The sequence below is a fragment of the Elaeis guineensis genome, chromosome 10 (genome assembly GCF_000442705.2).
Source record: "Elaeis guineensis isolate ETL-2024a chromosome 10, EG11, whole genome shotgun sequence".
In the NCBI taxonomy this organism is placed as follows: Eukaryota; Viridiplantae; Streptophyta; class Magnoliopsida; order Arecales; family Arecaceae; genus Elaeis; species Elaeis guineensis.
This window is the reverse complement of record NC_026002.2, coordinates 40207057-40279145: the sequence shown is the minus strand read 5'-3', so window position 1 is coordinate 40279145 and position 72089 is coordinate 40207057. Positions and strand designations below refer to the sequence as shown.

The window sequence follows — 72089 nt, the reverse complement described above, 5'->3', positions numbered from 1 at the left end:
GGTCCAGTTCTGCTCTACTGTGACAGCACTGGAGCCATAGCTCAGGCAAAGGAACCAAAGGCACACCAGCGGACGAAGCACATTCTGCGCCATTACCATCTCATCCAGAAAATTATGGATCGAGGTGACGTCGACTTTCAGAAGATCGACAAAAAAAAAATCTGGCCGACCCATTCACTAAAGCCATTGCGGTGAAGGAGTTCGACGACTTCAAGTCGAAGATGGATATTAGATACTGCACCGATTGGCTTTAGGCCAAGTGGGAGATTGTTGGGAATAGTATCCCAAAGCCAATCGTCAGCCTGTTGAAGGATGTGCTCTTTGTTGTATTAGTATATAAATTATAAATAAATAAAAATTATTTTGGTATTTTTCATCACAAATTGTCATCTTCTAATGAACTCCTGTATTGTGATGAAGTCCTTAGGACTATTTAAACTTGACAAAGGAGGATTTGTCGTTTAGTCCTTAAATCTGTTCGCGACCAAATGATACGTTGTTACCAAGGACAACAATGTTTATCGAGCCTAGGTCGTTGTGTGTCATATAGGTTGGTTGTCCTCTTAACCAAGGAGTGTGGAGACACTGGTATGGCATACAGGTGAGATGTAAGGGTACATCTGTATTGAACGTGACCGACTCCAGAGCTATCTCTGCTGTTAAGATTTGCTCTGATGGGATATGGGTATAAATGTCCCTCCGACCTGAGACCGTCACGGTGACTTGCAAGCAACTCACTACACTTAGGCACTGGACTACCTGAATTTCTAATTCAGTGATGGAAGGCTGCTGGGTGTAGTCAAGTACTTGACTTGTCGGTGTGTGTGTCAAGATGAGATTGACCACTCCAATTTAGGAGCTGTGTACAGTCGTATTTCAATTTAGCAAAACCTTGACCAGAGTAGTCCTAGTGAGGAGTCACAGGACTGATTGAGTTGAGCATGACTCGGATGATCTAATCAGGGTTGACAGTTTAACCCTGAGTCATCCTAAACACAGGGGTCAAAAGGGATGAATTATACAATAACCATATTCACGTAGGTTCTGAGTGTTGCGATTGTGACTATTCGACCTATCTGAATGTCGAGTACCATTGCTAGATGGTCACTTCGATTAGTACAGGAATTGATTCCTGTGCTACCGGCTTAGGTTCGAACCTGCGGGGTCACACACATTAGAGGTTCCTATCTGCTCTGATGGCTGATGATGAGTCTTAATGTTCATGGACTATGAGTCCTACGTGTCTGAGACTCTGTGATCGAGAATCAAAATTCTCTGATCACAAATCCCACACATTTTGGGTATCGGGGTCAAGAGTCCCACTGGTTTGGGACTCTTCGATCAAAGTTTCATATTGATGGACTTTGATATCCGATTGCCCATCAGATTTGGACTCAATATTTATGAGAGATTTAATTAGTGATTTGATCACTAATTAACTCAATTTGATTGAGTAATTATTTTTGGATCAAGTCCAATTGAATTGGATTCAGTTGGGTTTGACCTGATTAGGTTAAGAGTTGACCTAATCGTCGAGATGGTTTGATCCCTGATTTGATCAGGGGTTGGACTTAATCAATTTTTGATTTGATTAAGATTTTATTGAGCCTAATTAAGCCTAATTAAGTTGGGTTTAACTTAGTCTAATTGTGCTTAACCTATTTTGATTAGGTTGGTTCAATTTGGATGAAACCATCTTTTGAATTTAACTCCCTGCGCCACCTCACATATCTGCGCCCATTTGGATTCACGAGAAGGAACTTCTCATGAATTTTTTCTCACGTAAAGGCCTTCCCACGCCCCACTTTTGTGCGCCTTATGGGTGGATAAGGATGATTGGTTGGTCATTCAAATTCAAAAGAAAGTTTGAATTTGAATGAGCAACCAATCCTTGCGCCATATCCTTATCTTCTTTAGCGCCCCATATTTTACACAAAAAAATATTTCTCATGAAAACACTCCACACACAAATGAAGCCACGCCCCTTCTCTTCTCATGCCCAAGTGGATAGGGATGTGTTGGTTTTCGTTTGAATTCAAATTTGATTTGAATTCAAATGTGTTACCACTTATCTTTATCCTCTCACGCGGATAAGACACGTTTTGAACTATTTTAAAAGAGATAGAGAGGTGGGGCGTGCGTAGAAAAATTCTGAGAGAGAAAGTAGGGTGTGAGAAACTCTTGTGCATGAGTGGAAAGTCTAAAACTTTCGAGAGAAAAAGAAAGAAAAGAAAGAAAATTGGGCGCAGAGTTTTCAGTGTGTTCCTAGGGTTTCAGCCTGGGGTTCGAGAAGTGAGAAGGTGAGCTATGAGTGTCGTGAGACCACCAAATTTTAGAGAGATCTTCAACATCTTCTCAAGCATGTTTGCTGATGATCCAAAGTATCCAAAGAATCGGCAGACATCAATCGAAAGAGTTCGATCAGCATCGACCATCGAAAGGGCTCTACAATGAGCTAGCACCCGTGAGGAGCCGATCAGATCGAAAGCCTCGTGTGGATGATCTGCAGAGGTCAGACATGCTGTGTGACTACATCGCAACAATCAAACTCTTTCGACGATGATCAGATTACGATGATCGACTACCCGCACAAAGGTATTGTGTTCTGAACACAGAACAGTAAATTATTTACTGTTCAAATTTGAATTTCAAATTTAAATCTATGCATGCTATATATCATATTTAGATCCTAGTGTAGGGTAAACACATGTTAATTAATTAGATTAATTAATTATTTTCACTGTAAAATAGTGATTTTGAAAAAATTTTAAAATACCATTTTACTCCTGCACTGAATTTCGCTTCATTCAAGACTTTGAGACAAGCAAAAGACTTTTCATGGTCAGATGAGTACCGACAGTCCTTCGAAGATCTAAAAAGATATCTAGCATCTCCGTCGCTACTTACAAAATTGAAGGTGGGAGAAACTTTGTATCTCTATTTGGCAACTTCGACAGAGGTAGTTAGTTTGATACTTGTCTAAGAGGATGAAAATCAAATTTAACGACCTATTTACTACAACAGTAAGGTGCTTCATAAAGCCAAAATAAGATATTCAAAGATGGAGAAGATGATCTATGCTCTAATCATATCGTCACAACGACTTCGTCCATACTTCCAAGCATATCTCATTGTCGTCTTGACAGATCAGTCATTGAAGATAATTTTATACCGATCTAATATTTCAAGATGAATGATGAAGTGGGCAATAAAACTCAGCGAGTTTGATATTCAATATCATCCACATCCATCGATGAAGACATAAATTTTGGTCAATTTCATCGTCGAATATACCATATCTGACAATAATCCTGAGGATGAATCTAATAATAAAATAAAGTAAATTGAAACTCCTAAACTCGACTTGACATCGACGTGGGTGCTACATATTGACAGAGCATCCAATGTACAAGATAGCAGAGTCGATCTCATCTTCATCAATTTCGAAGGAATTATAATCGAATATGCCCTTCGATTTAATTTCAAAGCTTTAAATAATCAAACCGAATATGAAGCTCTCCTAGCAGGCTTGAAGATTGCTAAAGAGCTTGATATTGATAGCCTGAAGGTCTTCACCAACTCACAGTTAATTATTGGGCAGGTTAAGGGCGAGTTTGAAGCCCAAGACTCCGTTATGATGAAGTATCTTTAGAAGGTGAAAGATCTTATACCGACTCTAAAATATTTTGAGATATCTCATATTTCAAGAACAGAAAATACTCGAATCGATGTACTTTTCTGACTTACAACAACTTCATTCAATTCACTGGGTCGAACATTCATTGAATGCCTTTAACAACCAAGCATCGATAAAATCAAAAAAGTACTACAAGTCAATAATGAGCTAAGCTGGATGGACCCAATCATACAATACTTGACTGATGAAACTCTACCCATAGATTCTTCAGAAGTCAAATAACTTGGATGGCCTCACAATATATTTTGATGAATGGCCTACTTTATAAGAGATTGTTCTCTCTTCCCTTACTAAAGTGTTTAAGACCAGCAGATGCCAACTATGCATTTCGAGAAGTTTACGAAGAGATTTATGAAAATCACTTGGGGGATAAATTTTTAGCTTATAAAATCTTATAACAAGGATATTATTGGCCCACCACAAAGAAAGGTGTAGCTGAACTCATCCGAAAATGTGAACCATGTCAGAAGTATGCAAATATACAACATCAACTGGCCAGTCAGCTGACATCAATTATTGTACTATAGTCCATCACACAATGGGGAATCAACATACTCGATCTTTTCTCTCCGACATCTGGTCAAAAAAAATTCATAATGGTTGCCATTAATTACTTCACCAAATGGGTGAAAGTTGAATCTTTAGCACAAATCACTAAAAATAAGATGAAAGATTTCATTCAAAAGTCGATCATATACAGATTCAGACTATCACACACCATCATCACTGATAATGGCTGACAATGCAACAATCAGAACTTTCAAGAGTTCTGTGCAAAATTTCACATTACGTACAAACTCACATCAGTTGGCCATCCACAATCCAATGATGAGGTCGAAGTGACAAACCAAACAATCCTATATGGTTTCAAGATCAGACTGAATGAAGGCCTCTGGGTGGAAGAATTGTATCCGATCTTATGGGCATATCAAACAATTCTTTGTATACTGATGGAAGAATCACCATTCAACCTGACCTATGGAATGGAAGCGATGATTCCACTTGAGATCGGATTACTCAGCAAGAGTTGAATAGTATAATAAACCGAGCAATTTAGAATGTCAGAGAGCCGATCTAGACTTACTTCTGAATATCCGACAACAAGCTCAAGTTCATATGGCAGTATATCGACAAAGAATAGTCTAGTATTATAATGCAAAAGTTAAACCGAAGATCTTCCATCCAGGAGATCTAATCCTAAGAAAAGTAGAAGTTTCAAAGCCTCTGGATCAGAAAAAATTATCTCCGAATTGGGAAGGATCCTACAGAAAATCGAGATACTTCGATCGGATGCATATCGGTTGGAAACTCTTGATGAAACAACTATCCCTCGGACTTAAAATGCCAACAATTTAAAGATATATTTTTAATAAAGTTGTTCACATGTACAATATTCAGAATGAAATATTAGAATTCAGGATCATGAAAACTTCAATCAACTACATCAACAAAATGACATCAGGCTGATAAATAATCGATCGATTTTTACTGACTACATCTCAATTTTTCACTATAAAAACCAACATACCAACTATATCTCAATTTTTCATCGTAAAAACCAACATACCGATTATATCTCAATTTTTCACTATAAAAATTAACTCCAGTCGAATGACTACTTATGCTAACTGAATTTTAACTAAGCAGAATATTATGCCGATTCAATCTTGATCGAATCAAAAATATATCGATTTGACTACAATCAATCGAAGGATATTTGGCTAACCATCGTCTATCAAATATCTAGATATATTGATTTAACTACGGTCAGTCAAAGAATATTCAGCTTATTACCGTCTATCCAAATACCTAAAAGATAAGGTATGTCGATCGATACTTGACTAACAGATAAACTCTACTATAGTTATTACTGAACATCCAATTCATCGATGGGTAATCGATTATTCGATTATGATTCCACAACATTGAAAGTACAAAGAGAAAAATATCAAAAAGAGTTTGTACTTTAAAAAAAAATTCATTCATTGAAGAGAAGGTTACAAAATTGGATCAAAGTCCAATTACAAAATTTATCTGATTACAAAAAAGAAAAAAAAATGTTACATTGATCACCAGTTGTTTTCTTCATCACCTTGCTTCGGCACAGTTTCGGTAGTTAGAGCAGGTCCTGGTGCAGTCGGTGCATCTTCATCAGCTGGCACGGTGCTCTCTTCAGCAGCCTTTTCTCCCGAACTAGGAGGAACGATGCTGCTCAAGTCCAAGTCTGGATATAATTTTTTGACTGCATCTCGACCGTCCTCATATCTGACACAGTAGGAGACGAATCCATCCTCAAGAATCTTCTCTTTGAATTCTTCTGAATTCTTAAAGTTCTCGACAGTCAGACTCAAAACATCTCTCACCGACTCAGCATCAGACTTCATGGAGGCAAACTCAGCATTGGCCGGTGCCAGTCTTTTCATAGTGGCTCGATGCCTTCCACGCTCTGCTTTTAGTTCTTCAATACATCCATCTTTCTCTCTCCGGAGCCGACTAATGGAGTGCTTCTTACTCTTGATCCGAGATTCAAGAGATGTGATGTTCTGACGAGCCGACTCAAGTTCGACTTTGAAGGATTGTAGGTCGGCCATCATACGGGAGACTTCTTCCGGAAGCTTCTTCTCCCATTCAGTTGCCGCCTGAAATTGTTCGACGGCAGTAGTTTCTTCGACAGTGATGGCCACCACCTTATCCATCCATGCCCGACGAGGGTCGATGATTTTTTGATATCCACTCTCTAAGTCGTACATATCGTGCACCAACTGAAAAGAAAGGACAAGTCAGATCAAAAAAAAAGAGAAAGAGAGAAGCGTCGAAAAATTATCCCAAGCATCGTCGGGTAGAAAGACAAAAATATTTCAAACATTGTTCGATTTCTTCTGTTCTCCCAATCTGTCGGAAGAAGTGCAACCTCGACGAGCCACTTAGCAAATGCTGGATTGGCCAAGGCCGACTCACCGATAGGAATTCTGATGTCGAACAAGATGGGGAGGCCCACAGATGACCCATCATCAGCAAAAATAGCAGGCACCTTTCCTCGATCTCCAATCGGCGGACGCACGCTTGAGGGCACCAAAAAGTCAGTACTTGATTGCGTTCGAGATTGCTCCACTGGAGGAACAGCTGGCGCAGTAGTAAATTATTCAAATTCAATCGCGACTGCTGATTCGGTCCGAACCCCCACTGATAGAGCCGCTAATGGTTCTGTCGCGGCTTCTTCATCTCTCTCCATCTCAACTCCAACAGATGGTGCTTCCGTCGGAGGAAGCATTATCGGGGCCAACAATGCTAGGAATGGCTCGAGGGCTATCTCCGATGGAATGTCAGATTCTCATGCCGGTACCGATAGAGAGTCAACCCACTCTTTCTCGATGGTCAGAAAGATCCAGCATCGATCGCTGTCTTCTTCTTGACAGCATGCAAATAAATGTCACCAGTTGACACTCGTGTCCTTGTCTGCATAGCTGCAATCAAAAGAAAAAGATCAGTACAAAGTTCAGAAACAGACAGAAGAAAAAGTGAAATGATCGACTATGTTATACCTAAAGAAGTTACTAAACTAAGTCCGGCATCATAAAGAGTCTATTTGGTCATTAGCTCTCGCTGTGGTAGAACTTTCATATCTTTCAGTCGGAGGAAGTCTTCCCGATCAACAGAATCCACCCGACTGTTCTCGTTGGGGCCAGTTCTCGATCCACCCCAACACGAAGGAAAACCCCAAGAAGATGAAGAAGAAGCAAAGAAAAATTGATTCTTCCATCCATGAATGGATGATGGAAGATCAGAGATAAAAGAAAGACCCTTCCTCAGGTTGAAAAACAACCAACCCTTGGCCTTTGGGTGAGGACGGAGAACAAAGAAAGTCCGAAATAAAGAGAGATGGAGATTATTCAGGATAAGACGACATAACAATGCAAAACTAATGATTAGTCGGATAGAGTTTGGAGCCAGCTGAGCAGGACAAAGACCGTAATAATTAAGAAGATTCTGGACAAACTCCAGAATCAAAAATCGAAGACCGACCCAAAGGTCCTAGACATAAAATGTGACCTAACCTAGAAGAAGAGAGTTCACCCGACTGTTTGGACCAAGAACGAAAAGCTGATACTGCTCTGGGATACGATATTGTTCTCGGAGCCGTTCAACATTAGACCTGAATAAAGAAGAGACTTCTGTCTTTAGATCCAAAGGAGATTCGTCGGTCGGATTCTCCGATTGACTATCCTGAGAAGATGAAGCCTTCTTGCTTGCCATTGAAAATGAGAACTAAAAAAGAAAAACCCCAAGAGAAGAAAAACCCTAAGAGAAGGAAAAGAGAACTCGACCTGGAGCCAAAAATGACGCAAAAAATAGAACCCAGAAAGCTGCTAGTACTGGGGCAAAATCTTCTGGCAGAACCTTCTATTGCAGAGGAAAGCAACAAATACAAAAGCAAAATCCAAATGAAAGCGACTTTGTATATATAGGACCCCTCAACAGTTTGGATGAAATCATTCAAATTAGGATCTCTTCAGATGTCGATATATGGCTACATCAAGACCGACCATTGATCGAACGATTGAATGCACCTATTCTCAGATCATGCCATCTTACTATTATCTACGTGAACAGCTTAAGAGCCAATGATATTTGGACACATGGCCAAGATCTACTCAAATCATCCGGATTCTCTGAGCGCCAAATTATCTTCCCGAAACATCATCCCAATGATGATCTCACAGATATCGAAATAATAAAATAGCTAGAGACCTCTCGTATTTCAAAAATCATTAATGGCAATAGTCAAATTGGGGCTCGAAGCAGCACATGATAACTTTCTTCATCCAACATGATAGACCACTTGACAATATGCACATCAGGCCACCTTAGACTTAAAAGGGGGGGATAACTATTGGGACAATTCAATCGATCCCCAATTTCAACTCTAGATCGGCCTCATAAATATAATATACCAACTAACAATCAGTTGACCGACCGACAGTCGGCTATTCTTAGCCATCGATGGATAACCATGACAACTCGATTAATATCCGATCGATGACCATCGACATATCAGAGTTATCGATCGATGCTCATTTGGATCTCCATGACTACCGACATACTATTATTATCGACATATAGTCGGTAATCTGAAACTACCAGTGCAGAAAGTGCATAATGATCAGAACATGATCAATGGCGGGAATAACCACCCATTCCATGATCACATAATGCCGGAATGTATGGAATCTACGTGTCTAACCATTATAAACGGTTATTAACTATATGTCATGATCATTAGTGAACAAAAATAGCCCATTAACTCCATGATTATGATCCGATAATTGGGGTAATTATCCTTTAGTATCATAAAAAGTGGGACCACGTATTCGACGTTTACATCTGAATCACCTATAAAAGGGAGATAAATGAACAGCATTGGTAAGATAATTTTGAGCTGATACTCTACTATTTAAAATTTTTATCTATTCTCCACTAACTTAAGCATCGGAGGGTCTCCATCGGATATAATTTTGATTAATGTGGACTTTATTTTGCAGGTGCTCTTCACCGACGATAGACGCAGCAGGAGATTGACTGTAATAGATATTTTTTATATTTAATTATAATAAGCAAAAGTATATAAAATAGTATATAAAATAATTAAATTGTAATAAGCAAAAGCAATATACATTGTGCTAGTAGAACAATAAAAAAATTATATATTTCAGTAGTAACACTAAAAAATTTGTGCAATAAATATAAAATAAACTATAAGTAGTTGAGTATGTAAAACAATATTAATGTAAAATAATAAAATAAAATCCAATCCTGCGTCGAATATCCTCCGCTCCCTCTCCCTTATCTTCCAAATTCACCAAAAGCAACACTGTGAAGGCAGTCCTGCAGATAGGGCTGGAAGTGGGTCCGACCGCTAGGAGACTCATCGGGCCAGCCCGAGACCCATCAAGTCGAGCTTCGGACTCGGTCCCAAACCATTTAGGTCGGGCTCTAGCCAAAAAAATAGGGCCTGTTTGGCCATCAAGCTGGGCTCGGACAGACATTTGGCCGGATCCAGAGCCGATCCAATTGGGTTCAAGTCGATTAACCCCCCCCTCTCCCCCACCCCCGACCCCGACCCCAACCCCAACCCAATCCATGTTTTAACTTTTATATATATAATAAATAATTTTTTTATTTTTTTAAAAATATTTTTATCTAAAAATATTTTTTTCTAAATATTTTTTCTCCTAAACGGACTCCGGACTCGACCCCCGCTCCCACAGCGCCAGCACCGTCACCCACCCCATGCCGCCCGGACTCTACCCCCACGACCCTGTTGTGATCCAGGTGGTGTGCCCAAGGCCCAATGGACCAAGGCTAAGGCCAAGGTCCATCATTCATGAGGGCTTCATGGAGGCTCTAGGGCTAATTGAGCCCTAGGTTGAAAGGCTGTGGGCCTTTCGGATTCTTGAGGTCTAGGTTATGTGGGTCTCAAGGAACCAACTCTTTATGGGCCAGGTCTGGGCCTAGGATAGGTGAGATTAGGTCGAGTCATGGGTATACATGGGCTTGGATTAACCTAATCTCCCATAGAGTTGGTCAAGGAAGTTTTGGATTTGGGTCACTTGACCCTGTGTTTATATATACATGTACTGTGTATAGGTTGGATTAAGCTAAGTAATAGATGACTCTTTCTCCCAAGTCTCTCTCTCTCTTCTCCCTCTCTCTCCAGCCATCCTCCACACCCCAGGAGCAAGAAACCCTAGGATTTCTTGCCGCCAGGTCCAGATAAGGAAAGAAAGAAGGGAGGTGCTAGTCCCTTCCTCCTTGCAGCCGCCAACCAGATTGCTCCTCTCCTCTCTTGCAGTCACCCAAACACTAGGTCCAAGACCTGAAATCTCTTGAGAAGAGGTTGGTACAAGTCCCTCTCAGATCTGGAGTTGATCTGAGGTCGTTTGAGGTGCGGGCGAGATCTCCATCAATAGATCTACAAGAAAGGCTGCAGCAGGACAAATCTACAAGGTCTGTCTCCATCTACCTTCTTCCCTATCTATAATACCTCAATTCAAGATCTACAAATTGGAGGACTTCGGTCCAGGTCTGATCTGGTTGGGTACCAAATCTTGAATTTTTTAGAGGTGATTTCAAAGGCGTTCTTCATCTGGAATGAAAGGCTGACGAAGAAGACAGCAACCAGGCTGATTTCATCAAGGACCTTGGATCGTATCCAGAAGTCTCCAGATCTATTCATTGCTGGTTCTGCTGTACCCAAGGTCCATAGGACGAGCCAGGATCATTCTTCAATAGTTGGTATCAAAGCCACGGTGGTGAGAAAGCGGTTCTAAGCATGAGAAGTTGAAGATCCCAAGTGCTGAAAATTTTCAGCAAGGTACCATCAAGGTATATTCTACACTTCTTGATTTTATATTGCTTGTTTGGCTTGGATCTAGTCATGGGCAGTAATATGAAGGTTGAGTTCGAGAAGTTTGATGGCAAGAAAAATTTTTTCATGTAGAAAATCCGAGTGGAGGATCTTCTGGTGCAAGCAGATCTGGATCAGGCTTTGGATGAGAAGCCTGAGGGAATGACAGATAGACAGTGGGCATCATTGGAGAAGAAAGCATGCTCGGTGATCAGAGGATGTTTGGCGGATGCGGTGTTGTATTCGGTGCTGGAAGAAAAGATCTCGAAGGGCCTTTGGTCGAAGTTGCACACCATGTATATGGGGAAGAATATGTGCAACAAGCTGATGCTGAAGAAGAGGTTGTACAGTCTTCGGATGCAGGAGGGATCTGATGTGATTGGTCACATTCAGAGGTTCGACCAGTTGTGCACAGAGTTGGTGAATATCGGGGTGAAGCTGGATGAGGAGGATAAGTCCCTGTTGCTTTTGTGTTCGCTGCCAGGATCATATGATTCTTTGGTGACTACACTGCTCTACGGCAAGGAGACTCTGGAATATGAGGACATGATCTCGGTGCTGAGGTCTAATGAGCAAAGGAAAAAGTTGACCAAAGATCGGGCTCCCTAGGAGGGTTTGGCAGTAGGGGAGAGGACAGGTAGAGGCAGAAGCAAGTCCAGGGGGTGGTCCAAGTCTAGGAAGGGAAAGAAAGAGATGAAATGCTTCAAGTGCAATGAGTTCGGGCACTTCAAGCGAGAATGTCCACTATGGAAGAGCAAGAAGGGAGAAAGAAGTGGCTCAGAATCAGTGAGTGCAGTTGCTGGGCAGTAGGTGGAGGATGATCTACTTGTGGTATCAGATGGTCACAGGCATTACACAGAGGAGTGGACACTAGACTCTGCGTGCTCACATCACTACACACCACACAGGTCTTGGTTTGTGACATACACCAAGACAGATGAGGGATCAGTGACTCTAGGCGACAATCATCCTTGCAAGGTGGCTAGGATAGGGACAGTCAGGGTGAGGATGTTTGATGGGATTGTGAGGATATTGACAAATGTAAAGCACATCCCGGAGCTGGAAAAGAATTTGGTGTCACTAGGCTACTTGGAGCGCGGTGGATATAGCTTCAGCAGTAGGGCTAGAAGCGGAGTACTGAACATCTCCAATGAAGCTATGGTAGTGATGAGAGGCAGGAGGTTGGACAATAACCTCTATCGCATGGAGGAATCTGTGGTGACCGGAGAGTCTGATGCAGCAACTGCAGCATAGGACCAGCAGGGGGCTTACAGGATGTGGCACTACTGCCTAGGCCACATGGGTGACAAGGGGCTGAGGGAGTTGAGCAGGAGAGGACTCATCTCTGATCTTGAGGATGGTGCTACAGGGGAGATCTATGAGCCTTGCCAGATGGAAAAGCAGAGGAGAGTTCAATTCAACATCAGTACAGCCCGCAGTACAGCCCCTCTGGAGTTAGTACACACGGATGTGTGGGGACCAGCCCCAGTTTCAGCTAGAAATGGGGTCAGATACTTCATGACCCTGATTGATGATTTCTCAAGAAAACTCTGGATTTACTTCATGAGAGAGAAGTCAGAGATCTTCACCAAGTTCAAGATCTGGAGAGCTGAGGTGGAGAAGGAGCAGGGGAGGAGCGTGAAGTGTCTGAGGTCAGACAATGGTGGGGAGTACACCAGCAGAGAGTTCCAGGACTACTGTGAAAAGTGTAGGATCAGGAGATACTTCTCAGTTAAGGAGACTCTACAGCAGAATGGGGTGGCCGAGAGGATGAACAGAAGACTTCTGGAAAAGGCACGATGCATGAGGCTGCAGGCAGGGCTTCCAAAGGAGTTCTGAGTTGACACAGTAGACGCAGCAAGTTACTTGGTCAATCGATCACCTCACACCAGGTTGGATGGCAGGTTTCCAAAGGAGGTATGGTCTGGGAGGACAGTTGGGTTGGGCCATCTACGGATATTTGGGTGCACGGCCTATGTGCACATTGGAGCTGGTGAGCGGAGCAAGCTAGACGCCAGATCACGCAAGGCGGTGTTTCTAGGCTATCCGCGAGGAGTCAAAGGATACAGGCTGTAGATCCCTTGGAAAAGAAGGTCATCATTAGTCGGGATGTGACTTTTGATGAGGAGTCAGTCCTACGGAGGCAAGCAGGCATGGAGGAGCAGCAGGAGCAGGAGGAGGTCCAGCAGGGCACTGCTGGACAGCTAACCTCTTTGATTTTACCTCTTGCAGGTACTACTGGAGGATATGACATTCAGGTGGAGCACCTACCTAAGGTGTCTCCACAGGTGGAGAGGACTCGGATGGATGATCGAGGTGGAGAGATCCAGCAGGAGTGAGCTGGACCGAGGACTGATATCAGTGTTGCCCTACAAAGCCCAAGAGGACCATCAGGCAACCAAACCGATATGGCTTCGAGGAGACGCTGTCATATGCCCTGATGACAGCGAATGGAGACCCATATACGTATCAGGAGGCTATTGAGAGTCAGGACAGAGAGTGGTGGATCCAGATGATGTCCGAGGAGATGCAGTCTCTCCACCAGAATCAGACGTGGCGATTGGTATAGTTGCCACAGGGGAAGAGGCCCATTGGCTGCAAATGGGTCTACAGTCGCATGGACAGAGTGGAGCTGGTTGAGGCCTTGGGACATCAAGGTGGAGATTGTTGTGATTCAGGTGGTGTGCCCAAGGCCCAGGGGACCAAGGCTAAGGCCAAGGTCCATCATTCATGAGGGCTTCATGTAGGCTCTAGGGCTAGTTGGGCCCTAGGTTGAAAGGCTGTAGGCCTTTCGAGTTCTTGAGGTCTAGGTTATATGGGCCTCAAGAGACCAACTCTTTATGGGCCCAGGATAGGTGAGATTAGGTCAAGTCATGGGTGTACATGGGCTTGGGTTAACCTAATCTCCAATAGAGTTGGTCAAGGGAGTTTTGGGTTTGGGTCACTTGACCCTATGTTTATATATACATGTACTGTGTATAGGTTAGATTAAGCCAAGTAATAGATGACTCTTTCTCCCAAGTCTCTCTCTCTCTCTTCTCCCTCTCTCTCCAGCCATCCTCCATGCCCCAGGAGCAAGAAACCCTAGGGTTTCTTGCCGCCAGGTCCAGATAAGGAAAAAAAGAAGGGAGGCGCTAGCCCCTTCCTCCTTGCAGCTGCCAACCAGATTGCTCCCCTCCTCTCTTGCAGTCATCCAAACACCAGGTCCAGGACCTAAAATCTCTTGAGAAGAGGTTGGTACAAGTATCTCTCAGATCTGGAGTTGATCTGAGGTCGTTTGAGGTACGGGTGAGATCTCCATCAACAGATCTACAAGAAAGGCTGCAGCAGGACAGATCTACAAGGTCTGTCTCCATCTACCTTCTTCCCTATCTAGAATGCCCCAATTCAAGATCTACAAATTGGAGGACCTCGGTCCAGGTCTGATCTGGTTGGATACCAGATCTTGGATTTTTTAGAGGTGATTTCAGAGACGTTCTTCATCTGGAACGAAAGGTTGACGAAGAAGACAGCAACTAGGCTGATTTCGTCAAGGGCCTTAGATCGTGTCCAGAAGTCTCCAGATCTGTTCGTTGCTGGTTCTGCTACACCCAAGGTCTGTGGGAGGAGCCAGGATCGTGCTCCAACAGACCCCCACTCCCACAGTGTCGCTGCCGTCACCCACCCCCCGCGATCCACCCTCCGCGGTGCCACCGCCCTCTCCAACCCCCCGCAACTCAAATTCCAACTCGGATTATGATTAGATCCCAATCTAGATCTCAATTCGGATCGAGATCTCGATCCGAATCTTGATCTCAATCTAATTTCGATCATGATCTGAATTTTATTTTTATTAATCAAATAATAAAATATTTTATTAATATTTTATTTTTTTAATTTTTTTTCTTCCTCATTTTTCTCTTCCCTTCCTCCCTCCCTGGCCGCCCCGACCAACTTTCCTCCCTCCCCGTCATGCAACCCCCTCCACCCCCCAGCCCTTGTGTCGCCCCTGACTGCCCACCCCCACCCCTGCAACCCCCTCCGCCCCTGATCCCCCAGCCCCCATGTTGCCCCCAGCTGCCCACCCCCACCCCTACAACCCCCTCCGCCCACCAACCCCCTCCCCACCCCCATGTTGCCCCCGACCACCCACCCCCACCCCCACAACCCCCTCTGCCCCCCAACCCCTCCTCACCCCCGTGTTGCCCCCGACCGTCCACCCCCATCCCCGCAACTCCCTCCGCCCTTCGATGGCCCGACCAACCAAATAAAAAAAAGGTGGGAAGAACCCTTACCTCCAGTGGATGGTAATGGTGGTGGCGGAGAAGCCCACAGCAATGGCGGCAGACGGCAACGGCAGTGGCGATGGTGAAGACGTGATCATCGATGGGAAGAGAGGGGGGAGAGCTCGAAGAGGGAGAGGATTTCGCGGGGGGAGAGAGGAGGGAGTGGGAGAGAGGGGAGCTTAGAGAGAGAAGAGGGAGAGCTCGGAGAGGGGAGAGGGAGGGGGGAGGAAGAGAGTTTCATACGAAGGGACGTCGAGTTGACATCTAATAAATACAGAACTTTAGCGATAAAAATTTTTGTTGCTAATATGATTATTAGCGATAAAAATAAATTTTTATTTCCAATAAATCTCATTAAAAAAAAATTATTAAAAAAACTTTTTTCTAAAAAGATTTTATCTAAAAAATTTATGAAATAAATTATTGACAACAGAAACAAAAATATGCATCATTAATAAGTCTATTAGCGATGGAAATACAGTTTCCATCGCTAATAAATACCGTCCAAAAAATTTTTTTCTCTAACAATTTTTTCTTCAAAAAATAAAAAAAATATTTTTAAAATAATTTTATCAATAAAAATTTTTTATGTGGCTAATAAAAAAAATTTCCATTAATAACTATTTTTTTATAAAAATTGATTAAAATAATATTTTTAAAACATGATTATCGAATGAAAAATAAATTTACATCCCAAATAATTTTTTTAAAAAAAATTAAAAAAAAATTAAAGACTATTTGCGATAAAAATTTGGTTTACATCACTAATAATTAAAAAAAATTCTCCTAAATTTTTTCAGTCTAAAAAAATCTTTCCAATAATAATTTCATGAAAAAATTAATTTTAGATTTTTTTCACCAAAAAAATTTTTTATCCAAAAAATTTAACAAAAAAATGACATTAGAAAAATATTCATGATAAAAAATATTTTTTTTTAATCTAAAAAATTTTTGGTCTAAAAAAATTTTTAAAATAATTTCATCAAAAAAATTAATTTTCTATTAATCAAAAAAAATTTATATAAATAGTTAATTTATGATTTTTTCTCTAAAAATTTTTTTTTTCAAAAAAAATTACATAAAGAATATAATTATGATGAAAAATTTAATTTACATCGCTAATAATTGTTATAAGAGCAGCTCTTTGACTTTTGCAATGGAATGGATACTATAGGAGATCAATAGCTTTGAGGTCTTCAATCTTCAAGAAGCTCATCTTCTTCTTGGAGTTCTTATTCAGAAAGTCGAAATATGAGAATATCACGATGATTTTGAGATCGCAAGATTAAGATTGAGATTTGGAGGATGGGGTAAGGACATGAAGTTAGAAGTTCAGAAGCTCATATATTACATGCATGTAAGGATCGAGCTTGAGAAATTCAAAAAAAATTATGTGAGTATCAAAAATCTAGCAATTAATTAGAATCAAAGCAGATCTGTAAGTAGTGTAAGTTGTATTATAAAGCACAAACTCATATTTATACTTTGCATTGCTAGGAAGATGAGTATTCGTATTGTTTGTCTTATCATGATTGGAACTCCTATAGAGATACATTTGAGCATCGATCGATATGGAAAGCATAGTACCTTTCGAGATCATGAAAGTCATACTAGAATGCGCTGCTTGACTATATGATTTATGTATGAAAGGAGGCTCCTTTCATGCAGCTTAAAATAGATACTCCATCAAAAAGATTTATTGATACTACTAGTAACAGTGACAGCAATAAATAGATAAATTTTACGTTGTAAAAAATATATAACTCATTTCATTCAAAAAGATCTATTCATTCTAATCCGTAAATATCATCCACTTTTATATAATTTTTTCATACAAAAAGTTCAGTCTGGATCATAACTCACATTTGCTTTTTTACCATGTAAAAGGATAAAAGATATATACAGCTGTTACAAAAAATAGATGCAGTTGTCTTACACAAAATTAAAATTTTATAATTTTTTTAAATTTTTAATTTTTTACATATTGACAACGATAATATTTTCTTCATAAATAATTAAGTATTTATAATATAAATTTTTTTATCATAAATACTTAATTATTTATGATAAAAAATTTTCAACATAAATAATAAGTAATTTTTAATTTTTTTTAATTTTTAATTTTTTAAATATTGATGATGAAATATTTTCATCATAAATAATCAAATATTTATGATGTAAATTTTTTTCATTATAAATACTTAATTATTTACGATGAAAAATTTTTATCGTAAATAATAAGTAATTTTTAATTTTTTAAAATTTTTAATTTTTTTAACTATTGACAATGAAAATATTTTTATCGTAAATAATCAATTATTTATGATAAAAAAAATTTTCATCTCAAATATTTAATTATTTACGATAGAATATTTTTATCATAAATAATCTATAATTTTTTTATTTTTTAGTTTTTTTAAATATTGACGACGATAATATTTGCATTGGAAATAAACTTATTGACGATAACAAAAAGTTTTTTATTGTAAATACTTAAATTATTTACGATGAAAATAATTTCATCGTTAATATTTAAAAATTTAAAATTAAAATAAATGAGACATTATTTATGATGAAAATATTCATCATAAATAATAAATATTTATGATGAAAAAAATTTTATCACTGATATGCGACTATTTGTGATGAAAAATTATTTTCATCGTAAATAGTAAATTATTTACGATGAATATTTTTATCATCATAAATACCGTTAGTGGCAATGAAAATATTTTTATCGCAAATAATTCCATCGTAAAAATATTTTTTTCTTGTAGTGTATCCAGATAGAGTTTTGGTCAGTAGTACCTGCAAAATCATTGTCTGTTGTGCCACAAATAATGATCACCTCTCTATCCATAGCTATAGCTATCGTCTTGTGGTCCAAGCTGGAGTCATCGTCTAATTTGTTCTTCGGCTTCTCCTCCTTCAGTAATTGACAGTCTTTCTTAAAGTAGCCTCATTTGTCATAGTTGTAATATCTACTACTTCGGGACTTGGATCTTTCTCACAATTTAGCACGATCATCATCCGAATTAGATTAAAAGTCTATGTACTTGCTTCTTCCCTTGCTTTCCATGATGAGGGCCTCATTGTGGCTCGAGACCCCTTGCCCTTCTCCTGACCACCTTGTTAAGCATATAGCCTTTCATCATTGCGAAAGCTATCGAACCCTCTGATAAAAAATTGCTTAGAGATACCATTAGAGTCTCCCAATATTGGACAAGGAACTCAACAATAGTAAGGTCTGGAGCTCCTCATCTAACACCATCTTCATCATGGCAAGCTGGTTCATCACATTCTAAAAGTTATTTAGATGCTCCGCCATAGAAGCCCCCTTCTTATATTTCATGTTCACTAGTTTGCAAATTAGGAACGTCTTATTCTGCACTATTTTTCTCTTATATAAGCTTTTCAGTTTCAATCAGAGGCAATGAGCATTAACCTTCATTGAAACATAGTGGAAGACGCTATCATCAATCCACTATCGGATGAGTCCAATAATTTTGCGATTTAGTTTCTCCTATTCTCTATCTGACATCTTATTAGACTGAGCAATAACTCCCTCGATTGGATCGTGAAGATCTTTGCAGTAAAGGTGTTCTTCCATGCGAGACTATCGAGTAGTTGGTTGACGTCAACTTGATCATAGTGTCCGACAAAAATTGATCATCCATCTGTTATCGTCTCAACTCTTTCTTCAGTACTCTAGATTCGATAGAATCAGACTTTGATACTATTTGTTGGGATTTGAGTACTGAAAGATAATAAATAAAATAAAAAATTTATGTTAATAATAATTTTAAAAATATAGAGACATTCCAGCAATTGCAAGAACATCAAAATTTTTCATGATTCGATCGAAGCCTACGTCCACATAAGGATGAGAGTAAGAAGAAACTTCTATTATAATAATAGTTTCAAGTCCACATCAAGACTATTGTTTTTAATATAAGAAAAAAAAATTAATATTAAATAAATTAATAATAAAAACTATAGAATTCTCAATGAAATAATTCTAATTTGAAATTGAATGAACTCCTTCAATCAATATTTTTAAATTTTTTTAAATAAAATATTTTTTAAATATATTTTTTTTTTTTATTTTTGATGGCTGACAATCTTTTTTTTTTTTCTCTTCTCTTCTCGTGTTCACTATTTTTCATGTCCATGGATCTTTTTATTATGGATAAAAGGCTAGAGTACCACGGGCTCCTTTTCCGCATCCATCCAGAGAGGCTTCTCGGCGCACAAAGGCTTCCGCGCGCTTTCCGTGACGCTATGGTTCCGTGCGTAAACAAGGCTTCCGCAACACCACCAGCGTCGTCCCGGGTTTTCGTGCAGCGGTGGGTCCCATGTGAGGAGGGACCACACCAACCCAAGCAAAATGAAGGAAGCACAGCATCGTCCCGGTTGGCAGGACCAAATGCAGGCCAATCAGAACAAAAGCACAATAATTTGATGCAACCTCCGCGTTCCCATCCTGTCCACAATCCGCCACGACCTCAGTCACGGGCGCGCCTATCCTAGCAAATGATCCCAGCTCCAACCTCGTCGTTCTCTACTATTTTACTCCACGCTCAGCCAAAATAATTCAGATCCCATATGCTTTTCAGTCACAAGCCAGGAACATTCCCCAGACGTGACAAATGTGAATAAAAACTATCACCGCCTTGCACCTTTTAATAACATCCGTAGAAACCAACCCCCCCCCACCCACCCCCCGACAACACAACTCAGCATCTACCCCTTCCCCCAATATATGTAAACCCCTACCCTTATCTTAAACACTCACTGCATTGCTAACTAGGAGCAATCCATATACGATCCTTTAGAAAGTGTCGTATGGCTGGCTCCAGTGCGAGCATGGTTGTGGCCCTTGTGCTCGCCATGGCACTGCTGGCGCCGCCTGGCAGGGCGGATGCGATAACATGCTCGGATGTGTATGGAGATCTGCTGCCTTGCGTCGCCTACGTCCAGGCGGGAGGGTCGGTGGCCCCGCAGTGCTGCAGCGGGCTGCGATCGCTGCTGGCTGCAGCTCGCACTGCGGATGACCGCCGCACTGCCTGCAGGTGCCTCAAGACCATTTCTGCGAGATTCCCTGGGTATGTCAGCCGGGCCAACACGATCCCGGGCAAGTGTGGCGTCTCCATCCCCTACAAGTTCAGCCCCTCCATTGACTGCTCTAAGTGAGTCTATCCCCTGCTTTCTTTCTTGAGATTTTTTGCATTGTTGTTTTTTGGTTTGATGTGATAGAGGATTATATTGATCTTTTATATTTATGTGGGTGTGATTGGGGTTAGCAGGATTAATTGAAGTGGTCACTGAGGGGGCTTGGTGGAAGGAACGAAGGGTTTGCAGGATAAGAACGACGGAGTCGACAGAATAAGCGGATGTCATCTTACAGCGGGTCTTACAATGTCTGTGTGGGCATGCTTCTTATTTTATTATCTATGATGTGATCTTGATAAGAAAGGCTATACTAAAAAGCCAGCGCTGGCGCGTGCGCGCACGGCACTTCTAAGAATGCAAAAATAGGCCTGCATACATAATCTAAAATAATATTTATATATTCAAATTTTAAATAAAATAAAAATTTATTTTATTTTATTTTTTTCAACGGATTAAAAAATAATAGTCAATCATCTTGATTTAACAATTCTAATCAATTTTTTTTTAATTTCAAATAATTTTGATTTACGATAGACCATAAAATTGTTTATTTTAGATCTTTAATAAGCATTGTCAAAATATCAAAATAATATTAAAATAAAGATTGAAATACTAAATTTTTTATCAAACAGAAATTTAAAATAACAAAAAAAAATAATTATTCTCTAAAAATTTATATTTTTATTTTAAAAATAAAATTTAAAAATCCAAATACTATCCAAGAGATCGAGGAATCGTGGCTTTCATGGGAGCTAAATTCCTTTTCCCTCCTGTGTCCGAAGTTCAAACAATTGCCAAATTTACCATCTTAGGATTCTTCAAAAATAATGCAACGTGTGTGAAATTATTTTTTTCTTACGGCAAAATTGGACACAAGATTCTTCACAAATGTTGAGTTCCGACAGCTGCTTGACAGACAATGGTAAATCTGTATATGTGACCCCCACTCGGGTGATGAATTTGTTCATGCTATGGTCTAGTCTAATTTCAGGCCAAAAGACAGGAATGCTGCATATGGTTGTCCTAAATCCCAACAAATTGCGGCACCCATTAGTTACATATTACCAATATGATAACATTAACTATCCCTTATGCATCATACCAAATCTATGAGTCACTAATCTCTCTTTGCCACATGAACTAGAAACTTTTCATGCGTACAAAACAGGCGCTGCATCACTTCTAATTCATTAGCAATATCTTCTTAATGGAAACTCAAGCACATTGTCTTCTCAAGAAAAAGACTTTAATTCTTACCCAAAAAAAAAAAGAAAAAGACTTTAATGAAAAGTAATTTCAGAACTTGTAGCTCCATAAAAATAACTTAGTGATACAACTATTAGAAGATTCAAACAGCAATGACTATTTCTGTTCTATTTTTTCTTGTCCTCCAACAAAATGCATCCTGACAGTAGTATCCATAAAAGGTTGATGAATCAATTGGCAGATTCAGGTTGACACATCTGCTGAAGCCATCATACAAGATCAACTGGCACATATTTTCATAGCAGAGCTTGTCCATGAAATACTCATTCTCCTCGTAATACATTCTCCTCGTAATACATTCTCCTAATAATACATAATCATGTCTTTTGTCCCAGATGTCCATGCACTTGAATTTGGACCTACACAAGCCGGATTCTTGTACAATAGTTGCCTGACAAAGAAATTTTCATTCAAAGCTTGGTTTTCTGATATCCATGTAGGAGAGCAGCAGATAGCAAAAAGGAGAGACCCCAAGAACGTAGAGGCAAGTTAGCTAGCATGCTTGTTTCTTGGCAGATATGCACGAGTATACCTCAAACCATCAGACAAAACTTACCTTAATTGATTAAGGCACGAGCTTCGCAGGTACGAATGAAAAGCGATAAAGATTGTCGAGGAAAGGGAGATAAAGCATCAGAAATAGCCACAATTCAAACAAGTGTCAAAGGACAGTATGATGTTCGCTCGAGCATTGTAGAATCAATGGGAATCAAAGCATCCAACAAAAAAACCAGTATAAAGAAAGCAATCTCCCCAATAAGACTGGATTATCATGACTCTGTATTCTTGATTGTACAGGGCATGCATGTTCAACAGAGGAAACTGGGGGGAAATAGGACATTTCATCCAAAACAAATGGAACCAAACGAAATTTAAAGTTCAAAGCACAAACTATATAAAGATCAGAAGGTAAGACTCTTAACCAATCACATTCCCCAAAATACATCACTCAGAAAATGATCCTGAACACACAGTAACTTCAGAACAATAGTCAAAACCTCAATATTAACAAAGAAAGGGAACAAACCGCAGAAGCTTGAAGAACAAATGATTCAGTTGAATAGGAATGAATAAAATAAAAAATAAAGAACCAGCAAGAGAAGATCAAGGATGGCAGTCTATGGACAATGAATCTAACAAATGTGTTATTTCTTAAGTGGCCCTGGTCAGAAAGTGCTGCTGCTTTCACCCTCAGAAATTGAGGAGCTCTCTGATTTTGCCATGTGTGAGCCCTTTCGGATATCTAATCCCTGTAGTTTCCCATGGGGTTCTTGCTGCATCACATCAGAAAGGGCATGGTTGTGGGTGAGAAACTGGTGACTGGAGATGTTGGGCTGGGACCGCTGAAACTGGGGCCGCGATTGAATGGCCTGATGATTGGCCCGTTGCTGTTGGGAAGGAATGAAGAATGATGGATATGACACATTTAAAAGTCCCATGCTATAGGTGCCACTAGGGCTTGATGTTTCGCCAGTGGCTATCTTAAGCCTTCCAACTTCCTGTTTTAATGTTTGGTTGAGCACTGCAGAGAAAAGGTAGTGGGATTAGGCTGGATATTGCCAAAACAAAAAGATTATCACTTTGCACTGTAAGGAATGCTAATGGGACGGCTTTTTCCCCTTTCTGGAAGGAAGACATGATGAGTTCTCAGAAAAAAAATCCAAATGGGAAGAATCGACCCCACTTATTCACAAAGGGGTTGAATGCAGGATGAACACAGCCAATGATGGACAGATGCACCACCACACTTTCCAATGAGAGAGAGCCCTATCTATGATTAAAAGCAATAACGAATTGCATCTCAACTGAAAAAAAAATGGAATAATGAAAAAGAAGAAAAATAATTGATGGAAACAGAAAGAAGTGCAGCTTTCTTCACCTTTTCAGGACATCATATTCAATAATAAAAAAGAATACAAAGTATTCCTTCATGTGGTTTCAATTGCATTCGTCATTTAGAATAAATTGGAATTACATAATTATCTTTGATAGAAGCTTCCTTTCTGCCATCATATATTTTTTTCAATCACAACTCCTTTAATTCATAAAATTCATTCACCCAAACAAAATTACAGTAAAAAATATACACAGATATCTAAAGAAGCTTTAGAACATTGGATATCATACAACGGTTTCATCTAGGAATGGGGCACATTTAAAAGTTTATTAAAGACAACAATCCAACAGAAATATAAATATAAATTTAAAAACCATCTTCTATTGCCCTAAAAAACAAACACAAGGATATCTGAAGAAGCTTTAGAACTTTGGATATCATGCAAAGTATTTATCTTACAAAGGATGCACATTCAAAAGTTTATTAATGACAACAATCCAGTTGAAATATAAATATAAATATAAAAACCATCTTTTATTGACCTACAGAACAGAATCCTATGGAAAAGTGCTTTGAACTTTTCTCATAAATTTTTAATCATTTTTTAGTGTTGAAAAGGGGCATTTCTAGGGAAGAATCTGTAAAGCTAGTTTGTTTTTTTAAATGTTGGATACCCTTGGGTCGGTAAAGGTCGTGATGGAATAACCCTATCCAATTAAAAACTTTAGGGAACGTTTAGTCTTGCTTTAAGTTATTTTAAAGAGAGAAAATGTTACAAATATTTCCAGAGCATTCTCCGGGCTGTCAACTTTATGATTTATGGCACAATAGTTGTTTGAAGGTAGTTGGTCCTGTAGAAGAGGTTTGTTGCAAACAGCATGCTTACTTATGATGGGACACCAAAGGAGTGTTCTATGACATGTTTGGTGTTTCTTCTGCTTTTTTAAAAAGATCTTGTTACAAAATAAGTCAAAAGCTGGGCTTCCTAGCATCTCCTGAAAGAGCTTTTCTTACTTTTTTTCCCCTTGTATAAGCACTTTTCAGGTAGTGTTAGCAAACACTTATTTTTGTTAGGAAGTTTATTTTTTGTTCTAAAACTTGCAAATAATCATTTTCAAGCAATATGATACATGCCCTCAATAATTTTATGTCTAAAGTCTCGCCTTAAAAAGCTTTTCTCACAGATCTTTCACCCTTTATAAACTTTTATTTCAGTCTCCACATTTTAGAACAACTTGCAGTCCTTCAAACCTTCAAAATCTCATCTTCCATAAGCCTGTCAAACAACATCACTCCCTACTGAATGCTCTCTGATATCCCATTTTTTGCATGATCCATTTACCACCACTTGGTGCATGGAATTTATTTCTTCATGGAATATCATCATAATGATGGATTTTTTCGGATAATTTTAAACTGAGTTGTGTGAAAAATTAGTTTCATCTTTAGTTTTTACAAATAGGGGCAAAGAGCTAACTAGATCACCAGAGACTAGAGAACATGTGTCAGCAGGACCTTCAGGAAAAAATAAACAATTATGATTCAGTCCTCGAACCAAAACAATTTAAGCACACAGAAACAACTTTTACTTTTTTATGGCCAAGAATCTTCAAGAAAGTTTGCAATTACATGATAAGCACCATTCTATAGGCAATGTGCAATAAGTATTACCTATATCCGTACCGATTTGTTTAAAGATTAATTTTAAAAACTGCAGCAACAGGATACGTGCTATCATGCTCCTATCATTTCTAGAATGATATATACTATTAAAGCTCACCATCACGCAATTGAGCCTGTTGTTCCATAGCTTGTAGTTGTAATTTGAGTTCAGCATTTTCTGTGGCCAGCTCAGTAGTATCTCTCTGCAAAGAAAATCAATACAGAGAGAGAGATTAGTAACCTCTCTAACTGGCATAGTAGTTAGCATTTAGTAACATGGTAGCATAAAAAATAATAAGTGATCAATCAAGAGATAAATATTTTATAAAAAAATGTCCACTATAGAAAAATTAGAAACTGAATTAATCCTTTCTATTCATGCCAGAAGTATAACAAATATGTCAATACCAGAATGAATGAACATGGGAATAAGTCCTCAAAATTTTAAATGACTTAAATGACAGATATAGCATATTTGCATGTTCAAAGATATGTATCATTTTAGCATACATAATAGCAACACATGCAATCATCAACTAATGAAGACATAATCAAAATTAGGAAAATTATTACCTTGTCATGTAGGAAATTTAGGGAAAAAGATATATGAAGATAAGAAACAAAGTGGACATGCAAAATTATTAAAAAAATTAAAGAAAAAGTAAACTGAGTTCCCAAAAAAAAAAAAAGGAAATCTGAGTTTTTTTTAAGTCTGATTTAAAAAAAAAAAAAAAAAAATCTAGAAAGAGAAGTTGCTTTTGCACAGTTAATGAATGCTCTCCAGCCCATTCAGAGCAAGGAAAAGACTGAACTACAAGCTTAAATTCCTCATAACATACGATGCAAAAGTTTACTAAAGTTCAGAGGGCTAAGGCAAAAGCAACTCCATATATAGCCTGTTGAAAAATTTAAATATCTACTGATCCCTGAATCCTTCATTTCATGGAAAACATATGAATACCAACCTGTAATAGTGTGAGTTGTGCAGAAAGAGTTGTGGCTTCAGTTTGAAGGGTCTGAACTTTTCGTTCAAGTTCAGCGATATAACGTGCCTTTCTTTCTTTTGAGCGAGCTGCAGACTGCCGGTTTGCCAGAATTCTGCATATAATGAAATCCAAATAACTGAACAAGATTTCCATAATTATATATCAAATTAAAGTAGTAATAAACAATGACTTCATGCAGCATATATACATAGCATTCACTTGAACATCTTCTGATTAAGAAGAAATGATGCGTCAATAGAATTTAAAATTGAGCGGAACCGATGGTTTTATGTGCTGCATGATGGTGGAAAGCTAGATTGACTCTGGGCAGATGACACGAGGTTTTAAGGGTGAATGATTCCCCAAGCCTAACAATAAGTCCCAAAAAAAACAAAAAAAAGTTCAAAATATGAAATAAAACATAGCTTTCATGCTCTTATTTCTAAAAGGCATAATCAGCAAGGATTCTTAAAGCTGATTCAGAAACTCAGGTTGTAATTATGGCTATACACACTTTAATTTTCATTTTCTACTAGCAATTAAAGGTGACGAACATTTTCCAATTTAAAGAGAATTAAGGTGTTACATGGTGACCTCCAACATTGACAGCACCTTATCTAACAAAACTTTCACCTAAGACTGGTTCAATATCACAAGGTTATAAACAGAAATAAGAACAATAGTGTGAGTGGAAAAGAGATTTGGTGGAAGAAATGGGCAACATTATGGTCATCACACTTCACATGGAATAGGAAACATGAGAGGAGTGTAGTGCAATAGGACAATGATCCAAAAACATAATTTACCAATCCCTTCCTATATCAAGAATTTAGAAAAAGAAGCCTCGCCACATAAGTTGATTTTCTTTCAGAGCTAAGACCATATGCTCTAAATATATTTAATAATCTATCATTCTTTTAATATTACTCTTTCTTATATACTGTATTAAAATGCTTACATGTTGTAGGATGGAAAACATGGGAAATAATAAAGGACAGAACAACTGTTGAGGAGATATAATAATTGATATCCTGACCTTGAACTAGACACTGGTAACATATTTCAGTTTATATGTCTTACATAATGTGAGAACTCCTTCACTCTTAAATTCATTCAAGGTCATGAACCTACACCAAAACTCAACCTCAAACTAGATGCTGGCTATACATTTCAGTCTTATATGCCCTAAATAATGTGACAACCCCACCACTCCTAAATTCAATTGAGGTCTTTGCCTTCTAGTTGTCAAAGCAAAATCCAGCACATCACACACACGCGCACACACACACACACACATGAACCTATACCTCCTAATTGACAAAGCAAAACCCAACACACACGCACAGATGCACAGGTACATGCGCACACACACATATATATATTCAGTCACACATATTTTCATACTTGGTCTTATGTGCTTTATATAATATAAGAACTCTTTCACTCTAAACTCATTCAAGATTATAACCCTACACCCTCTAATAAAAAAAGCAAAATCCAACGTGTAGGATTTGGAATTCAGAAAGCTATATAATGATACCCAACATCTAGGCAAGACAAAGTGCTGAAATATCCGGAGAAGCCATTGTACTCTATATTGAAGGTGAACTTGAAATTCCTACCCAAATTTCTCACAATTTAAAAACCCTCCCTCTTACAGAGCTACGGGAGAGTCCTAGACAATCAAGATTCTTTCCAGAATATACACAGATTATTATGTCATCTTGGATAAACATACCTATCGCATGATCAATCTAATCGTTGCATCATGGGCACTCACAAAATCCAGCAAAAAGCTAGCAAGATGGAACTGGTAAGTGCACCTGATGGAAATCATGGAATTGTTCATACAAGGTTTAGAAGATCATACCATTACATCCTGCTACTTTTGCGGGCACTTCAAATTTTATTTTTCCATATTCATGTCTGCATAGAATAATGCAGGTCTACAACTTCGCACGTTAAGATCAGAGCAAAAAAAAAAAGGCTAACTTTATAGTTTATTCTCACAATTTAATAGCATACCAAAGAGCAAACTGAACAAATCAAACTTAAAACTACACAATGTGGCCAAGAAAAACAAACAAACCAGAATTAAAACATGATAAAATCCCTTCCCTTTGAATCGGACCTTTTAGCCCGCTTCGGATCGATAGCCGCTAGCTCCACGAGCTTATCTGGCGGCATGGCCTTCTTGGCCTCCATCACCTCCCCAAAGACGCCCTCACCCCTCGACTTCGCCATCAGCGATACATCCGCCGAGCTGCTGTGCCGATGCTTCGGCCTCGGGGCCGCCACCTCGCCACCAGCATTCCCCGCCCGGACCTCCTCTCCTCCCCCCGCGCCATTCCCAGCCGTTTGATTCCCGGATCCGGCGCCGTCCGACCCCGATCCGCTCTCCTCCAGCCTCGACCCAATCTTCTCGACATCGATATACGTGGAAATAGGGTCCTCTTCCGACCCGATCTCGTCGGAGTTCCCCGACGCCGCGGGGTCGCCAGAGCCCAGGTGGAGGTCCTCCGGGATCTGGAAGGCCAGCTCGGACTGGGCGCGCCGGTGGAGGGGACCGTGGAGGGGGGCGCATTGGGTGGGGTGAGGATCTCCAAAAGCGGACGGCGGCGGCGGCGCCGCGGGCGGCGGAGCACTGGGGCGGGGGAGATTGGGTCTAGGGTGAGGGTTAGGGTTAGGAATCCCGGGGGGATTCAGGGTTTCCATCTGCATTCCTTTCTTCTTCTCGTTCTTCAGGAGGAACGAGGAAGAAGGGAGGAGACGGTGGTGGTGATGATGATGGTCCGATAATAGGTAAAGTTCTATGGGGTGGTCAGGGCGGGGAGGCTAAGATGTGAGTCTTATACAAAGATATCAACTATTGATAAACAAAAAGTGATCTTTGAAATATATTATTAGACTGCGAATCTTTTTATCTAAAAAAATAAAAATAACTAGTATTTAATAATTTTGAAGATTTGGGAATTAAATTTGAATTCAAATTTTTAAAAATTGATCTACAAGGCTAGACAAGTTTTTTTTTTTCTTTTTTTTTTTTTGTCTAATTGAATAGGCTAGACAAGTCAAATAAGAATAATATGATCCAAAGTCTAAACAGCATAATATATTGATTTAATTATTCTCAATTATTTTATACTCTGCCGCATTTACTGGAAATTCTCATTAGAGAATTTGCTTTTATATATAATATAAGATTTTGGACCGATTATTTACGGACTATACAAGTAACTTTCTACATGTGAGATGCACACAATAATCAAATTCCCATTATAGCGGCAGCATGACCCTGGGAGCATCCGTGAAAGAAGCTTGGGGAAGGGAGAAAGGATATGCCGCCTCTAAAATTGTAATTGGGTTGGTTCGATAGGGACTTGGCCACGACGATCCTAGACTTCGGACATCCTTGGAAAACCAAGCACATGGATAGTTTTGTGGTTCATTGCTCTGGAGATTACTTTTATTTACAAAATTTGTATGAAATATAAAAAATTTTTAATGCAAGTTTCACTCTTTTCCCTCCTGCGTACCTACCTTATCTATTAAAACTTTTTTTTTAATAAATAAATATTATAAAAAAATTGATCAATTTTTTTATAATCTAATTTATTTATTTTTTCAAATTTTTCAAGATGAATAAGTTATTTTTTATGTGTATCATTTATCTATGAAATGAAGAGAAAATCTTATCCATCAAAAGATGGCTAAATCATTTTTTTTTCGATCAGTAAAGTAGGTATCTAATTTTATTTCTAAAATATCTCATTCTCATTTCTAATACCTCTATCATTCGATACCCAATAATTTAGCCATCCACTTTCTTTAAACCTAAAAAGCATAAAGGATATATTATGAAAAATATAAATAAATTTTAACAACTTATCCAAGAAAATAGAAATGTAAAAGAATAGCGATAACAAATTTTGAAGCCACTTTTTCATGCGTAAAAGAATATGGATAAATTATTTTTCTGTCTAAATATTATTGATAAATATTTATCGAAAAAAATATAGATTTTTAGATAAATTTTTTTTATCCACAAAAAAATAGACCTTTGAGAGTGTGTCGCATAGGAGGAGGCTGCTTCATCTAAAATGAGAAGCCATTACAACCCACTATAACTTTTCTAACCTAAGATTTGCTAACCCAAAAAATCGCATGGGAGGAGGCTGCTTCATCTAAAATGAGGAGCCATTACAACCCACTATAACTTTTCTAACCTAAGATTTGCTAACCCAAAAAAGAAGTAAGGAAAACAACTCCCGCAAGTCTTTTTCTATCCATGGATGAGATTTTATATTGGTGATAACCACCATGTGTCAAGGTTGTTATGGTCTCCATGCTGTTTTAAAATATTGAACATGCCTTCTCAATTGATAGGAGGGCTCCCTATGTGTAGTTTGTTCTGGATCTAATTGCTCATATGTATTCTTTCATCCTTGTTAACTAAAATTCTTATCCTGGTCCTTGATTTTAATGATTATATATGCTTAATCTACAACCAAATATATGGAATAAATGTAGCTTCACATGGAAACAAGTGTGACTATGTGCAAAGAGTAAGGCTAGATCCATGACCTCCCTAAGGTCTTTCAACACCTTAATATTTAGGTTTCTCGAACTTGATAGTGTTTATTTTAGAACTGTTTCATTGACATGTTTTACTAAATCAAGTTTATATAGAATATTGAATACTTAAAATGAACTTGGAGTGCCTTAAGACCTTTTTTGCATATTTAAATCACTACAAGTAGGTAAATACTCCAGAATTCTTTTGGTTAATGTAAAAATTTCCAGAGTAACATATGGATGTGACTTCTAGAGTGAGAACATGCACTAGGAATAATCCTAATTCCAGAGTATTTTTGTTTACCACTCCTAGTGGTCTAAATTTTCTAGCAACTAATGGGGCTGGGTCTCTATCATTACAAGCCCATCCTTGTGCAGCTCCTCCCACTTATAGCTGACAACCCCTTCCTTCTTCCTCTGTTTCCTTTTTTTGCTCCAGATCACATCTATTAGTGAGCTCTACTGGCAATGGTGATGGCTTTAGGTCTATCCTAATCTCTATATTCCTCATCCTCATATCCTAAATGATTCTAATTCCCTCTAGCCTGCCCCAATTCCCACTTAAGCTACTCTCCATCAACTCGACCATGATGGTCATGGTAACGGTGGTGGCTGTGATGGTGTAGGTGGTCGTGATCGTAGTAGTAGTAGTGATAGTTGTGGTGATTGCTACGATGATGGTGGTATTGGTGGATATGATAGTGGTAGTGGTCGTGATAACAACAATGATATCGCTAGTGGCATGAGTGATCTTCGTGGTGGTAGCTATGGTATTGGCAATGATGATAATTTTGTTGATGGCAATGAAGGTGGCATTTATTTTGGTAGCATCGGCCGTAGTAATGATGGCAGTAATAATGGTAATACTTGCAGTTGATGATGATTTAGGCTAGTTTGAATGGACTATCAAGATAGAAGAACTAGAAAATTGCTAAATGAAAAAAATATTTAAAGAAATTTGTTATTCATCTAAATAATTAAAAATATAAAATTTTGGAATATAATTTTCATGGAATATTTGTATAACACATCACTTTACTATGGGAGAATTTTTATTTTCTAGAATTCATTTTGTAGTATCTAAAGGGAGCCTAATATTTGTCCAATTTAGCTTTTCTTTTTCCAAACATCTCTCACATTAATGCAACACTGCATCAAATCTAGCCCTGATGCCATTACACTTAATAAACCCAGCAAGGGTTTTCATAAAGTGGGGAACTCATATGCAAACACTCACAGATCTTCCTATCACGGTGCTAAAAATGGTGCCCACGTTTTCCAACATAGATCTCAACCACTCACAAGTAGTGCGTGGCGTCTACAGCGCAAGAGTCATGTGAACGTGACACATTTTCTGATGGCGATCTTGCTTTAACTGTAGATGATATATCTAAAAAACTACAATGACAAACTTATCATGATGTTCGGCATCAAAAAATTCTACAGTACTATATCATATATCAATTAAAAACATGGTATGGATCTTAAAGCATGAACCGGCAAACAAAAAAAATGATGATAGAAATAGGCCAGCACATACGTTGCACATACTGGAATTACTATAAGAGCTGGGCGATGGGCAATTAACCAGAGCTCCTGAAAGAGGAGTTCTCTTCTTTATTTGAGACTCCTATTCTAAATGGGAGTCGAACACAATCAAGGCTTCTGGTGCAACGTTCTGCTCCTATATTTTAAAGAAGACCTTCATCCCTAAATCTTGCACCTTTCGAATCACCAAGGATTGTCGATCATCACTGCCAATCCATCATCTGCTTCTTTCATTCTTCTTGAATCCTGATGGCCTAGGCTCATAGTGCTCGTCGGAATTAGCCTTGGGATCTCATAGGAAGTCTGGTAAGAACCCATCATCTTTTGACTTATCCTCCTCTCCCTCTTCCACAGTCCCTAGATCCTAGATTCCAGTCATTTATCATCAGATATTTACTAAGAAGGGCGATCCCCTATTATACAATTAGAAAAGTCAGGCCCCTTCTGCTTTTGGCCATCTTCCTTGTCATTGGTGTTCATCCTTGAAAGCCTTGACCTCCCCTCTACAGTGAGCTCCCACCATGATCGAAGTGGAGCTGCCGGTGAGTGTGCTAGCAATGAATCACGCTAAGATCTATCTTTTCGTGTTTTTCTTTATTTTCCACCCATCTTTCTTGGTTTTTTTAGCTGCATTCAGCATCGTCGACCACTGGTCAATAATCCCCTACTACATCACCACAAGTTGCATCCCCGACGATAGCTACCATCTGCTTTGAGCCTCTCTATTCTGGGAATCGAAAGGGAACGAGAGGTCCCTATTTAAAAAATTATGGGAAAATGGAGGAGGAAGAAAAAGAAAAGAAAAAAAAAAGAAAGATAGAAAGAAAAAAAAAAGAGAAGAGAGTCTCTCCTTCCTCTCTCTTCCTATTTTCTCTCTCCACTTTCTCTCTCTAATTTTTCTCTGCTTTCTTTCTCTATGAATTTTCTCTCTATAGAATTGTTTCTCTTTTTATGGAGTTTTTCTCTCTAAGATTAGCCAGTGAAGGATTTTCTTTCAATAATTCTAATCTGACTTTAATAAAGTGAGTCCTAATCCACAGTCGCTGGAAAGTATACCGACACCCATCTTGCTCCGATCTGAATATCATTAAATTTGATTATCTATGATTTTTATTAAACTACATATACACTAATTCAATGATGATTTGATTAAATCACCTTAATGACCAATCGGATTGTAGGACAGTATCGTCTGATTAGCCCTATTCTATCTTGTTAATTTCTCTCTCCTTTGATATTTTCTTTCTATTTGATTTATGAACCCAATAAATCTGATCTGCTGCTTTGAATATGAATTTATTTCTATAAAAAATTTTGAATCAATCTGTTAATCGGATAACATGTCCACACCATCCGAGTCTATATCTAGCATCACAAGATCTGACTCTTATCAATCTCCATTAAATTATTATATTTTAAATGACCATGATTTAGATGAAGCTACTTGATCATATTAATCCCTGACTATCAATCAACGTACTAACCTCCACTTTGATTTTTGTCGAATATTATTGATTTGATCACTTTTGATCTCTATTGAACCATCTATTTTTTATTCTAAGCATGGTCAAATAAAATTATCTTGGTTAGACCAACTAGGACATTAGATGCTACCGCTTCTGCTAAGCTTTGCAAAGATATCGAAACTTAGGACTTTTATTAATTGTGACTTAAGATTGAAAAAAGAATATATTTAATTTGAATAATAGATTCTAAAAGATGCTTTCAAGGTTGATTAAATTCAATCATTCGGTGTTTCACAAAGGTAAGTAATAAATCATCTTTTCAAGATATTTCATAATTTATTTTGAAAGTAAATAACTAGTCTTTGAATTATATATGATTTATAAAATTATATTTTATATAGAAAGTGATTTCTAAAATACTATGATTTATTGATTTGTTATGAAATATGCATATATTGAATGAAATTATGATATTTATATATTATGTTGCAAAAATATTTTGATATAGATCGAATATTTTAAGCTCTCAGCCTAACTATATTCATCCTATCACTGAGGGTTATATATTGATTTTTAGACCCTGGAAGGTATACATTGGTTTTGAGATTTGTCAATGAAGATTGTACATTGATTTTTTGGATCCTGTCAATAGGGGTTATATGTTAGCACTCTGTTCTGGTCCTACCATAGAGATAAGTATAGTCATAGTTAAGGCTATTGGGTTATATGTATTTTGATTCAAAATGAATTTATGATTATGCATGCATATAAATATTTAAAAATATTGATTTATTTAAGTATGAAATATGTTCTTCTATTTATTCATGATATCTATTTTTAAACATTATATCTTATGATAATATTAAAATATCTAATTGAGATATTCATTACTTACTGGACTATTGAGCTTATTACCTTTCTTTTCTTTTTAGATTTTTAATTATAGACATAAGTATTACTTAGGAAGTGAGTTAAAAGTGAGAATCAATAATATAGATTTATATTTTTATAGGATTATTATTTAAGGTGTAATTAGTGTAAGATCTTGAATATTGTTGAAATTTTATGAGAGATAAAAGTTGATTTTAGTTAAATTTTGGGCTCAATTTAATATGAATTTTAATGTGATATATTGATATCATTTTTTAGAATGTCTTGCATGCTTGAAGAGAGTTCTCCATAAATATGTGACAGTTGCCATGACCTCCAGACCCATGATCTCGAATCGGAAGTATGACAATTAATATGATATCAAAGCATAAGTAGATAAATTATGACATATAGAAACAATCATAGGATGAGTGTAGGTGGATAGACATGGGATATTGATCTATGATGATTGCAGTATAAGTTATCTTTATGATTTTTTATTAAACTTTATGAATATATATGAAAAGATTGCTTAGAAATAATAATTCAGAAGGCTTGGTATATGATGAAGTAATCAATGGATCATATTATGATTAGATGGATTTTGATCTAAAGTATTTGCAAAAGGATTGATCATGAAACTTTATCATATATTGTGATTATTAATTTGATCACTAATAGTTTGAGTGAATTACAAGCTCAAATTGATATGAAAGAATACTATGATGTTGCTCTTAATTTTGAAATTAATTATTTAGTGGCAAGATATATAAAGATCCATTGATAAAAGTTGTTTAAGATTGGACCAAAAAAGATCTTATATGATATTTGATTGGAATATTCTTTGAGGTTTATAGTGGAATGTGGATCACATATGAAGCTTACATGTAGAAGCAAAAAAATATACTTTGAGATATTGCAAAGAAGTTTATTTCTTATTGAAAAAATTGATTATGAGATTGTAGAATATTCATTTTGCTAGAATCTTTAATTATCATTTTTAGATCTAAGTAATAGATCTTATTTATGTCTATCGAAAACTATATGGTGTATATGAAACTTCAATTCAAGGATTATATATCTAAGTTGATCGAGAAATTTTCTATTATTGTTGCTTTGGTTGCTAATGAAATCCTTTATTGCTATCTTTGGATCAAGATAAATGATTCTATTTATATCTTTTCAAAAATTTAGGACACATGTAAAATTGTGATTCCAAATTTTGGATTTAGAAATTGATCTAAGGTTTCTTTGCCATTGTTATTGAGTTCCATATTAAAATCTAGTATGGCATGAAGAATTTAATTTTGAACTATTTATATGATTATTGTGGATAGTATTTGTTAGATGTTAAAGATCTTGATAGAAGAAACATTAAAAGAAATACTTAAGTCAGTTTTACTTATATATTTTGATGTAAGTCATAACTTAGCAAAATATTAGAAGATTGTTTTTGTTGATTTTGCTTATACTACCACAAAACAAAATATTAGCGATGAAAAAAATTTATCGCTAATAGCCTATTTTCATCGCTAATAGTTATTAGTAACGAAAATTTCATCGCTAATATTTAGTCATCAATAATGCCGTCGTTGATAATTTTTTATGATGAAAAAAAATTTCATCACAAATAATAAATATTATCGATGAAAAATTTTTATCATTAAAAAAATTATTTTTTTCTAAAATTATTTACGATGAAAAATTTTAGTTATCAAAAAGATAATTTATGATAAAATTAATAATTTATGATGAATTTTATTCATCGCTATTAATTTAATTAAAAATTTTTATAAAAATAAATTTAAAAAAGTATTAGCGACGTAAACTTTTCATCACCAATATAGTAATTGTCGATAAAAATTTTTATCACTAATAAATAATAAATTAATAGCGACAAAAATAATTAAGGGATTGGATTATGGTAAACCTATATGATTATTTTGAATATGATATTGGACTCAAGGGTTAATCAAGATGGTTGTACTTCAGATAAAAGTAGGAATGAGAATCAAAAGTTAATCTTTGACTTTATTTAAAATTTAAAATTGTAGATCTTTTCTAACTATCATGTAGAGTAAAATTTTGATCAAAATTATTTTGCGAATCCAAAGAAAAATTGATGGTTTAGATCAGAATGCACAGCAAAAGCATGATGATCTGAATTATTTTGAGCCAATCAGCAATATTGATTCTTGAGTTAAAATTTATGACGGATGATATGAATTAATATTCCTTGTAAAGAAAATTTATTGATAATGAAGAGGATAATATTTTTTATTATGGATTATTTTGGATGTTGCTATGTGATTTTCATAATTCTCTTGTCTACCATGCTAAAAAAAATTTTAGCATCTTAATTTTAGAATAAGTGAACTATCGATTCTTGATCTTGAATTTGGAATATTTAGCGATAGATTTTTTTTTCCTAAATTTGAAGTATACATTTCTCTATTAGTTAGAAAGAATGTAAGATTGTTTATCAATTCTAGACTTCATACTCGAATATTCATCTACCGAGAGTCTATTAAATTTTGTTATGATCATGTGATACATCAACTAAATCGAAAGCAATTGATGTTTTGGAGGAGAAACTTAATATCTTTATTTGGAATTAAGATATTGCTTTTGATTATGAGAAATAAATGATCCTGATCCAAATCAACTCTTGAGGTATTGACCTTTGCCTTATGAAATAATTTAATAATAAATTTGCATCGAAAATTAGAATATTGAGAAAGTTCGAGATTGAGATTAGAGTTGTGAATTTCTAACTTTGAAAAGTACAGATAAGAAAAATTTTGAAGATAAAAATTTTTTTTAGGGGGAGAATGTAATACCCCAGTTAAAAGAGTGGCATGGATCATAAAGTATGAACAAGCAAACAAACAAAAATGATGATAGAAACAAGCCAGCATGTGCATTGTAGGTGCTGGAATTACTGTGAGAGCTGGGCGATGGGCGATTAACCAGAGCTCTTAAAGGAGTTCTCTTCTTCATTTGAGACTCCTATTTTGAATGGGTCAAATTGACTCAATCAAGGCTATCGGGACAACTCTCTGCTCCTATTTAAAAAAGACCTTCATCCCTAAATCCTCCACCCTTCGAATCATCGAGGATCATCGATCATCACCACCAAACCATCTTTTGCTTCCTTCTTTCTTCTTGAATCCCAATGGCTTAAGCTCATAGTGCTCATCGGAACTAGCCTTGGGATCTTATCGAAAGCTGGGTAAGAACCCAACATCCTTTGACTTGCCCTCCTCTCCTTCATCCATAGTCTCTGGATCTTGTATTCTAATCGTTTATCGCTGGATATTTACTAAAAAGGGTATGCCCGGTTCTATCGATTAGAAAAGCTAGTCCCCCTTCTGTTTCCAGCCATCTTTCTTATCATTGGTGTTCATCCTTGAAAACCTTGGCCTCCCCTCTGCAGCGAGTTCTGGCCATGGTCGAAGCCGAGCCATCAGTGAGTGGGCTAGCAATAGATCAAGCTAAGGTTTATTTTCTCTTATTTTTTTATTTTCTATCCATATTTCATCACCACCGACCATCGATCGATGATCCCCCACTGCATCACCATAGGCCACGTCCCCGGTGATAGCTGCTGCTGGCTTTGAGCCTCTCTATTCTGAGAATAGAAGGAGAATAGGAGGTCCCTATTTTAAGAAATCATGGAAAAAAAGAAGAGAAAGAAAGAGAAAAGACGAAGGAAGAAAGAAAAAGAGAAAAGAGTTTCTCTCTCCTCTATCCTTCCTCTCTCTTCCCACTTTCTCTCGCTATGAATTTTCTTTCTCTAGAATTATTTCTCTCTTTCTATGGTATTTTCTCTCTCTAAGATTAGCCTGTAAAAGAATTTCTTTCAATGATTTTGATCTGACTTTAGCAAAGTGAGTCCTAATCCATGGTCACCAGGTAATATATTGGCACCCACCTTGGTTAGATTCGAATACCATTAAATCTGATTATCTATGATTTTTATTAAACTATCTATATATTAATTCAACCATGATTTGACTAAATCACCTTGATGACTAATCAGATTATCAGGTAGTGTCACGTGATTAGCTTTGTTCTATCTTATTAATTTCTCTCTCCTCTAATATTCTCTCTCTATATGATCTATGAACTCTATGAATCTGAGCTATTGCTTTGAATATGAGTTTATTCCCATAGAAGATTTTGAACCGATCTATTAGTCAAATAATATGTCTATACTATCCGAGTCTATATCAAGTATTGCAAGATCTGATTCTTGTCAATCTCTATTAAATCATTATATTTTAAGTGACTCTAATTAGGTGGAGCTACTTGATCAAATTAATCTCTGACTGCCAATTGATGTACCGACCTCCACTTTGACTCTTGTTGGATACTATTAATTTGATCACCCATAATCTCTATTGAATATCTATTTCTATTCTAAGTATGTCAGATAAAATTATCTTGATTGGACAGACTAGAATATTGGATGCTACCGCTTCTGATTAGCTTTGCGAGGATATATATTGAAGTTTAAGATTTTGATTAGTTGTGGCTTAATACTGATAGAAAAATTTATTTTGAATAATAGATTCTAAAGGATGCTTTCAGGATTAATTGAATCCGTTCGTTTAGTATTCTGTGGAGATAAGTAATGAACCATCTTTTTAAGATATTTCATAATTTATTTTGAAAGTAAATAATTAATTTTTAAATTATGCATGATTTATAAAGCTATATTTTATACGAAAAGTGATTTTTGAAATATGATGGTTTATTAATTTATTATAAAATATGTATATATTGAATGACATTATGGTATCTATATATTATATATTGCAAAAGTACTCTGATATGGATTAAATTTGAGTTCTCAACCTAATTATGTTTTGGACCCTACTAATGGGGATTATATATTGGTTTTTGGATCCTGCCAATGGAGATTATATGTTGATTTTTGAACCCTATTAGAGAGGTTGTGAATTGATTTTTGGAACCTACCAATGGGAGTTATATGTTGGCATGCTGTTCTGGCCCCACTATAAGCATAAATGTAGTCGTAGTTAAGGCTATTGAGTTATATGTATTTTGATTTGAATAAAATTTATGATTACACATACATATGAATATTTAAAAGTATTGATTTATTTAAATAAGTATAAAATATATTTTTATATTTATTCATGGTATATATTTTTAAACATTATATCTTATGATAATATATAAAATATCTAATTAAAATATTCATTACTTAATGAGCTATCGAGTTTATTATCTCTCTTTTCTTTTTAAATTTAGATTCTTAGTTATGCACATGAGTATTGCTTGAGTGAGCTAGAAGCGGAAATCAAGGGCATAGATTTATATTTTTATAAGATTATTATTTAAGGTATAATTAAAGTAAGATCATGAATATTGTTGGAATTTTTTAGAGATAAAAATTGATTTTAGTTAAATTTTAGACTCAATTTAATATGAATTTCACTGTGATGTACTGATATTATTTTTAGAATATTTTGTATATTTGTAGAGAGAGTTCTCCATAAGTACGTGATAATTATCATAAATCCTAAATTCATGATTTTGGACCAAAGGTGTAACTATCACTATGAAAAAATAGCTTATTAGCGATAGCTAAATACTATCGCTAATAACCCAATCACCATCGCTAATACTATTAGCGATGGACTCTCATCACTAATAGTTTGTCGAAAATAAAGTCATCGCTAATTACAATCATTAGTGACAGCAATGAGTCCATCGTCAATACATATAATTAGTGACAGTATTAGCGATAATAAAATCATCACTAATATTTTTTTATTTTATTTTTTTAATTAAAATTTTAAAAAATTATTAGCGACAGCATATCCCATCGCTAATACCATCACTAATAATTTTTTATTTTAATTTTTTTGTTAATTAAAATTTAAAAACTATTAGTGATGATATTTTTTATCACTAATGCTATTGTTAATAGTTTTTTTATTTTTTAAAAATTTATAATCAAATATTTTAATATATATTTTAATCATAATAATAAATTATATTTTTAAAAATTTATTATAAATAAAATAATAATTATTTATCATAATTATAAATATAAAATTAATTATATTATATTAAAAATATAAATTTTATAATTTTATAAATTTATACTGCTTTACAAGTATCAAAATTACATACATATCAAAAAAAATCATCTGAGATCCTCCTTATCATCCTCCTCATCCTCTTCCTACTCCCGTATGTCCTTTCTAATAGCTGGTGGATGAGAGCTGGATATCCCGACATCCTGTGATAAAAAAATAAAATATTATTAATAAGTTTCGATATGAAAGTGCATATGTTGATACAGAGGTATATATTTCGATATACTACTTTGATTCTCAAATAGATTATTTCTACACATTCCATTCGATAATACAGAGTTGTAGACACTCCCGGTCCATCGATTGGATGGTTAAATTAAATTTTTACCTCTTCGATCTCCTTTTCAGACTCAAGTCTAAATATGTAGAACTTTTAAATATAAAAATTTAAAATAAGTAAAAAAAATTATTGATAGACTTACCTACTATGATAGCTGTGACGAGTCCAGCTAATCGCATAGATGCAGATTCTGAAGAATCTCAACGATTGTATTACGGATGGTGTCTTAAAAACTCTGAGGTCGCTGGCTCCAAAGCCTTTGCATGACCTCCTCCACATATGCATCATCCTACATCAGGTCGTCGAGGTCTGAGAGGAGGATGTCGAAGAGTATCAAACTACAGGAGGATCGAAGGTATGGTCGAATCCTATGACTCGGATCCTAATCACTCCTTCGATGGCCCTAAGCCATCCCTCGAGGTCAAAAAAGGGCTAAGAGGATGGGACCTCATTGTGCCATGATATAAGATACTCCGTGTAATTCATTTATACAGTTTAAAAATTCATTAGCCTATGCATGTCAATATATATAAAAATTTAATAAATAATATTTTAAATAATTATCACGATCTATCGAGATCTTGGATCTAAGTAACCACCAGTCCTCCTAAACTGGTGTGGAGTCTTCCATATCTGTAGCTGTCCTGATGCACGATCTAGCTACCGTATCTATAGTAAATAAATAACTAAATTAAATTAATTAAAATATATATATGATCAATTTAATATGAAATTAATTTAAATGTAGAATTCTTATCAATCTATCAGCCACAACATATGTGCCAATGGAGCCACCGATGTGCTTGATTGGATCTTACTGGGTGGTTCGATTCTGTCGTGCCCTCTGCCGCCTACTAGAGTACTCCTCAGTGCTCCATCAGTCACAGAGGGCCTCCCATATGTCCTCTCATATCTAGTGATCTATGTAAGACTTTCAGTCCGATGGTGATTCGAAATTAGAGTGTTCTATGGCGGACTGCCTAAGGCTATAGAGTCTATCTCAGAGCCAATGTGTGGCCACCTCCTCGAAGGTCCGAAGGCCAGCCTCCTCATCTTGAGGAGTCTCAAATCGATAGTACTCTTGAAAGTAGAAGTAAACGTATATTAATAAATAGAATATAAATCTAATATAAGTTTAAAAATTAAACATCTTTGACTTACCAGAAATATCTCATAGAATGCATCACGAGCTCATGACGGCCAACTAAAAAGCTCGTTCACTGGCTTCGACATCAATCATCAAATGATCCCGGTAACTACATATGGCACTCCAGGTTCTCTAAATGTGCTACAAAATTGATTTTGAACAATAAATGAAAGACTCTAAAATGGTTAAATTTTAAATATATTTAGTGAAGATATAGTACTTACGAGCGACTCTGAATGTGGACGAGCTCTCTATCCTTCGATCGAGTTAGAGATGCCACAAGTCGGACAGATCCTCTATCACATCGCTGACTCTGAGAGTCAAGCGCTGCTCCATGTGATTGTGGGGTCACTGATGACCCTACATCGTCCAAATCTGAATGTATCAAGACATCATAAAAAATATTATATTAGATAATAAAAGATAAAATAATATAAAAGAGAATATCTAAAGCATTAGAGTTTACTGCCTGGTATGCGTGGCATAGAACTATGCGAGCTAGCTGCATGAGAGCTCTCTCCTCGACTGTGATGGCTCCAGTCTTTGAAAGACATAATCTATAATCTCTAAAAATAAAAATAAATAAATTCATAGATTAATTATATAATTATGGATAGTAATGTAAGATTTAAAATGATGCAAGATAAGTATTTAAAATGATTCAAAGCAATGCAAGAACTAAAATGATACCAGAAGTCTATTGCTAAGAGATAAGGGCTTGGATGCCTAGGTGGAAGCCGTTGCTGAGAGGTGCTTAGACTTGGAAGAGAAGTCCAAGAAAGAAGAGGTGGGGCTTCGAAGAGCACTACTCATCGACCTCTTCAGATGTTTGGTACTCTTCAAATTCTTCATCTGATTCTTCCTCTTCTTCCACTTCTTTATCTTCTTTCTTTTCTTCCCTTTTCAATACTTCTACTAGGGTGTCGTGGTCCAAAAATGACTAATGTAAAAAAAATGTTATATTCTTTCATACACATCCCAGACAGCAGATTGTATGGAGTAATAAAGATTGACCAACATGAATAAGGGGCCGCTACATGACTGAACGATATAAACCCATCTGTAGACAGACCCAGTAGGATATTGTGTGATTCCTGAGTAAATAAAGGATGGCAAGCATCAAATTTTTTTCATGCCCCACTATTTGATGGATGACTCATCATATCAGTATGCTTGCGAATCTCTTCTTTGTGCCATCTCATCTGCCCGACATTACTCTTGGACAAATAGAGCCTTCAAAGGCTAGAAATGAGGGGAAGGTATCGAAGAACTTTATATGGTATATCCTTCTAATTTCTATCTTCTCATCTCAACTTAAATCGGTTTCCACAGCATATATCACATGAGCTCTTTAGTTGATCCTCTTTGTAGAAAAGCATGCAATCATTATGACATGCATCTATCTTTTCATATCCCATGCCTAATGCTTTCATCATTTTCTTTGAAGTATAGAAGCTCCCAACAAGCTTCTTATCCTTTGATAGCATCTTTTTTATTATTGCTATCATCCTATCATAACAATTGACCATCATATTAAACTCAGCACTCAAGTTCAACAACTCTGACACAGCTGATAATACAATATGTGTTTCACATCTCAACTATAGTGATTCATCAGCATCTTTCAGCATACGATAGAAATCACCGTTGCTAGTTTCTGGATCGTCCTCCATATCTCAATCAAATTCAGGACTAGCCGCATCTATAACCATGTCTACCATTCTATCTATCCTTATCCTGTTAACTTCTAACTCTTGCAATTATCTCTCATGTCTCCCCATGCAGGTATTAATGCTTATAGTTTGGCATAAATTCACTCCTATATAAATGGACAATTATTGTATCCCTATCAAGCATTTTTCTACTGTCATATATCTTACAAGAGCAACGAATCTGATCTTGATGTAAGAGTGCCGCATTCCCAAAAGTATAATCACAGAAATACTTAACATCCTCTTTATATTCAGCAAAAATCATACCGTCGATTATTCGACGGTCCACCAACTACGATCCATGGCACACTATCTAAAGATTCTGCATATACAAATACAAGACAATTGCTAAATAATTATTTTATCATTTCGAACGATTTATATAATAATTAGATCCTATCATCAACTAATAAGTATAGAAAGTCCTATCCCATTCAGGAATTACATTAATTTTATAAGATAAGTACACTAATCAAATAATATGCAATAAGGACCGAAAAAATTTCGATTGTATTTTTTCTTAGTTCTCCCCATACGGCTTAAGATGTATGGAAGAATTAAAGAAAAATACTGTCCGAAATTTCTCTCGAACCCTCACCATACTGTTTGATTACTGTAATGACCTATAAAATTAATTATATTTTTCAAACTGTCCATACTAGACAATCAATTGACTAATGCATATAGTTCTCTCATCTGTACAAAAATATATAAATATACGAATGTCATAGAATATATATATTAATCAAAAGATGGATCTATAATTCTATGCAATATAATATATTTATCATTTTTAAATTAGCCATCTACCAAAGTATCGAGCAGCATTGCAAACGAGCAGAGTCGGGATGCAGGTTCCATGCATACGGACTTGGGGTGCATCAGATGACTAAGCCGTGCTATCACCCCTGCAGGACATTTAGGCAAATCCCACCCTCGAGGTTCTGAAGTACCGAACAATATTGCAAATAGGGTTAAAAATGGATTGCACTGGGTCGGGCCACACCCCTGCCTAAACTCGGTCTGAAAATTTTTTTCGAGGTTCGAATAGACCCAAGCCCAACAATCTTTTAAAAGAAGAGTCCCGAGCCCGATCCGGATCTAAGCCCGAGATCAACTCGAATCCAATCAAACCAATCTAGATCAATAAATATTATTAATTAAACTAAATCTAATAAATTTTAATTAAAATATTAAAAATTCAAAAAATAGGCAACAGCATTTGCCGATGGCTATGGAGCCACTGCTGCTAATACTCATCAAAGACGAACAAAACCCAGCCCAGATCAATAAATACCATTAATTTAAATATTAAATTTAATAAATATTAATTCAAATTTAATTTAACTAAATCTAATTAAATATTATTATTTTAATTTAAATATTAAATCTAATTTAACTAAATCTAATAAATATTAATTTAAATATTAAAAAAATTAAAAACAACAGTATTTGGTGACGGCTATGGAGTCATTGCCGCCACCATCGCTAATACTCACCAGACCAAATAGCATGCGGCGGAGGAACTGCGGCTGCGCTTTCAGAGGGATTGTGGGCTGCGCTTCTGGTTGCATGGCAGGAGAAGAGGGGAGGCAGGGGAAGAAGAGGGGAGGAAGAAGTGGGGAGGAGGAAGGGGAGAGGCGGGGGATGCCGGATCTGGCATGGGGTCAGTCGATCCAGTGCGGGGATGGTGGTGGAGGAAGAAAGGGGGACGCGGGGAAGAAGGGGGGAGCCTTGGGCGGGGAAAAATGGGGGAGGCAGGGATGGCGGGGGGAGGCAAGGGCACCGAGATGGGGTCTGGTGGCGCACTGGGGAAAGAAAGGGGGAGGTCAGGGCTCAGGGAAGCTGGATCCGATGCGGAGATGTCGGATCAAAGGTCGGGTGCTCGAGGAGGCCGGACGGCAAAAGACCAAGGGCTCGGAGAAGTCGGACGGTGAGAGGACAGGGGAAAGAGGGGGATCGGAGGCGGGAGAAAAAGGGAGGTGGCGGTGAAAATTTGAGATTCCAATCAATATTTAGGGCATAGTATTAGCGACGGTGAAATTCCGTCGCTAAAGCCGTCGCTAATGATAAAAAAAAATCATTGCTAATAATTTTTATATTTTACCACGTAAAAAATATTATTAGCAACAATTTTGTTGTTGTTGCTAAAGCCGTCGCTAATACTCTTTTATGGTGACGGCGACGCAGTCACTAAGAAAACGTCATCGCTAATTACCATCACTAATAATTTATTTTTTATAATATATATTATTTTGATTTTACCATCCAGTGGCATCTGTAAGGTTTTTTATCCAAAAAAAAAAAAAAATGTCTGTAAAGCCGAGCCATCATGAATTTATCGTTATTTATTTTTTTTTTTTTCATGCAAATCTTCTGTTTTCCTTTGGTTCTTTTTCTTTTGGCTTGAAGAACACGCATACGAAAATTTCCAACGTCTCCAGTCATGCTAATTAAGAAATATGGGAAAGACAATATCAAATAAGACACCCAAGCTTGAAGATTCCACGAAGGTTAGCTTGCTTGTCCTGACTCTTCACTCCAAATCGGTGCAGGCCCACCTGCTTTGGATATACTGATCAGTCCAAATGATGTGAAAGATGTGAGGACCCTTAACAGGGGAGTCAGCATTGGGATGTTAAGGAGCAGCTGCGGCACTGGCTGTGCAAGGGACTTTGTTGATCCAAAACCGTCATTAGGTAAACCTTTTGGCTTTGTCAAGGAAAGAAATGCCTGGATAACAATGTCAAGGTTGGTATAATATCATTGTTAGTATCCTACCTAAAACCATCCTCTAAAGAGTCTGATAATTAGGTAATATCGGGATGCAACCGAGTTGAGTCAAGCTGAATAGCTAAAGGCTTAAGTTTGATTTAATTCAAAGATTTAAAATTCAACTCGAGGTTAATTGAGCAAGCTTGAACTCGATTCAATAAAAAAAAAATAATAATAATACTCAAGATTGATTCAATTTGATTTGAATATCAATCAAACCACACTCAAATTTATGTTGAAATTTGAATTCAAAACTTGATCAATTGAAAAATAAATATATTCAATTAAACTAATAAATTTTTGAGTCTAATATTTTACTACTCGAGTGCCATTCAAAAAACTATTCAAGTTACTCAAATTAGATCCAACTCAATGGTCATACTCGATGATGCCCTAATTGAGTCGAGCTTGGATCCGAATTAAGTTCGAATAGCTCGCGAGTTGCTCAACTTATTTACACCCTTAAGATGATGGTATGCAGTGCATTGATTTTGATGTTAGTATATTGGTGCATTGCTAATTGACGGCCATGATGCAAATGAAAGGAGACGAAAGCTTGTGATCCTGTCACCTTAATCAGCCAAGGAGCATCCAGGTCACAGAATCCTGAGGCAGTCACATGATCTCCCATGGCCCACTTCAATAGACAAGTGGATACAGATGTCAATCCTATGGGATAAACACGCCAAAGACCAGAAGGCTAGAAGAAAATATCAAGCAACAGTACAACTTAAAAATCAAGTCTAATCCAATCATGTGCGCTTAGAAAAGGACCCAACTGTGACATAAGGGTATGTATTAGTTTTTTTTTGGTAGAAGGGGTATGTATTAGTTACCTCTCTTCCTGTGGCAAAGGAAAAGATGATTAAATATTGGCAACTTTGATGTGAGATATTCTTAAAAATGTTACACTTGACGCCAGATGAGACGCTGAAAGCTAGCCTACTCTGATTCTTTTCTTGGATGCAATGACAAGTGTTGGCCGAAATTTGAAAACACAAAACAAAGTGGATTTGGTGCCTAACCCTAACCATGATTAGGTGGGATCCGGTGCATAAACCATGGTTCTCGTATAACCCTAGATTTCTTCTCCTCGTTTAAATCAAAACTACAAAGCTAACTCCCCCTATATATATTTTTTTATAAAAAAACATTCAGTAATCAAAAGAAAGAATCCAAACTGAGATATCTACCATTACTTTTTATATCTTTCCATGTGTTCTCTATCTCCCCTACCTCATCACTAATTTCCCAACACATCCATCCAGTGTCATCAAACCAATGAAGTGTTGCCGAAGTGTACCAAGATATTTCCAAGCCTCCTCCTCTTCCCTTACGGGGGGGAGAAGATAAATCCCCCATCCTTGGCTAATTGAGGCACCACCAAATCTCGGCACGCCGGCGACGGCAGACTTGAACAAGAAGAATTCAGAGGTAAGCTGATCAGGTTCAAGCTCTCTAACTCTTCTTTCTTCTCACTCACTATTCTATGTGGAGAGATGCCTATTGATCAATAGTCTCCATCTTCCAAAGAATCCATTAAACATCACTAGCTCAAAAAGCATACTCCCTTAAAACTAAGAGATCAGCAATTTGAAAGTTTATTCTAAAGTTTATTCGCCCATCTGTCTCACGTCCCACTATCACAATTCCCAAAACGTTAGCCTCCCATCAAGTCCATTCTTAGGAGTTTTGACGGTTATATAACAGAATCCATGCGTCAGCTCGTCGAGGCGCCACCGCCGGCAAATGGGGCCAAGCCGCACGGCAGCGGGTATGACGCCGGCGGGGATGCCAACTTCGACACCAACATGGTCATCATCCTGGCTGCGCTGCTCTGCGCTTTAATATGCGCGCTCGGTCTCAACTCTATCGTGCGGTGCGCTCTCCGGTGCGGCCGCCGGCTCGACTTCGAGACCCCGGAGGAGGCTGCCGCCAGGCTCGCCGCCACCGGGCTCAAGAAGCGGGCCCTGCGACGCATCCCGGTGGCGGTCTACGGGCCGGAGGCCAACATACCTGCCACCGACTGCCCGATATGCCTCGGGGAGTTCGCCGACGGGGAGAAGGTCCGGGTCCTGCCCAAGTGTCACCATGGGTTCCATGTCCGGTGCATCGACACGTGGCTTGCTTCGCACTCGTCGTGCCCGACCTGCCGGCACTCGCTGCTCGACAAGGCTGACGGCGACGGGGCCGACGCTGGAAATAGGTCGGCGAGGCAGGATGACGGCGCGGCGGTGGTGGTGGTGGTGAATGAGGTGAGCTGACCCCGGCCAATTGGAGGTCTTTGTTACCTCTCCAAAAGCTTCCTAGATTTGTTCGTGTATATTGGAGAGCTTTGTGTTATCTTTCTTTGCTTTTATTTTGTTCTGACTGTAAAATTTTAGGCTGAGGAATAGAGGAATCATGAAAGTGGAGATAGTAGGAGAAAAATTGGAAAAATCAGATATTCTTTTTCCTTGTTGATTCTGTGGTTACCTTTCTTGGGCAGTCTTATGGAAAGATTTTTTTTTTTTAAAAAAAAGATCATGATAAGCCATCTATGAGTGTAGGTGAAGGCTGAAAATAAGTAATAGGCCTCTAAAAATGATCATTTCTTGACAAATATTTACAATAATCAAAAGATTCTAAGATTAATCTTTTTTTTCTTTTGAAAAAAAAAAAAATTTCTGGGCTGCAGGTAGTTGGCACTTTGTTAATTTTCTCATCTTTCTATTTTTGAAGACAATATGTGATTTACCAAGAAATTCAGATTTTCAGGAACCAGTACAATAGCATATGTTTTGTCAAAGACTAGCTGTTTATATTTGAGGGAAAATCTCCAGAACATGTCATTTTGTTAGTTTCTCTTCTCCTGAACATCTTTTATTCTAATTTTATTTCTTATATGATATTTCTTTGAGAGAAAAATTGATGATATTTTTTTTTTCTTAGTCAGTTTAATATTCTTTCTTATTCAGTAGTCATAGGATCATTCTTTTTCCTTTTCTTTCTGTCTTTTCCTTTTTGTTTTTTTTGGGCTATGCAGCATTCTCTGCCCTGTAAACGTCATTTCCTTTTTTTTTTTTTTTCATGTTTTTCCTTTATTTGACTTGTATTTGTAGGATCTTTTTTTTTTAATATATATTTCTAAACCGAAGAAAAAGTCATGAAAATTGAAAGTCATGCTCATACTTTTTGGTTTAGTATAACCGAACGCCGGATTCCTAATTCTATAAACATAATGTTGTGTTTAGACCTTGAAAACTCAAATTATTTCCATATGATGTTAGAACTTAAACAAGTTTTTATACTATGCCCAGAACAGGAAGACGCTTAAGCCTAAAAACTCTAAGCATTTGTCTCTAATTAGAAGCGCACTAGACAAAAGTACACTATATAAATGAAAGTTACACATGCAAAGCAAAAAAGATCTCAGGTCACATAGATGATTATAGTCAACCATACTTGCTCTCATATTTGGAGCACAGGTGCTTGCCATTAGTTTCTATATGGCATAGCCTAAAGATAAATCTGAATTAGTTGAGCTTATAGAGGTCAATGTAAGATCTTATTGGTAGGCTTGGGAACCTACTTGCTTTTAATATCCAGTGATTTGCGAGCCAGAACAGAGAGAACATGTTCAACCACATGATTAGACGACATTAGATTCCCTTCTTTCAAATGGTTCCAATCTTTTTCTTCCATTCGATAAAATGTCATGAGTCTGTTTGAACCATGAAAAAGCTAAAGAGGCGTATAAATGCTAGCCCATATTGGGTCCCCTCACCTTATTGCTCTCTGTCTCTCTATAATATTGTCCATCCCCTTCATTGTGAGCACAAGAAATGAGTATGACAAGACTGCAAGAGCATATATGGAGCACTAAGAACACAAGTTCTATGGTTTGGGGAATAGGATCCTTCTCCCTTCTTTTGCACAAAGGGATTGTCCTTGTTGGGTTTGATAGCTCCACAAAAGCTTAATCTTGCACTCACCATTCTTCTTAGACAAGTTTTTTGGTCACCAATTGAATTCTTCGCATGGTGTGATATTGAAGAAGTGGGAGCCATACTTTAGAACCAAATGGACCACCCTCTTTGCAAGTGAGCTCTAGAGCAAGATCTTCAAGATTTTCCTGTTCTCAGCTAATGGTGTGGTATCAGACAAAGTCCCTACCATGGATGGTAATTAGCAATCACTTTTCCATATGGTATCAGTTCATGCTCTTGCCACTAGAGGTGCAGTGCGCCGTACAAGGGGCGCTCGGTTCGTCCTTGTCCATTTGATTGGTCCTAATCATCCTTGTCACAGACTTTACAGAATGTTGGGATAAAGTAGGATTCAGGTTGATGCCCAAACAAAAAGTGGAGGTTGCCAGCTTCGTTACAAGTATTTACTTTTGATAAAGCAAACATTGTTCTGACAATTGGCATTAGCTTTATGATTGCTTTTTTTGATTTTTTTGGTGGAAACTTTATGATTGCTTTTTAATGATTAATTTCCATTTAAGATGAGCTCTGAAAGCAATGCAAGTCTTCTTGATTCATCTCTTCACCTCCAAGATGTTGAACTTTATTTCTCTTTTGATGGTAAATGATGTAATTGCTGAGCTTTTTTTCCTTTTTTTTTGGATGAAAATTGACTGATTAGTACAAGAAGCACATGATGTCCTAGATCAGACAAAAATCTTCACAGCATCACATCCGACAATTTGAGACCACCAGAACATTGATATAATCTTGACTGTTAAATTTCCCTCGACGTATCGGGTTCAAAAATCGTACTGCTCCTGCTGATGAGTCACCAAGCTTGGTGCACTCTTCAGGTACAGTAAGAACCTGCTAAATTGAAACAACTACTACTAACAACCATCACCGAGGTAAACCACATTTATATATAGATAGAGATGGGAGCATGCATGAAAAATTAGAAGAGAGATTTAGCTCCTCTTTTGGCCTTTCAGAAGGATGGATTGGGACAAGTATTACCCAAATTTCTGTATTGCCAATGATAAAGACCTCAGAAGGGCAGTCATGCTAATTCGAAGAGGGCCAGTCTGCTCGTGACCAAAATTACTCTTTCTGACCTTTTTTAAATACACAAACAATTATTATATCGGCAAGACAAGACCAAAAAAGTGAGCTCAATGAAATTCTCGAACTCAAAAAGTTTGTCTAGGTCATTATGAGGTCTGTTATTACTTTATGCCTTTGGTGCCAAATATTGCAATCCTTAGCAGTCTTTTTAACACTACTGCATGCTATGCCTAACAATCTTTATACTTGCCAACTCTTTAAACATCCCTATTGTAAGGATGCAACCAAACTTGTTTAAAAGATCCAATCAAAATGACAGGAGACATAAAACAGGATTTTCAATCGTTTTAGGAGATACAATCCAAACTCCAACAAAATAAGAACAACAGATTTTTACATTTATTGAAGTGGAATTTATTTGCAACCAAACCAAACTACAAAGTAGAAAGATAAAAATCTACTGTGAAAGCATTGCTCCAAGATTTTCAGCCAAGCTTTTCACTGTAGTTGGAGACACAGCTCTGCTCCCACCCAAGTACCATTTCTGGATCATCTCAACCACATTTGCATTCTCTACCTTGATTTTTGTTTGTTCCTTTCCTTCTGTTACAAATGATATCTGTAGAACAAGTCCATAAATATAAATTTAGGTCGAAAATGAGGTGGTCCATCATAAGATTAGTGCTCTTAGCCTAGTATTTCTCCATTGGCTACTAAGAATTAGATGATGGCCATTGTTCACCATAACACATGACCACAATGTGACCTCGAGGAGTAAGTCTTTCACTATAAACTAAATTATTGTTCAGCTCTAACTTGCTTGTTATGGGCATAAATAACTAAACTAAGACAAGCATGCAAAATTTGTTACCTCTGCAGTGCAAGGAGTTGCAGGAAAACCAAAGGTGATCACAGAATCCTTCTTAAAATATTTGGTCTGAAAAAATTCAGAAACCTTCTCAAGTGCTTCCTCTTCTCCTTCTTCATATTTATCAATGGCTGCCAACCGATCCCTCACAGCACTCTCCAGTTGCACACCATACTGAGAGCCCTTTATCTCCTTTATTACCACGATTCTGAAAAATTTATCCACAGGAGCTGAACATAAAGTAATGAAGAAGCATATTAGTAAATTACAGGAAGAACTTTGGATACTAAAAACACTGCAGAATGGTATTATTGAAAAAGAATGATTTGTTCCTAGAGAGAGAGAGAGAGAGAGAGAGAGAGAGGATAACTTGGCAATGATGAATTCTTGTGGAATTTTGCCTAATGGCTTGATTAAACCAACATGAAAGTTAAACGCACATAGACTCTTATGGAAACTACATAGGATTTTCTGTCGTGTCATGAATGATGGAATTTACTATCAAATCTAAGAGCTTGTTATGCAGTAGATATGTCCAAAAACATGAATCAAATGCTTTTATCATTGCATGTTAAAGAAAAAAGGAAAATAAACTATATAGCTGTTTAAACCTAAACTTCTATCCATTATTCGTTCCCCCAATTCACTTTACCATATATAAACTCAGTGTGCTTGCTAGGCTGAATCGAATCCTACACCAGCCTAAAATACCCATCAGTGTTACTCTAAAAAGTTTTATATCAGTAATTAAACAAACTTCTATGCACGAAATATAAGCTAGCTCAATTCGGGCAAAAGACAGATTAGCTCACTCAAATACAAGCAAAAATTGCACTTTAAGGCTAATCCTACGTTGCCACATTGAACAGTGTCTTCAAGTAGCTACATTATGCTCACCTGCCGCAAGAGCCTCAAAGAAGAGATCGTCTTCAGCTAACTCAGCTCCCTTTTTTCCTTTCCAACTACCCAAGTGTTCGACGATATTTTTTTCCATGTAAATTCCAATAGCGTTGTACTTTATCTGAAGGAAATGGATCTCAATATCCGTAATACCTGGATACAGGAACACCAAACACATAATAACCAATCTAGATTATACGATTTGAGTAAAAACAAATCGAATCACTCATATTCCTGGTGGTGTTATTTCTCAAATATTTACCATAGATAACTCTAGTAGATGATGCTTCCAACGTAGTGCTCAATTAAAGAAAAAATCGTTAATAACAGGATGCACCAATGCATTGGATAAAAGAATAAAAAATTTATATCCAGAATAAAAAAAATCATCAATATAAATGAAGGCTTACCATGGCCAAGGAGCGCTAAAGGTTTGGCAACGGTGACCTCAGGAGGGAATGGAACTCCATCCACCATCACCATCTCAGAGCCCACTGCACACATATAAACAATTAGAAAACAAAAATTTAGATACTTGGCAGCAAACTGGGATCGCCCGGTTGTGAGTGAAATATTATGGAAGGAGGGAAAGTAGATGGCTAAAATTACTTACTGATGAAAAAGGAAGGGATAGAAAGAGAACTCAATAGAGAGGCAAAGTTGCCAAGAGATTGGAGAGCTCAGCAGATGTGATGGAGGCCAAGTTTTGGAGAAAGGTGAGGGGGGGCCTTGAATAAGAGGAGAGGGGACCGGGTAGGTGGGAGAGTGCTCGGGCCAACCACCTCCTCTTCCAGTCATACTTCATCCATTTGTGGGTTGGTGCGAATAACTTCCGATCGACCTTTCCTCAAAAAAACTTGTGATCGACCAAACATCCCACCGGGCACTTCATACCCACTAGACATTGTCAGCAGAGGTTGCCCGAGTTTATTCCTTTAGCTCATCAGTCCAAGTAATGCCACTTTACCCAAAAAAAAAAAAAAAAAAAAGAGGGGAGCAGAGGAGGAAGAAGAAGAAAGAAAGGGAAACGCCAGGGAAAATGGGCTAAACGTCCAAGCCCATTTGAGCATTTGGGCTGGATATGGGGGGCAGCTAAGGACTCATGATTTTCTTAGCAAATTTTCTTAAGAAAATTTACTAGGTGCCTAGAAAGTAGCCTACTTAAGCTAGTCACTTTAAGCTAAGACCAATCCCCATGCATGGCTGGCCAAATTATACCAGTTCATTAAACAATATTCTTTCGATGTGATTGTGTACTGCAAAATGATGGGTAAATGCTTTGACACTTTGATGGATGGGGCCAACCACATATAATGCTGCGTGAACTTTATACCCTAAAAGTATTCCTGCTAACAAGTTAAGCTTTGAGCTATTTCTGATATGCGATGCGCTCTCTCGTATCACAATGGACTGCAACACTCTAAACATGTGGTCAATCATGCGAGATCCACGGAGCTTATTAAATTCCTAAAATTATATATTATTATTATTATTATTGGTTTTATTTTTTGAGAAGGATTTTTTCAAAATTTTCCAAGTAAATATGTTTATATTAATTGATGGATATTATTATATAGTTGCTGCCTTTAACGATGGAGTCTTTGGTGGGTGGAGATTTTCTTTTTTATAGAATATGGAGGGAGTAGGGTATTTTCCCTATTTTATTTAAATAATTTAAAATAAATATATGTATAAAAAAATTTAAAAAAATATAAAGGAAGAGAAAAAGAAATTAAGGTACAGGTAGACTAAGTCCAAATTTGATGCTATGCTTCAACCATTTTCTCCGGCACAAGAAGTTTCAATGGATAAAAAAAATAAAGATACTTTGTAGAATTGAAGAAATAGATGCTTGTCAATGAAAATAATTTTTTTTATTTTTCTCAATCTAAATATATTAAAATATAGACATGAATAACCGATCCTACTCTCCTCTAAAAATTGGTGGAATATGTTTTTCGCTCCAAAATATCTAAAAAATAGAAAGATTAGGTGGCTATCTTTTAACATTTAGATAAAATTTTAAAATAGCCCAAATACTCCGGATGAATAGACATCTAATGAGAAGAGGAGATATTGGTTCTGTATTACAACTACAACCTATCCCTTCTTGATAAAGATCTTGTCTATATGAAATTTGTTCTTTAAAACAAGCCAAAGGTATACCTTAATCCGGCATTACTGCTTTCTAAATGATTTTGTAACAAGGATAAACAAATCCATCGTTGTCAAGAAATCTACAGTAGAAGCCGACTGTGAAAAACTTGTACTGAAGAACTTCCAAACCGGACTCATATTGAGCGAGCCATGCCAGGATTTGAACGCCTTTTACATCCATTCGCTGGAGATCTCTCCACAACAACGCAAGAAAGCATTTAATGCTAAGTCATGTTTATCTGATATAAGGGGGTTAGGCATTTTTGGCCTCCACCGTTCCAAGTACGTCCAGGAGTTGTCTTATGGACCATCATGTAGGTGAGTCCTTTGATACACACATCAATTCAGAATATCACTCAAAATCATATATAATATCTGATTTGATGGTTTATAAAATTTAATTATATAATTTATATCTCCATTTATTTCTATATAGTTGATATCCTATGGATCCACATCTATTTAAAATAAATATGAATATAAATTTTGATACATAGTCAATATTCATATTTATTTTTATATTTATTAAATAAAAATAAATATAAATATGTATATTGTTGCTGTACCTCTCCGACAAAGGTGATGAGGTGGCGGGACAGTGCAGACCATCCACCAAGCTGGAGTAGTCATATGTTCCAATCTAGACCTTCTAGACCTGCAAGAAAGTCCGCATGCATCAAAGAAGAATGTGGAGGTTCTTCGATGGAGGATCCTCCGATGGCTAAGTTAAAAAGTGTCAGAGGAGGAGAATAGTAGAAGAAATATAATGAGAATGAGAGTAGAGTGTCCAAAATCCTCCCTTTTTTTCTCTATCATTTCTTTTTATGTGAAAGTTTGTTAGGTGGTTAATGCCAGTGTGAGCCAAAGTAGTGGCTGTTAGAGTCGGAGCAGTGGATGTCAGTAAGTTGTTATAGAGCTTGCCACCCACATCTGAAGAAGTAATGGACCATTGTAATAGCATACCAACTCAGCAAATTTCACGTGCCAAGAAGCTCCTTGTGGCATCTGAACTAGAGGATGACTCGTAGAGAACTAAGGCAGGATTGGTATGGGATCGATAGATACCCGATGATGTAGACCTCGTTCAGTTGCTGATCTCCTATAAGTAATTGGCTAGATGCCGATGTCTACGATGCTGTTTTGATCATATGATATTATTCAGATCATGTGTCTTAGATTGTCAGTTCACGATGCCAGTTGTTTACCATATCTTCAAAAATTGGATATGACATCAAGTGGACAAATTATGATCCAATACTTACTTCCCACTTTTCAATCCGAAGTATTCATACTGAAAAGTAGTTCATTGATCGAATTCCAAAGTCATACATCGAAGCGAGCTTCTCTGTCACTACGATGCTTAGTTGATGAGGTCGGAGTAGTTGAATACTATTTCAGACTTGTTACGATGTAATGAGAGTTTTATGATGACTCGGATCGTTAACTCGGATCAACGATGTTTTATTTTGGGCTGATACCAAGGTGAGTACAACAACAGTGTGAGCTTGAAAATATGATCAAAGATGCTTGCTAGCGATCACAATTGCATAAATTATTTTCTTAGTCCTCATATATCTGGTCTCCACATCTCTAAGAACTTTGCTAATGTAATAGATCGGTTTTTGCACTCCAGCTTCTTCTCGAACAAGAATCAAACTTGTTGCCTATGAGGTGACCGATAGATATAGGTATAGTTTCTCACCTTCAACAGTTTGGACAGAAGATATGCCAATCCCAGGTATTTTTTGAGGTCTTCAAAGGCAGATCGGCATTCTTCTGACCACTCGAAGTCCTTTGCTTGTTTTATTGCCTTGAAGAATGGAAGACACTTTTTGGCCAATCTTGAGATAAATTGGTTTAGTACTACCACTCTTCCGGTTAAGTATTGAACTTCTCTTTTATTGATAGGGTGTTTCATCTATACAAGTACTTGGATTTTTTCTGGGTTCACTTCGATTCCTCGTTGAGTAACCATGAAACAAAAAAATTTTTCAGAGTTCACTCCAAAGGTGCACTTACTCGAATCAACTTCATTTGGTGGTGCTTGAGTTCATTGAAAGCTTCATTCAAATCGACAATATGATGATCAGGTTTAATGCTCTTGAGCATGTCATCCACATACACTTCTATGTTATGGCCAATCTATTCCTTGAAGATCTTATTAATGAGGTGCTGGTAAGTTGCTCCTACATTCTTCAACTCGAATGGCATCATCTTGTAACAGTATAGTCCTCGTTCTATTATGAAGACTGTTTTTTCTTCATCTTCGGGTGCCATCCAAATTTGGTTGTAGCCAAAGAATGCATCCATGAAGCTCAAGAGTTTGTGGCCCGAGGTGATATCAATCAATTGGTAAATTCTTGGCAAAGAAAAGCTATCTTTGGGGCAAGCCTTATTGAGATCAATATCGTAAATACAGATCCTCTACTTGTCATTAGTCTTTTTCACCATGACCACATTGGTGATCCAATCTGGATAATTTATTTTTCGGATGAATTCTACCTTGAGAAGTTTATCAACCTCGTCATTAATCACCTTCTGTCATTCCGAGGTGAAGCTTCTTTTCTTTTATCTAATAGGGTGATGATGCTTGTTGTTGGGATAGATTCTCATCGCCTAGCCAACTATCTCTCCTCCTCGCCTCTCTACCGACTAAGTGCATGACGACTATCTTTCTTTCTTATCTCTGCACTGACTTAGTTATGAATTGAGCCGATTTAGATCAGTGGGACTTAACTAAGTTGGCATTCGACTGACTTGGTTCAACACAATCGATGATTGACTGGCAATGTTCGACATATAGTTGGCTCCTTACCGACGACATTCTTGGCACCATACCGACTATTTAAATCCTATAGATCTGGGATCAAACGATGGTTATCCAGCATGAGTATTAACTACCTATAAATGTGGAGTGCAATAGTCGCCTATGAGCGGCCCATTTCTCGATCTTAATGGTAGTTAATGAGATAACCACACGGTAAACACCATACCTCCCATGTCTTAAGTATTCGGAGACAGAAGTTACACAGTAACGGCTTTCTTTGCTTAAAGTGGTAAGCCATGAGGGATCAGATAAGTTGGATTAGTTATAAGCTTTTGGGCTCTTGCTTTTTGCTCTCTACTGTTCCCTTTCTCCGATTGATTTAGGTATCGAAGTATCCCTCACCTGATAACTTCTGACAAGAGGACTTATTTTGCAGGTTTCCTACTGTCCACCACACAGGCGCTACAATTCAGCTCACCACCGACTATCTCACCGAAGATTGGCAGCAATAGTTTGACGCTTCAGGAAGGGAGAGAGGAAAACTCTTCAACAAGACCCATCATGGTCAAGACGAGAGCATAAAATGCTTCTACCAGTTTCGCTCGATGCTCATCGTGCTGTGATGTACTTCTGACAATCCTCATGGAGTCCAGTACTTCATGATCAGTAGTCACCACGGATCAACAATAATTTGCTGTCTTGGTGCAGCAAATGAAGACACTGACGAATGCTGTTCACACTCTCCAGCAAACTGCAAAGCAGCAGCAGCAGCAATAGCGGCTGGAGAAACCCACACCGTGGGATGGGTCATCCAGGCACAGCTATCGGCCCTGTTCTTCATCATGCCACTCGACTCAATATTCTCATCGGACGAGTCATCGGCCCATCCGACACTCACCACGTCCTGATTCCCGACATGCTCCACATGCCGACTCTGAAGATTGTCGATGTCCTTCCCCTCGATGAATCTCACAAAAGGGAAAGAGACCACGATCTCCATCAAGTTCTTCTAGGAAAGGCTCTACCCTAGGATATTCTCAGCATCTCAACGAATCTCAGAGATGGTTGGATGAATATGGCTAAAAATTGAGGGAGCTTGATCGCCGACTAGATCAGCTCTACATAAATAATCAAAATTCTACTAGTGAACTTGGCATCAATACTCATCTACCTTTCTCTCAATAAATTCTGAACGAGCCAATTTTCAGTTGGTTCAAGATGTTGTAGATCGAGCCATACGACGGCTCCACCAATCTACTCAATCATCTTGAGAGCTACAAGGCTCTCATGCTTCTCCAGGGGGTAATCGATGCCCTCCTCTATGTTACCTTTTTAGTTACTCTCTGGAAGACTGCTCAAGTCTGGTACTCCAGGCTTCAATCAGAGAGAATCTATTCATTCGAGCAATTTAAACAACTCTTCATGATGTACTTCAGCATCAGTAGAAGGATGCCATGAACCTCTGACAGTCTCTTCTCTATCAAACAACAGGATGGAGATTTTTTATGAAATTTTATGATGCATTTCAACACCACCACCTTAGAGATCCGAGACCTCAATGAATCGATAGCCATCTCAGCTATGAAGATGGGGTTGCAAAGCTCCAAGTTTACCTATTTTCTGGATAAAATGCTTCTCCAAACCTATGCCAACCTCTTTAAGCGCACACAAAAGTACATCCACACCGAGGAGGGTGCAACTGGCCAGCACCAATCCGAAGGTAAAGGTCAAAAGAAGATAAAGAAAGGTGGAACCTCCACGGGGCCCAACCGAGCCAACATTAAGAGGGAAGCTCCACCTCCTCAATCAAGTCTGAAGATAAAAAACTTCGACAGCAGGTATGACTCTTACACCCCTCTTACTACTCCTTGTGCGTAGATCCTCATGGAGATAGAAGGGGAGAGTTACTTCCAACGACCCCAGCTGATGAAGTCACAACCGACATCTCACATTAGGAAGCATTACTATCGGTTCTATCATGACCATAGTCATGATACCGAACAATACATCCAGTTGAAGGATGAGATCGAAACCCTAATTAGATGGAGATATCTTGAAAAGTCCCTATGGAACTGACCTGTGCAACTACCTGCTGATCCTCAACCACAGCTGCATCCCGAGAAAGAAACTCACGTCCTATCGACAGCGGACGTGATCAACATGATTTTGACAAGACCGAGACTTTGGGGGGCAAACGACTCGAAAAGCTCCTTAAAATATCAGTGGGAAAATGATGACATCATTTTTATTGAGAAAGATCTACGAAGAGTCCAAACTCCTCATAATGATGTCGTTATTGTATCTATGACAATAGCTAACTACAATATAAAATGATATTTTGTTGATAATGAAAACTCCACTGATGTATTATTCTACGATGCTTTCTTCCGAATGTGATTTTCTAACCAACTAAAACTAGTCAATATGTCTTCAATCAGATTTACTGACAACTCGATCAAAGTAGAAGGAGAGATAGAATTCTCTGTCATGGTCGGACAATAACCTCGACAATCAATCATGCGACTTAACTTCCTCATAGTCTGGGTTCCTTCAACCTACAATGTCATATTGGGATAATTTGGACTAAATACACTCCGAGCAATTATCTCAACATATCATTTGCTAGTACACTTTTCGAAGAAGAATGAGACTAGTGAAATGAAAGGAGATCAACAGTTGGCCCGATAATGCTACTTAACTATGATCAAAGGAAAGAAGCCAACTGAAGCTCTTCCTATTGACGAACTGGATCAGAGAGAAGAAGAAAGCCGATGAGAACCCATAGAGAAACTCATTTTAGTGCTTCTCAATGGTGAAGACCAGACTAAAATCATCCAAGTCAGATCGTCGTTGAGTGATGATCTGTGGAAAAAGCTTGTCACCTTTTTGAGGGAGAATGTTGATGTTTTTGCCTAATTTACATTCGACATGCCGGGCATTCCCTCTGATGTGATTGTCCACCGACTAAATATCGATGCCAAGTACAAGTCGGTGAGACAAAAGAAAAAAAAAATTTACTCCCGAGCAATAGAAGGTCATCGACGAAGAAATCGATAAATAGCTCGCAAACATCATGATAGTCAAGAAGACTAATGGCAAATGGAGGATATGCATATACTACACTGAATTGAATAAAGCTTATCCAAAAGACAACTTTCTACATTCTCGAATTGATCAACTAGTCCATGCTATCCAGACCATCAACTGCTGAGTTTTAGGGATGTCTTCTTCGGGTACAATCAAATCTGGATGGCACCCGAAAATGAGAAAAAGATGGCATTCATTATCGATAAAGATCTGTACTATTGCAAAGTCATACCTTTCGATCTTAAGAATGTTGGAGCTACATATCAAAAGCTAGTCAACAAAATCTTCAAAAATCAAATCGATCGTAATATGGATGTCAATATTGATAATATATTCATAAAGAGCAATGAAGCTTCTCTCGATATCGACAATCTAACAGAAGTTTTTGACGTCTTGAGAAAATATCAAATGAAGCCGAATCTGATTAAGTGCACCTTCGAGATGACTTCGAGAAAGTTTTTTAGATTCATGGTGACAAGACAAGGCATTGAGACTAATCCCGAGAAGATTAAGACTATTCTCGATATAAGGCCTTCAACTTCTTGATGGGATATTCAAAAGTTAGCAGGACATATTGCATCCCTTAGCCGATTTATTTTTAAGTTTGCAAAATGATGCCTCCCCTTTTTTAAAATCCTTAAACAGATGAACGACTTTACTTGGACAAAAGAATGTCAGAAGGTTTTTGATGACTTGAAACAATATCTAAATTCTTCTCCACTCTTGACAAAGCCAAATACAGACGAGGAGCTGTTTATATACAATATCTAAATTCTTCTCCACTCTTGACAAAGCCAAATACAAACGAGGAGCTGTTTATATATTTGGCTATAACTTCTGAAGCAGTTAGCTCAGTGTTGGTTCGAGAAGAAAATAAGATGCAGAAATCCATCTACTACATAAGTCAGGTCTTGCACGGAGTCGAAATAACGTATTCTTGAATTGAAAAGTCATCTTCACAATTATCACGACTATTTGATGACTACGCCCCTACTTTCAAATCCATTCGATAAAAATTTTGATCGATCTTCTTTTGAGAACTTTATTGCAATGACCAGACACTTATCCCACAATCTTCTATGAAGGCTCAGATACTTATCAATTTTATTATCGAATACATGCCAACCGATGATAGACAAATTGAGGATCAATCTCAAGGAGAGATTTTGGAGCCAGCATGGATTCTACATGTTGATAAAGCTTCAAATATCAAAGGATGCGGCACGTGTCTTATTTTGACTAACATCGATGGGATGGTGATCGAATATGATCTTCAGTTTGCTTTCAAGGCCTCCAACAATCAAGCTGAGTATGAAGCATTGATAGCGAGGTTGAAGATAGCCAAAAATCTTGATGTAAAATGCAAAGATATTCACCGACTCTCAGTTGGTTGTTAAATAATTTCGAGGAGAATATGAGGTCTGAGACCCAGTCTTACTCAAGTATCTCCAGAAGCTTAGATCTCTTCAAGTAAATTTCAACTATTTTGAGATCTTCCACATCCCCTATTTGGAAAATATCCGAGCTAATTTCTTGTCTCGACTCACACCTCTAGATGTAGCGAATTAGAAAAAGTTTTCATCGAGCATCTGGAGAATCCAAGTATCGACTTCGAAGAAGAGGTGCACCAAGTCCAAGCTAGTCATGAACTGAGCTGAATCAACCCATTCATCAAATTCTTAATTAATGGAACCTTACCGACTGATCCAACTGAGGCATGTCGAATGAAAGGATTGGTAGCTCACTATGTGCTGATCAATGATCAACTTTATCAAAGATCAATGTCTCTATCCTTACTCAAGTGTCTTCATCCTTCTGAAGCTGACTATACTTTTCGAAAGGTGCACGAAGGCATTTATGGTAACCACTTGGGGGGCAAGATATTATCTTATAAATTTTTTTGACAAAGATATTATTAACCGACAATGTAGAAAGATGCTGCCGAATTAGTGCAGAAGTGTAATCAATGCCAAAAATTTGCCAACATTCAAAGACTTTCATCAAGTCATTTGATGACCACTTCGGTGCCATGGCCTTTTGACCAATGGAGAGTCGATATACCTGATTTTTTTCATCTGCCAGTGGATAAAAAAATTCATCATTGTAGCCATCGACTATTTCATCAAGTGGATGGAAGCTGAAACGCTAGTGCAAATGACGAAAAAGAAGACTACCGACTTTCTATAAAAATTTATCATCTGTCAATTTGATCTATCTTGAGTAATCAACACTGACAATGGCTGACAATTCAACAATACCAAGTTGAAGAGTTTTGTGCAAAATAACATATTATCCATAAACTCACATCGATTAAGCACCCACAATCCAATGGAGAAGTTGAGGTAACTAACAGGACAATACTACAAGGCCTAAAAATAAGATTAGGCTCAACTAAAGAAAATTGGATCGATGAACTCTACAGTATCTTATGATCTTATCGAACAACTTCTCAGATCCCGATCGAAGAAACTTCTTTCAAATTGACATTCGGAATGGAAGCCATCATCTCAGTGGAAATCGACTTACCTTCAACTCGGATAGAATACTATGACGAATCAACCAACTCAGACAAATGATGAACTGATCTAGACTTGCTTGATGAAACTCGAAGACAAGCTCAACTAAGGATGGCATCCTATCAACAAAAGATAGTCCGGTACTATAATTCTCAGGTCAAGCTCAAAATCTTTCGAGTAGGAGACCTTATCCTTAGAAGAGATGAAGTCTTCAAACCGATCAAGCAAAAAAAAACTATCTTTGAATTGAGAGAGCTCCTACAAAATCTCAATAATTCTACAATCAGGGGCATACAAAATTGAAAACTTGGATGATACGAAAATTTTTCAAACTTGGAATGCCGAGAATCTATAAATGTACTACCAGTAAGATTACTTTATAAATTAAAAGTTTTCTTTTCTATAATTCTATACTGACTAGTTCAAATATTCGGTAATTCACTGAATAATATGGCGCCTGACACCCGACCATATAATTATATCGTCGGCTAGTACCCAATGAAATGTTATTCGGCTGATATCCAATTAATAAAAAAGCACAATAAAAGCTAACACTCGATTAGCTAAAGTAGTTAGTCAGCTTTCATCCGACTGACTAAGAATCGAATGGTCCGAAATAAATTAAAGAAACTTTCTCTAAACGACTATGTTCTGAGTCGATGGAATGATCTACGATGATGTTCTGATTCGACGACTATGTTTCAAATTTGATGAGATGTTCTACAAAAATCGACTGCTTGACTTAGAAATTTTTTAAGTCTATCTACTCGATTCAAGGTTTGCAACTTCCTATCGACTATTTTACTTAGTCTTACTGACTATCTTACTTAGTTACTTCATAGAGACAAGTGAGCAAAAAGGAAAACTTTGCAAACATGCACAAGTCAGAATTGAAAAAAAAGATTATTTTATTACATGAAGAAGTCGGCACATAGCTGAGGCATAAAAGCAAAGATACAAGCAAAAGGCAAAACAAAAATTCATGGAGTTGGAGGATGGTCTTCTGTGTTGCTTGCTTCCTCGTCACTCCCAAACCTTCTTCTCTGGGAGCATTCTTTGGTTGCAGTCTACTCAGGTCCAACTTGAGCTATATACGATCGATAGCCTTCTTGTAGTTCTTGAACCCGAGTCGGTAAGCAATCATAGAGCCTTCGACGATCTCATTCTTGCACTCCTGAGACTCTCGAAACTAGGCCAGTGCCCAAGAACCTGCTTTTTGAGCCTAAGTCTCTACCATCAATAATTTTTTCTTCAGATCCTAGGTGAACTTCTCATTCTCTTGCCTTTTGCCTTTCTCCTTATTAAGGACGACTTCTGCTAACTCTGTCTTCTTTTGGAAGTCGACCCTCAGCATGTCCGACTCTTCCTTATATTTTTTTTTGCTAGGACTCCAAGCTGGCGGTCTTATCTCGGGAAGATGCCAACTCGATCTCCAGTAGACCAATCTTCTATTGGTACTTGTTCTCTCGCTCTTCAGTAGCATGGAGAAGTTTCTCGATGACTTCGATCTAAGCATTTGCAGTCTGAGCCTTATCTTCAAACTGAGAGTTGAGCTACATAAAAGCGGTCAAGCCCTCGTATAAAATTGTTATCTCGTGTGCCACTTGTGAAAGGAAGAAAACTTTGTTAAATCACCTACTTGACAAATGCAACTATTCAGTAAAAGAAATGTGATTCAACATTGAGAAAGAAAGGTTAAAGACTTACCGATATCAATGATGCATAGGAACTCGAGATGATCTCTACGACTAGGCAAGTCTTTCTTTCTTCTCAATCAGCGGGCAACATCACCATCTTCATCAACTCTCCAATGAGTCGATGATCTTGGAGTACTCTATCAATTGCTTTGATATGCATCCCAAGGATGATGTAGGCCTCCCCGAAAAAATCTGACAGACCATAGTCGGTGGTGAAGGCGAGGGGCATTGGGGCCTTCCCTCAATCGGCATCTCCCTGACCAGTTGCTCAGTCGCCACTCGACTCACCTTGAGCTGACAAGGCTTGGACCATGCTGATAAGTCTAGCTGGGGCCTCAACGATGATGATGTCATCATCAGTAATGACAACTGGAGTGAGAGGTGGCGATGAAGATCGCTTCTGTGGAGATCGGGGTAGGGACGGCGGTTGCGTGCTCTTCAGCACTCGAGGAAAAGATCCTTCCCTTGATTTCTTCGACAGACCCCAAGAAGCTCTGCCAGGCCCAAAACTCGATCTCTTCTTGATGGCATGGCGAATGGACTCAGCCAAGATCCTCATGCCTACAAGTCAAAAAAGAAAAGAAGTTAATCTACAAACACAATACAAGCACAAAAGAGAATTGTTGAAAAAAGCTCTAAAAATGCATAAAAGAAAATCTATCCAAGTGACTGGTCGGGCTTATTCTGGTGTTGTACAATGACTGCTCCTCGAGGAGCCCTTGTTGTGGGGGAACCTGGATGCCTAACAGAAGGTCATATTGTTTCTGATCTTCTTCCAAGACTACTTCATTTTTATTTAGGAAAAAGCTAGGTGTAGTCCAAACCCAATCAAAACCCCAGGGATAGTCAGCGGCTACATAAAAGAATTTGTTCTTCCATCCATGGATAGAAGAAAAAAATTTGGTAATAAACTGACAATGATATCGGAGACTGAAGAACCACCATCCTCATTCTTGATGATGCTTCTTCAACATAAAAAGAGCACGAAAAAGAAAAATTCATGGCTCAAAACGAAGAAGACAACAAAGAACAATAAAAGAAGATAAAATCTTAATGGAGTTGGGGGTGAATTGGACAGAAATTTCCTCATACAGATCAAAAAATATTTACAAGAAAAGGATGTACAGAAAATCGGAGTTCCAAATGGAGGAACTCCTCATAGACGATAATGTAGCCGTTCGGAGGGTGGACAATCCGACCATCTTCGTTGGGCGCCATCAACTGATACTGATTAGGGATGTGATAATGATCCCTTAGCCATTCAATATTGACTTTAGATAATTCAGACCTCTCATGAAGAGGCCTAGAAAGATTCTCAGGAGCTGGCCATTCATCCAACCCTTCAAGACCAGGCCAATCCCATCGAGAAGAGACATCTTCATGATCATCTCAAGGAATATCCTCGATCTCCCTCCAAATAGTTGGAGTCTGAGAACCTTGGTCTCCCATCATGTTCTCATCTTCAGACTCTCTACTGGATGAAGCCATTCCCGAGGCAAAAATCTAAAGAGAGGAGAGAAAGAAGTTTAACCTTAGAAAACAATTGATGACGATGAAGGAGGGACCGACGATGATGAAGAAACCAGCGAGGAGGTAGAAGGCCGATGATGAAGGAGCTTAAACCACCCTAGAGAGACAAATCTTACACTTTACCAAGGACAAAATCTATGGGTTGGAGATGAAAACTCTGGAGTCAAAAGGATATCTGAGGGGAAAACAACCCCTATAGATGCACTCGATGGCCATGATCAACACAAAACATCATGACCTCCTTGGAGATTTCCATACATGGCAATAATCTCAGTCGATCATCTTTTTGGATTTTCGATGCACCACTATTGAGATTATGCCAGATAAGTTGGATCCTTGTGACAACAAACTGAGCAAATGACCGACTGACATGTGGACTACTCGGATCGCTCAACGAATTATTATCTAGCCATCCGATCTTTTGCAATCATTATGGAAGATCGCTTCGAATGATTTTTGATATTTATTACTATAACCTACGATGCGATAGAGCCGTCGCACATCTCACTAAACGATAAAGCAATGACTCACTCCACAAAATGATGAAATGGCTGGATGAAGCTTTTAAAGCAACAATGAGTGAAGATCGTTGAAAAAAATAATTCAGATCTGTACGACAATTAACTCCTCTCACCCGATTAAAGATACAAAATTAGACTTAGGAGTTGGGAGGCAAGTGTTAGGATAGATTCTCGTCGCCTAGCCGACTATCTCTCCTCCTCATCTCTCTACTGACTAAGTGTGCGACAACTATCTTTCTTCTTCGTCTCTGTACCGACTTGGTTATGGATTGAGCCGACTTAGATCAGCAAGATTTGACCAAGTCGGCATTCGATCGATTGGTTCAACACAATCGATGATTGACCGACAACGTTCAATATATTATCGACACCTTATTGATGACATTCTCAGCACCATACCAACTATTTAGGTCCTATAGATCTGAGATTAAATGATGGTTATTCGGCATAAGTATTAACTACCTACAAATATGGAGCGCAATAGTGGTCAATGAGCGACTCATTACTCGATCTTAATAGCAATTAATGAGATAACTGCACAGTAAATGCCATACCTCTCATATCTCAAGTATTCGAAGATGAGAGTTATACAATAACGGCTTTTCTTGCTCTATATAAAGTGATAAGCTATGGAAGACTAAGTAAGTTGGATTAATTATAAACTTTTAGACTCTTATTTTTGGCTCTCTACTATTCTCTTTCTCTGACTGACTTCGGTATCGAAGGATCTCCCACCGAACAACTTCTGACAAGAGGACTTGTTTTGCAGATTTTCTATCATCCACTACACAAGCACTATAATTTGGCTCACCACCAACCATCTCATCGGAGATTGGCAGCAACACTTGTCAACATTTCATCTATGAGTAATGACATTGGGAGAGATATCTGGCATGTCAGATGCTGACCAAGCGAAGACATCAGCATTCATTCAAAGAAAGTCTATCAGCCATACTTTGAGGTATTCGGACAGCAGACTTTCGATCTTGATAGTTCGGTCAGGATTGTTTTTGAGTATTACTTCAATAAGTTGTTCCACCAGCTCACCTCGACTTTGATCATCTTCCTTTCTTAGGTCCGATCCTTTGATTGGCATAATTTTCTTGGGCTTGTTTTCCTGAACTATTGCCATGAAACGTTGTCTCGAAAGTTGTTGATCACCTCTCATTTCTTCGGGTCCATTCTTAGTCGGAAACTGAAAGAGGAGGCAATATGTTAAGACAATGGCTCTCAGTGTATGTAATCTAGGTCATCTAAGGATGGCATTATATGCTGAAGGTATTTAGACTATGAGGAAGTTGAGCAGCATGGTCAATTATCGAGGAGATTTGCCTGTGGTTACGAGCAGTTCCACTTTGCCTTCTATAGGTACAATATTATCAAAAAATCTGATTAATGGTGCATTGACCTACTTGAGTCGTTCTATGGGCAATTTTATTTTTTAAATTGCATCATAAAATAAAATATCAATGGGGCTTCATTATCAACTATAATTCTTTTTACATCATAATTCGCTGTTGTTATTGAAACGTCAACAATGTCATTATGAGGAGATTGAACTTCAGTTACATCATTGTTTGAAAAAGAAATGACATCATTCAAGAGTGAGTCTGCTTTCCCGATTTGCCGTCTCTTTGAAGTGGATCCTTCAGCTTCTTCTTCTTCTCCTGCCCCCTTATCACTAGCCAATCCTGAGATCATGTTGATGATGCCAGTAGTTAGATTATTGTCGAGATTATCATTCACATCGATATTAGACTGATGTGACCCCTCCATTGGGCTCTTTTCTTTATTCTGGACATATTCCATAAGGTACCCCCAATGGATCAAATCTTTGATCTCATCCTTCAGCAGACGACATTCCTCGATGTCGTGGTCATGGTTTCGATGGAAGTAGTAGTACTTCTTTCGATCTCTTTAGCATGACTTCGCCCTCAATTTTTTCGAGCAGTATATGTAGTCCCAATCTTTGATCTCTATCAGGATCTGAGTACGAGTAGCAGAGAGAGGCATATAGTCATGGAAGCACCGTTGGGTACTCCTCATCCTTTGCTGCTTCTGAGGGTGGTTATTTCTTTCCTCTCTTTGAGCTCCACGATCTTCCTAATGGGCTACACGATTTTCTTCATTACTTCTTTTCTTCTCATCGTTCTTCTTTCCTCCTCCTTGTAGGTGAAGGACTTCGCTTTTCTTGGCTTGAGCATACTTTCATGCTTGGCCAAGGAGATCAGCATAGTCCCTCAGAAAATTTTTATTGAGGGAGAAGATGAGACATTCATCTCTGAGTCCTCATTTCATTGTTGACATGGTGACGGACTCGTTGAAGTCACAGACTTCAAGCATGATGGCATTAAAACATGTCATATAATTCTTTATCGACTCTCCTTATCTCTGCTCGATAGAGAAGAGGCTATCATTATTCTTCAACTATGATCTTTAACAGTCGAAGTGCAACACAAATTGCATTTTCAACTGCTCAAAGGAGTGGATCGATCCTCATTGGAGCCTGAAGAACCAGACTTTTGTGCTCTTCTTGAGAGTCATTGGAAAGAAGAGGTAGAGAAAAGCATCAAATTCGTCCTGCAACATCATGAGGACTTTGTAACTCTCCAGATGGTCGAGCAGATTGATCAAACCATCATAAGGCTCAACCTATGGTATCTTGAACTGATGTGAGATTGGTTTGTTCAGAATTTCTCGAGAGAATAGTGATTGAGTATTGAAGCTGAAGCCATCATTCTGTTGACGTCTAGCTTCCTGAAATTTGCCAATTTGGCATTTCAATTTTCAAATCTTCCTCTCGAGTTCATCTTCTCACCGAGAGTAATGCCGTCGTAGGCCTGAGGTGTAATCCTCCTTGAAGGGCTTCGACAATCAATCTCATAGATCATCTCTCCTTGGGCTTCAAGGGCATTGAGATGAGCGACATGGACCCGGTTCGATCGATCGTGACCATCAGTGCGAGATTTGAGCCGCATTCAAGTGCTGATGCCCTCATCCAAAGCTTTCTATGTGGGTCCAATGGCTTCGCTAAGATGGGGCTATCGGAGGAGCTTGTGTTCTTGCTACATTGCCCTATTGTAGTTGCTGTACAGTAATTATGAGTGATTAAATTTGCTCGGTCAGTGTGGTAATTAAGTCTGGATAAATCATAGTAGACTATTGGGAAGGTTGCTCCCCAGCGGCTAGTTCATTTGAAATATTATGCAGTGATGACTACCGGAGCGATATGGTAAGATGGTTTGCACTGGATTCTCACTATCTTCCTTTAGAAATAAGGCAAAAGTGCAGAGTGACCCTTTCTCTAGTACTAATCTATTACTGCACCTCTCTGACGGAGGTGATGAGGTGGCAGGATAGCACAGACCATCTATTGAGCTAGAGTAGTCAAGTTCCAATCTGGACCTTATAGACCTACAAGAAAGTCTGCACAAGTCGGAGAAGAAGATGGAGGTCCTCTGGCGGGGGGACCCTCCAATGGTTAAGTCAGAGAGTATCAGAGAGAGAGAAAAGTAGAAGAAAGATGATGAGAATAAGAGTAGAGTGTCCACAATCCTCTCTTTTTCTCCTATCCTTTCTTTTTATAGAAAAATTTATTAGATGGTTATCGCTAGTCGGAGCTAGAGTAGTAGCTGTCAGAGCCAGAATAGTGGATGGCAGCAGGTTGTTACAGGGCCTACTGCTTGCCACCCATGTCTGGAGAAGTAGTGGGCTATTGTGATAGAATACCAACTCAATAGATTTCATGAGCCAAGAAGCTCCTTGCAGCATCCGAATTGGAGGACAGCTCATGGAGAACTGGGGCGGGAATGGTATGGGATTTGTAGACACCCGATGATATAGACCTCATCGAGTTATCGATCTCCTATAAGGGATCGGCCAGATGCCAATGTCTGTGATGCTGTTTGGATCACATGATATTATTTAGATCACATGTCTTAGATTGCCAGGTCATGATGCTAGTTGTCTACCACATCTTTGAAAATTGGATATGTCATCAAGTAGACAAAATATGGTCCAATAGATATATTATTGTTTGATCAATTCTAGTTGAAAGGTCCAACAAAGCCAAAGTAATTCTATAATCTGAAATGCATAGGCATGCTTTCTAGCCTCCACCATTGCTCAATGGAGCCTCTCAATGAGTAGCTCTTAGAATTGATCTCCATAGGTGTCACTTACCATGCCAAACTAGATAGCCCTATACATTTGGTGATAGACCTTAAGATGGATT

General features: G+C 37.8%; 4 protein-coding genes across 6 annotated transcripts; 2 read left to right on the top strand and 2 right to left on the bottom strand.

Annotated features, from left to right (window-relative positions):
* Positions 1-20114: 20114 nt before the first annotated feature.
* LOC105052293 (non-specific lipid-transfer protein 1) lies at positions 20115-20935 on the top strand. Of its 2 annotated transcripts, none has more exons than XM_010933057.3 (2): positions 20115-20556; positions 20671-20935. In XM_010933057.3, the coding sequence occupies exons 1-2, from the start codon at positions 20213-20215 to the stop codon at positions 20681-20683; spliced, it is 357 nt and encodes a 118-aa protein (XP_010931359.1). In that variant the 5' UTR covers positions 20115-20212; the 3' UTR covers positions 20684-20935. The 2 variants fall into 2 exon arrangements, with proteins under 2 accessions (XP_010931359.1, XP_010931360.1); XM_010933058.4 differs by having other exon boundaries at positions 20132-20556; positions 20674-20935.
* Positions 20936-22715: 1780 nt separating this feature from the next.
* LOC105052406 (transcription factor RF2b) lies at positions 22716-29134 on the bottom strand. Its single transcript, XM_010933205.3, has 4 exons — positions 28422-29134; positions 26270-26402; positions 25423-25507; positions 22716-23327 (listed from the first exon to the last, which is right to left on the bottom strand). Exons 1-4 carry the CDS (start codon positions 29009-29011, stop codon positions 22972-22974), a joined length of 1164 nt encoding a protein of 387 aa, XP_010931507.1. The 5' UTR covers positions 29012-29134; the 3' UTR covers positions 22716-22971.
* An 18834-nt stretch (positions 29135-47968) lies between these two features.
* Positions 47969-49260, top strand: LOC105052294 (RING-H2 finger protein ATL78). 2 transcript variants are annotated; one of them, XM_010933059.3, is made up of 2 exons: positions 47969-48231; positions 48508-49260. In XM_010933059.3, exon 2 carries the CDS (start codon positions 48513-48515, stop codon positions 49059-49061), a length of 549 nt encoding a protein of 182 aa, XP_010931361.1. In that variant the 5' UTR covers positions 47969-48231; positions 48508-48512; the 3' UTR covers positions 49062-49260. The 2 variants fall into 2 exon arrangements, with proteins under 2 accessions (XP_010931361.1, XP_019708752.1); XM_019853193.3 differs by having other exon boundaries at positions 47970-48231; positions 48522-49260.
* Positions 49261-52137: 2877 nt separating this feature from the next.
* LOC105052295 (chalcone isomerase-like protein 2) lies at positions 52138-54515 on the bottom strand. The gene is made up of 5 exons (XM_010933062.4): positions 54194-54515; positions 53991-54074; positions 53578-53733; positions 52684-52910; positions 52138-52431 (listed from the first exon to the last, which is right to left on the bottom strand). Coding segments are annotated over exons 1-5 (630 nt in total). The 5' UTR covers positions 54195-54515; the 3' UTR covers positions 52138-52269.
* Between the last annotated feature and the right edge of the window lie 17574 nt (positions 54516-72089).

Coding starts and splice junctions, on each gene's coding strand:
- LOC105052293 (XM_010933057.3), top strand. CDS start 20,213: ATGGCTGGCTCCAGTGCGAGCATGGTTGTGGCCCTTGTGCTCGCCATG.
- LOC105052406 (XM_010933205.3), bottom strand. CDS start 29,011: ATGCAGATGGAAACCCTGAATCCCCCCGGGATTCCTAACCCTAACCCT. Junction 26,403..28,421: donor GATCCGAAGCGGGCTAAAAG/GTCCGATTCAAA, acceptor CATTATATGCAG/AATTCTGGCAAACCGGCAGT. Junction 25,508..26,269: donor CACAACTCACACTATTACAG/GTTGGTATTCAT, acceptor TTTTCTTTGCAG/AGAGATACTACTGAGCTGGC.
- LOC105052294 (XM_010933059.3), top strand. CDS start 48,513: ATGCGTCAGCTCGTCGAGGCGCCACCGCCGGCAAATGGGGCCAAGCCG.
- LOC105052295 (XM_010933062.4), bottom strand. Junction 52,911..53,577: donor CTTTGAGGCTCTTGCGGCAG/GTGAGCATAATG, acceptor CTTTATGTTCAG/CTCCTGTGGATAAATTTTTC. Junction 52,432..52,683: donor CAACTCCTTGCACTGCAGAG/GTAACAAATTTT, acceptor CTTGTTCTACAG/ATATCATTTGTAACAGAAGG.